Raw genomic sequence first — 58564 nt, 5'->3', positions numbered from 1 at the left:
CTGTCCCAGGAGAGCCCCTGCGCTCAGCCCCTCTGGCACCATTTACAAGCCCTGCTGTGCCCCCAGCTCTCTCCTGCTGCAGCTGCCCGGGGAGCGACTGCGCCCTGCGCCAGGGTCCCTCAGAGCACCGGGGCCGCCAGGCGGGGAGCGGGCACTTCCCTGATCCCTGAGCCCACCCTGGGCCTGTCTGGCTGGGTCGGGCAGAGGGTTTTGTAGAGACCCGGCTGGCTCCGTGCTGGGCCCTGGGTCACCCCCAGTTCCTCATCCAGCCAGCAGGGGGCTCCGTACCCCCAGGCACAGGGCAGGGCAGGGGCAGCCTGAGGTCAGGCGGGGGGGCAGGCTAAGGGGGAGCCGGAGGCTGTGGGGCAGCAGGAGCAGCCAGGGAGCTGGGCCAGGGGGGCCGGGAGCTGGGCAGGAGGCACAAACACCCTGTGCTCAGCACTCACTCCAGGTTCTCACTCTGGCACCGGCTCCACTGGGGTCAGACACCGCGGTGAGGGGCCCACACAGCCAGACTGGAGAGAGCCAGGCTCTGTCCATGGGGGGAGGGGCAGCAGCTCTGTTATATGGGTACCAATTTCACAGAATTGCCAAGCTCCCTGCCTCAGTTTCCCCTCTTCAGCACTCCTGAAATTACTCGACACAGAGCAAAAGATCTGAGACAAAAATCCCCTGCTGGTGTTGACTTGGACTGGGCCCCTGGAACCCGCCCCTCCCTTTGCCCCCTGCCATCCTGGCACCTGCCCCTCCCCCCAACCACCCTCTGCATCCTGGAGCTCTCATCACTTCACCCCCACACAACCTGTCAGCTACTTCTCCCCTTTCCCCTCAGCTCCTATGTCTCCCATCCCTCCCCTCACCCCATCTGTCCCTCCCCTGATCCCTCTTCCACCCTTGGGTCCGCCCTGTCTCTCGGCTCCCCCCTGACCCCTGCCACTCTCCTCACCCTCTCTGCTCCCTGGTGCCCACCCCTTCCTCTGCCTCCCTAGTGCCAGCTCTCCCTCCTTGTGTCTGCCCCTTTGCTCAACCTCCTCAATCCCCCTTGCCCCTGTCCTTTCTTTTGCTTCCCTCTACTCTTCTGATGCCTGCCCTTTCCCTTCCCCTGTGACATTGGCCAGGTACAATCTCGATTGTTGAACAGCTTCGTGCCCTCAGTTCTCCAGTCTGGAGTGCCTTTCACACTGCTTCACTGGGAGAACAGCCACTGGGCGTTCACACACAGTCTCTAGCATGTCACTTCCTCCCAGCTACACAGGAAGAGTGCTATAGCCAGCCACTCCTGAGTTACGCTGCAGGAGACACCAGCAAACTCCCTGTCCCAAACTGTCCACCCAGAAATGTGCGTCTGGTTGCCCAGCGCTCTACTGGCCAACGCAAGCTGATAGAAAGTCCGTCATTTCATTAATAGAAAACGCTATGCACAAGCCCTGTTATCTCAAGTGAAGGGTCCCAAACACGTCAGCCAAACACACTGGTTTAGATAAAACAAGGTTATTAACGACAGAAAGAAGAAATTTAAGTGGTTACAAGTAATGAGGCATAAAAGTCAGAACTGGTCACAAAGGAAATAAAAAATAAAACACAAACTGACATTGAACTTATCAGACTAAAAAATTGAAAGCAAAAAAGTCTCTCTCACCCCAGGCTTCTGCAGCTCACTGGCTGGACGCCCCCAGCCGGGACCTCTCCCCAGGGCAGGGTTGTTTCAGGTGTGTCTGTTGCCGGGAGCAGAAAGGAAGGGAGGAGAGGGGAGGTATTTGTGGGGTTAGTTTCTATTCTAGTTTCCTTTACTTTTCTCGCCTCTTTGAGAAATATTTGCAGCTGGGTTAAGGCGACAGCAGGGCTGTGGGACGGGGACCCCAGCTGTGTCTGTGCCAATATGTCAATTTCCTGCTCATCCCCTTCTGCCTGCCGAAGAACGGCTGCTCCCCAGGTGCTCATGGTGTGATTACGCTGACACCTGGCTGAGGCCTTCGTTTGCCTGTTTCTGAGGCACTGGCTGTGCCGGCTTCTCTGAACTGAGTGATGCCGTTCAGGAGAATCTTACAACTTTACATGTCACGTTACCGCACGGATTGTGCCAGGAGACCCACTTGGTATGAAACGTGTCATCGTCTTGTGAAAGGGTGAACATGAGAGAAAAGACAGTCACACCTTCACTGCCCTGCCCCCGGCACCTACCCCTCCCCTTATCCCCTTCCTTCTCGGTGCCCCTCTCCCCTCCCCTCCTCCCCCCATCATGCATGACTTCCCCACCCCTCTTTTCCCCATCCCCCTCTGCACCTGGTGCCCACCGTCCCCTCTCCCCATTCCTCCTTTTGCCTGCCCCTTCCTTTCCACCCTTCTGCCCCCCAACAGATGTCCCCCCTCTGGCACCAACCCCTTCTCTTGCTCCCCTGATGTCTGCCCCTCCTCCTGCCCCTTTGCTGCCTGCCCATCTTCCCCTCCTCTGCCCCACAGGTTGCAGGCCCCTTCCTTGACCCCCTCTGCCTCTAGCTGTCACCCCTTCCCCTCTCTTCTCTATCCCCCTGGCACCCACCTCTTCCCTTGCCCTTCCACCCCTGATGAAAACCTTCGATCACCCCATGAAACAAGCCCCTCCTCTTGCCCCCTGCCACCTTCCCCTTCCTTATCCCCCACCAGCCCCTGCCCCTCCACTCCCCACCCCCCAGTCCCCTGGTGCCAACCCCTCCCAACCTCCTCTGACCCCTTGGTGCCCCTCTCTACCCTCACCCCCATCTGCCCCCTGGTGCTGCCCCTTCTCTTGCGCCCTTTAAACCCTCTGCTGTCTGTGCCTCCCCTCACACCCTTTACCCTCTGGGTCCCACCCCCTCCCTCATCCACCCTCTTCCCCCTGGTGCCCCCCCCCTCATGGTACCCTCTGCCCCCATAAGGCCGCCCTTTGCCACCCCCCTCTCTCTGCCCCCCTTGTGCTCCCCTGCCCATCATCCCCCCTACCCCCAGTACACGACCCTTCCCTCCTGGCACCAGCCCCTCCACTTATCCCTGGATCCCCACCCCTGCTATCTCACTTTCTCCCCATTAACGACTGCCCCTTTCCTTGTTCCCCTGGTGCTCCCTGGAGCTCTGCCTTTCCCCTCTCTCCGCTCTGCCCCGCCTGCCTGCCCTCCCCTCACCCCTCTTGTCACCTTGTCACCTGTGCTTCCCACACACCCCCTTTGCTCACCTGGTGTGGCTCCATTGATCTCCCTCTGCCCCGCCTGCCTGCCCCTTCCCCTCACCCCTCTAGTGTCCTGGAGCCAGCCCCACCTTTCACTGCCCCTCTGCCCTCTGAGCCCACCCCTCCTCCTTCCCCATGCCCAGCCCCCTATTCCCTCACAACTCTCTGCTCCCTGGTGCCTGCCTCTTGACGTCTGCCCCTTCTCTTGCTCCCCTGTGTCCCCTGGGGTCTGCCCCTTCCCTCCCCCATCTCCCTGTTAGTGCCCACCACACCCCTCTCCCCCCATGCCCCTGGTGCCTGCCCCTCCCCTCACCCCCTTGTCCCCTTGTCACCTGCACCTTCCCCCACCCCATCCTTGACCCACCTGGTGTGAACCCTGCTGACCCCTCTGCCACTGGGGGCTGCCCCTTCCCCCGCTCCCTCTAGTCCTCTGGGGCCAGCCCCCTTTCACTGCCCCTCTGCCTCCTTGGGGCGCCTCTTCTGCCTTAGCCCCCCTGACACCCGCCCCTCCCATCACCCCACTCTGCCCCCTGGCACCTTCCTCTTCCCCCCTCTGCCCTGCCCTGATCACCCCTGCCCTCAGACAGCTGCCCCCGGCTCCTGCCCACTCTGTGCCCCCACCCCTGGCACCTGCCCCTTCACTCCCCTGCCCCCAGAGCCCTGGCACTGCCCTCTGCCCCCTGGTGCCCCCCTTCCCTTGCTTCCCTCTGCCCCCAGGACCTGCCCCTCCCTCCACCCCCTCTGTCCTCCTGGTGCCTGCTCCTTCCCTTCCCCCCACTGCCCTTGTGCCTGCCCCTCCCCTCTGCCCCTCCTCTGCCTCTCCCAGCATCAGCCTGTCCCCTCCCCCGTCCCTGGGCTGCCCTCCCCTGCCCTGCCCCCACTGACACCTTCCCACCCCACCCCTCCCCCACTCCTGCTCTCCTTCCCCTCAAGTTCGCTCCCATGGGCAGAGGGGCCCTGACTCCCCTTAACGGGCAACAACCCCCCCCCCCAGCCATTAATGGGGACGCAGGTTAATTTCCCTTTGATCCCCGTGACCAGCCCCTGCCCGGCCCTGACTCTGTGACTCTCTCCCCAGTGGACGTGACTCTGGATCCAGACACGGCAAATCCCAACTCGTCCTGTCTGAGGATCGGAAACGTGTGAGACGTGGAGACACACACCAGGATCTGCCCGACAATCCTGAGAGATTTGATACTCGTCTCTGTGTGCTGGGCGCTGAGGGGTTCCCGGGCGGGAGGCGTTACTGGGAGGTGGAGGTGGGAGACAAGACTGAGTGGGAACTGGGGGTTTGTAGGGAATCTGTGAGCAGGAAGGGGGGTCATACTCACACCTGAGGATGGATACTGGGCCGTGTGGCTGTGGTATGGGGAATACAAGGCCCTCACCTCCCCCTCGACCCCCCTCCCCGTGAGCGTCAGGCCCAGCCGGGTGGGGATTTTCCTGGACTATGAGGCAGGGCGAGGTCTCATTTTACAATGTCACTGACAGGTCCCAGCTCTTCACTTTCACTGACACCTTCTCCGGGACGCTTCGCCCTTATTTCTCTCCTGGTCTCAATGCTGGGGGTAAAAACGGCTCCCCTGATCATCTGCCCGGTCCCAGCCCAGGCCGGAGGGAATCTCTGTCCTTGACAGCGACACCCGCGGCAGAGACTGTCCCCTCCCAGCGCTGAGCAGCCCCCAGGCCTGTGCCCAGGGGAGGGTCTAAAGGGCATCACCTGCCTGTCCCCCACCACCTGCCCCTCAGTTCCCAGCACCAGGCCTGTGAGCTGGGGGAGGGGAAAGGGGCAGAGAATGGGGTGGGGGGGAGCCAAATGGGGGGCAGGGCAGGGTGTGTGGGTTGAGTGGGTGCAGTGTCAGGGGTGGAGGCTGAGGGTGGGGGTGGGGAGGGGGCTGCAGCAGCAGGAAGGGAAGAGCCCAGCTGACATGAGGAAGACTCTGGGAGGATGTAACGAGGGGGGAGGGGAGAGGCCCCCCAAGTAGGAAGAGCCCCTGGCAGCAATGACAGGGGTGGGGGGAGCCCAGTGAGTGCGACGGGGCCAGTGAGCGAGGGGAAGGTCCCGGCATTTCCTGCCCTGGGGGAGTCTCTGCCCATGGCAGGGGGTGAAACGGCCCCAGGGGGCAGCGCAGGGGCAGGGGTGAGAGCGCCGGGGCCCTGCTGTACAGGCCGCTCTGCGCTGCAGCCTCAGCCTGTGCGGGGAGCTGGTCCCAGCGCGATGGGGGAGGGGGTGGGGGATGGGGAGAGCTGTGGGAGGGGATTTGATAGCTGGGCCAGCGGAAGGGGAGTGAGAGCCCAGCCCCAGGGCTGTGTGAGCGAGGGGCCAGGCTGGGTGAATGGGACCCGCTCACGGGAAGGTGCTCAGGCAGCTTTTCCCCCTCCCCATGTGTTTGCCCCACCCCGGTGCAGTGTGACAAACGGCTCCCGGCACAGGGTGATACTGGTAGGAAATACGGACAGACAGCTCGTGTCTTCTGCTGCCCCATCATATGTTGTGGCCCCTGTCACCTTTCCCCATCCCCTGGCCCAGGGGTAGCAGACGGTGACGGACGGGGATCAGTCACTCCTGTCCTAATTTCTACCCCAGTGAAATCTCAATGTAACATGGTTATGAAGAAAAAAAAGCGAGCTTGTTCTAATTTAGAAAATGTTATTGTTGTAACAAGGTGTAAGTACAAGACTATTTTAATTTCCATTTGAACAGTATTTCAGAAACAATGTTTAGAAATGGAATTATTTACATTGATTTTTATTCTTCCCACAAATCTACATTAAAGTTTAACTTCTCTAAATAGCATCGTTTGTGTTTCAGCTGTTTCATTTCAAGAAATCCAAAATATTTATCCTAGCAAAATAATTATTATCCTGTCAGCCGGGGTTGTTCAGTTACAATGTGCGTGTGCCGCAAACATCACAACTACACACACGTGCAGCTGCTCTCGCTCCTTATTGTTTAGGCTGGTTCCCTCTGGAAGGCAGAAAACGCTCCCGCCTCCTGCAGGACTCGCACTGCACCTTTCAAAAGGAATAGGTGACAGAATGATGGGACAGAATTGATTAAGCAAAATATTTCAATTAAATTCCACAAGATTCTATAATAATATTCCTAGAACTTCAGCTAGAATTAATTCATGTGATTTTTAACTTTCTAGCCACATATAATCGGTAATTAAGATCTGACCCTCCATTTCCTGTTCTCCTCACATCAATGAAGAAAACACAGTCTCCAACCTCAAATGCTATTTTCCCATACACAGAAATCTCTTCTCCCACAGCCTTGTTTGTTTTTCTTTAGAAATATGATTGGCAGCCAGTGGGCTGTCTGTGTGGCGCTCTTCATTTCAATGGGCTCTTTGTGTTCTTGGGGATCAGGGGATCTTGTCTTCCTGAACTGAATAATCACAGATTAACTTACTTGTATTAAAGACCCTGGCTCTGAAAGACACTTACCATGCAATTCTGTGAAAGTTCATGGGGAAACCTTTCTTCTCAGTCATACATCAGTCCAAAGGGTGATATTTTGTTGTCACGTGAGGCTTAGAGCACAAAGAAAATAAAGTTATTCCAGGAAATGTATCCAATGGCTCTGGGTTCTGCCCACCATCTCCTGGAATACTCTGTACAAATAGTGATTGATTTAATTTTTTGAAATTAGTGATTGAACCTAATTATTTGAAGGGGTAGCTGAGCAGAGTACGAGGGGAGGCACATCACAGGGCATGGCTACAGCTACTTCTTTGTTTTCACCTTGATGCAGTAGGAACATTTTCAATGTAATTCAATTTTGAAGATATATTCAAAATATTCAGTTCATGGCACAGCGCCCTCTCCTTACCTTGAGTGTTTGAAAACTGAATAAAAGTTGAGAGTTTAACTCCCTTAGACTCCAGCGCTCGCTAAGAGGCAACTACTGGACAGGGCAGGTCTCGTCCAGCAACACACAGTCTCTGGATCTTACTTCTGACGCAGAAATGGAACTCTAAACGCGAGGACAAAATGAAAAATTGCTAAATGGTAGGATTAAAAGCTTTGCTAGCTATATTTTAATGATTTGTAATTATGGATAGTGAATGAGTTTAAATGAGGTAACACTTAGGCCAAGGCCTTGCTGTCATAAGTGGTTTTGCCAATTTTTCTCTTACACAGAATTGCTGATCTGCTTAAAATGATGTTATTGCTGACTGCAAAAAGGTAACATGTTGTGCTGGAAGTTTTGCGGTAAATATACACAAAACTGTAAAAGAAGCCTTTCTTCTGGGAAGACCGAGAAACAGAGAGACACAAAACAACATGACTTAAAAACTGCATAAACAGCAAAAAATGCAGAAATTGTGTAAACTGAAGCTTGCGCATGCATAATGTATGGGTTACATAAAACCCATAGGCTTGATGTGCTAAAAGCTGATTGGAGAAAAGTTAAGTGATGCAGATTGTGGAAATTCATAAAAATCCAAGTGAACAAGGCCCAGATCAGAGAAACACCAGACCAGAAATTGAAGGAGGGACTGAAGGACCAGACCAAGGGATCAGGGGAAGTGACGACCATCATCAAGTACAGGAGAACTTCCTGGGGCCTTGGCATGTGGTAACTTGTGTCCTCTACCTATTCCATCTTGTCTGGTATATTTCCTGGCATAAATGGATGTTCAGATATTATCAGTGACAATAATTCTGTCTGAAATTGTATAAATCAAGGCGAAAATTGATTAAGCCTAAATTGGGTGGACTTGTGACTCAGTTTCCCACTTTAAATCCCTACACTGAGGATATTATGATGTGACCCAAATGATGAAATGACAATGCACAGATAACGTTAAAAGACAGGCAGTGGCCAGCTGAGATCAACCAGCCAACTTTAACTCGGTGCCTATGTAGCAGCAATTTTGCATGCAGGGCAAGCGTCACAAACCACCTGAAATCCTGTGATGCTGTCATACATGACTTGTCATGAGGAGGATTTGCACGATAACTTTAAGGAATCTTCCAGCTAATAAATCCACTTTGTTTACCAAAATGTGGTTCCTTTCCTTCCCCTGCAGTAGCAACAGTCCCTACTGGATCCTCCTTTCTTCCAGGGCTTTAACATCAGCTCCCTCTTCCTCAGGTTTCATCAGCTCCCTCAGGTTCTCCTACCCCTGCACATGCCAGAACGTCAGCCCCTCTGGGACTTTCTCTCCTAACACACACCTTACACCTTCTCTTCTTCCCTGCTGCTGCCAAAAATGCCAGGTGACTCAAAGCAGGGCCCTACATACCACCCCAAGATCCCATCATGAACATGAGGAGGGGGATACACTGCTGTTGCTCGTGTTGCTGATGCTATGGAGACCCTGAGGCCTGGCACCATCCTCAAATTTAACATCAATGCCAGGATGATGTATAGACCTGCAGAGAGGGACCCTCTGTTCCTGATTCCAAGACTCGGAGGCTTGGCTCCATCCTCCAGAGTAACAGGAATGCCAGGCTGCTATCTAGCCCTCCAGGAAGGGAAATTGCTGCTGATGCAGAGACCTTGAGGCCTAGATCCATTCCCTAAATATAATCCTTGCCTACCCAGTCCCAGTTTCCACTTCTCAGGTTTCTTATCCCAGTCCCAGTCTCCTTACTTAGCCAGTCCCAGTTCCCCCTCCTGGTTCCTCATCCAATCTGTCTATTATATTCCCCCACTGGCTCCCACTCCCAGTGTCTCTTCTGAGGCGCCTCATCCTACCTGAGTCTGCCTCCTCACCTCCACCCTGGCTCTTGTCCCAGTTCTCCACCCACATCCCTGCTCCTTGTCAGATCTGGCTCTTTCTGCCACTGGTTCCCAGTCCCAGCCTTGTTTCCCAGCCAGTCCCAGTTTCCTCCCCCTGCCCAGCTTGTCATCTGATCTCAGTGTCTGTCCCCCCCCCCAACTGCCGCCCAGCTCCCACTTCCCATTCTCGCTCCCAGTCTCCCCGACTCAGCTCCCAGTCGCAGTCTCTTTGCCTAACCATTCCCAGCCTGGCTCCCAGTCTCCTTGCCCAGCCACTCCTAGTCTCCCCACTCAAACTCCCAATCACAGTTTCTCTTCCCTCACTAGCCTCCTCAATCTACTCCTTTCCTCCCTTCAGTCTGCCTTTCATCCCTTCTGCATTCGAATCAGATGGCTTACCCCTTCTTGCTGCCTCAGTGCCAGCAGGGGATCATTGAGAGCATGGTAGAGACGGGCTCCCCAGTCTCAGTTCAAGTGCTTGGCCCAGCCCTGGTCCTGAGCAGCTGGGAGCAACCGTTGCAGGGAAAGTCCTTCTGAGCCCCTGGGCTGGAGCAAGCTCAATCGCTGTGTGGGGAGAGATGGCACGTATGCAGCCTGGTCAGCACCGAGAGTTGTAAGGGGCTGGAGCAAGCTCAATGAGGATGGCAGTTTCAGAGATTTTAGCTGTTAAGTTCTAGCAAGTCTCTACTGTGCATGTTTGAACTGCAATTTTTCAAAGGTTTATAACTTAGTCAAATGTGGGTGAATTTTCAGAGGGACAGCAAAAGGCACATCCCTGGCATACGTCCACTCTACTGCCAATTTTCCAGTCCCTACTCCTAAGTATAGGGGCACTAGAGCTGTTCAAAGAAAAGGTTTCAAAATTTTTCAAACACAGGCGAAACAATGTACTTTTTCTTCTTGGAAACAGCTAAACCATTTTGTCTGAAATTTCCCAAAAACAGTTAGCCTGAGGCAGACACCCAGCAGCAAACATTTCAGCCCAAATCGTTGGAGTTTGGCAAAGTGATTTGTAACCGAAAACAGGGTCTTAGAATGGCAAATGTTGGGCAACCTTACTAAAAGGTGGGACTGCCAGCCTTGCCTATAATAACATCATCCTATCCATCCCCCTTTCTGCATTGTTGGTCAGCCTTCTCCATAATGATGTGCTCCCCATAGCTCATGGTTTCTTGAAGGATGTCTTTTATAATGGCAGAGCTACGATTCTGGTAAACAGAAGATGGCTAATTTCTGACTGTACATTTTCAAAGTTATTTTTTAAACAGCGGAGGAATTAAATCAGCTATAAAATAACTGTGGGGATTTGCCTGGAATAAATATAACAGAAACAGCTACATGTTGAATTAACTTTATTTAAAATGTAATTAAAAAGAGTCTCCATCCTGATCAGGAACAGAAATCCAGACCCTTTTTTTTTTTTTTTTTTTTTTTGAGTATGCCAGACTGTCTGAGCTGTCCTTTTAAGAAAAGAATGCTGTGGCTGCCTGAAAACAGGTGTTTACTGGGCTGGGAGCCCCCCAGCTGCTGTTGATTAAATCCAATTAACCAGCCTCCTTTTGCTATAAAACTCCCAGGAAGTAGGCTACTGGTTTGTTGCTTGTGGGGGGAGGTTTGTAGCTATGAGGGCTAGGTGGTTGAGTCAAATGTTTGGTCTTTTTAATAGCCAAACTCTGATAGCTCTTTTCTCTTTGGATGGGGTAAGATAATAGGAAATATTAGCTCAAAATGAGTGCTTGACATCTGAACAGGGACCTCTCTAAATGAGGTTTAACTAGCTTATATAAATCAGGATAGCTTTCTCTCTTTTTTTTTTTTTTTTAAGCAATTAAGAGATTATTCTTCTAGCCAGGAAGTCTAGAATATGGATGTTTCTACTACAAACCTGTACAGGCTGGGCCTTTATCAGAGGAGAAGGGGCTGACTTTTCTTGTATAGAGACTGGAAAACTCTTCTTTCATTAAGACCACCAGAGCCTTTAGAACTAATCTTTAGCAGTACTTCAGCTAGACAAGGAAAACCTCTCCTGACTTTTCTTACTTCCTAAACCCAGTGTAACTTTGCTGTCTTCCCAACCTTACTTTTCCAATTGAATGAATCTAATGGAGGGATTTAGAAACAGGGTTTTTTTGTTTTGTTTTGTTTTTTTTAAATACCAACTATTCTTAACCTTTCTGTCCTAAGCTGTCTGAGGGAAGATGAACATTGGCATCTGAAGATGATAGCAACATACATTCTCCCTCTTAAACTAATTTAGTTGATATCCTGGAATACCTCTGTTATGAGGGTGAAACTACTGCTGGGAATATAGGAGAAACTCAATTATGCAATGCTGTGATAAGGGAGGATTTCTGAATGGGCAGTCTGACCTGGAGTAGCTATAAATCAGGTCTGTAGTCCTCCCTATCACAGGAACATAGGTTAATTAGAGCCTGTGTCTCAGGTGTGAAGCTGGGATGGTGTAGAAGTCTTTCTAGCTCAGGTGTAGAACAGAATCTAATTCCTGTCATACACAGGAGTGAGTAATTAGCTGCAGTGTGCACTGCCTTGCAATCCTGGGCTCTTCTCTGGATGCTGCTGAAGCTTTTGGTCTCTTCAGTGGTCTATAGGAGAGAGTCCAAAACATTCCCTTGATCTGAACAGGGCATTCTCCAAATGAGCTCATTGCTTTATATAAATCAAGTGTTTCAATCTCCTTTCTAGAAGGCAGCACTCTAAGGGAAATATTATGAGTTGCTAGTAAATAGCTGCTACTGCATCATTGCCAAGGCCTTAGAGGGGTAATGCAAGGAATGAACATGGTCTGGATTGCTACCACCCAAATGCACTGCAGTAACTAAAGCAGATCAAAGTTCAATGGCAAGCAGGTGACTTTCTGGTCTTCAGTTTCTCTAGAGTCTCAGGTGCGCCCCCTGAGTTTAGAAATGCAATGCACTTAAACACATGAGCTGAAATGACTTATGGTTTAGTGATGAGGGTATTAAGAAATCTGATGTATAGACATATGCTAAGAACTACTTTTTTTTTTTTTCTCCTCCCTCTTCCAGGCTAGGTTTCCAAACATACCTCTATCTATTACCCATTCCTTACACTTTGCTTTAGAATGTTCTGCTGTTAAACAGAATCCATCTTTCCACAAACAAGTCAGGGAACAAACCATGATTACACAAAATAACCAGAATCCATTTGTCCACTTCCACTAGAACACCTTTACTGGTTCTAACTATTAAATGTCTAAGTGATGCTTAAAATATGCAGGCAGAAGTGGCTCCTCCTAGCTTTAACAACACTAAAAAAGTATAACTTCTGGAGTGCTGGCTCATTGTAAGGGGGGAAGAGGCTACACCAAGGCATTGCTTTGCCATATTCACCAATCCCCTTTTTTTAAATACTGCAACCTTAACCATCTCTGTAAATCAATACAACTATTCACCATTATAAGTCTGCCTGAAACTTTGGGTATACCTTCAGAATTCTGAACTAAAATTAGGTGACATCTCTTATTTAAACTAACCCAACTTTATGGTGTTTTTCTAGATGAAGTACCTCTAGGCAGGAGTCATATTTAAAAAGCAACAAAAGAAATCAATTCAAACTGGTAGGCATCAGATGCATATTCAGTGTAGGCTTTGTGGAGGACTGACACCACATAGCATGGTGGCAGACTGAATGGTTGGTATAGGGCAATGCAATCTGACCACTTAATAGTAAATCAGTATCAAACCTCCCAGAGGACACTCCATCTGTGAGGAGCTAAACTCACTTTTTTTTCCACACTAATTTGAAATCTGGATTGGGGTGGGTTTTAATACCCAGCTTTAAATAGCTCTGCTCCATCCCTCACTCTTAGCATAATTGCCACTTTCTTACTGATATCTGACATGTAGCAATTTCACTTGAGGAATTTTCCATCTTCCCTCCATGTGTAACTGGGGAAGAGGTACCATTCTTAAGTTTCAATACCAGCAAGTCATCCCAACTACAAATCTGAAAGCTGTAGGTGCTACAAACCACTAGGAAAGCCTTAATATTTAAAGGCCCATTAATCACCAGATCTTCCTAGTACACACAGGGCAGAATTTGTCACAGTGAACCTTTCCCATAACAAGATGTTGGACTTGTACTGCCAAGCCAGGTGACTTGATAATTAGTTTTTAGGAGATTTAAGTGCTAGACCTGAGTCAAACAGGAATTTGAATCTGCTCACCTCAGACTAGTCTCAAAGAAGAATGGTGCAGCTAAGAAGGCATAGTGAATGATATCCTTGCCCATTTGGCCTGATACCAGTCAGGTGTATTCTTTGGTGCTATCCTGTCTACAAAACATACACACAACCTTGTTTGCCAGAAGGCAGTCGAAAAAGCAGGTAGTTTCTTTGCTCAGAAATCCCCAAGTCTACCTCTCCAAGTTCTGTGCCCAAGAAGCACCCTGTTTCAGCTCAGCATCATGCTTGCCACTGCTTCTCTCACTTCCTGCCTCCAACACACCAACCCAAAATTTAGACCCTGCCTTGGAAATTTACCTGGGTTAGGTTTTGCTCGGGCATTGGCACCTGGCAGACTGCCTTAGGTGGAAACAATAGAAGATATTGCCTATCTCACTGCATGAAGCAGCTTAATTGCTGCATTCATTTAGCCTGAAAGAAAGATGTTTAGCAGACCCATTGGCTGTAATCAGGTCTGTGGATCTTGGATCAGACTTTCCAAGGAAGCAATTAACAATTTTTAGCTTAATACTCCTAAGTGTAATTACAGTTCCTGGTCTCTCCTTTTGCTGTTTAGTGTCAAAGGTGAACATGCTGCCTTCAGCTCTGTGTAGCTACATTAGCATAGACTGAAAAAGCAAATTGTTTTGAGCCAGTCACCAAGAGGGGTCCCATATTGGGATTCTCTGAAAGTGTCCATAGAATAGTTGATGGTTGGTTTGTTTTTTATAACTTGGTCTTTTTGACTGGTTTTAAGTCCCTGTGTAAGAGGCATTTAAGAAAAGGACAACAAGACAGCAGCTGAAGTCAATATTAACATACAATATCTGGAAAAGATGTGAACTATTTATATAACCTTTTAAGGGGTTCTAGACAGCGCAATATGGAGATCAGGGTATTGTTGTAGACAGCTCACTGAAGACTTCTGGTCACTGTGCAGTAGTGGTTTAAAAAAAAAACTACTTACTTTCCTTTTATGCATCCTAAAAAGTGATTAAATGTTACAATGTTGGTGTATAAAGCAATTGTATGCCCACATTTGGAATACTATTTTAGCTCCAGTCAATGTATAACAAAAGGGGGCTCAAATGTGGTTGAGTGACTGAAAGCACTGAATCAGTAAAACACTGAAGATTGGGACTAATCTTGGGGAGGAGATGAACAGAGGAAATATGGAAAAGGTATATGAAATGAATGGCTAGAAGTTCCTAATCTACCTTCCCTTATTCTTTAGAGAGGGTAGAGAGAACATCTATTGAAATTGAAGAGTGGTAAATCTAAAGCTGGAAAGGAAATTTTCCACACACTGCACAGTTGGCTTGTGGAACTCATTGCCACAAGATGTCGGGTGTGGCCAAGAGCTTAGCAGGATTTAGAAAAAGTCGACGTTCCATTTATCAATCCAAAAATAGATTTAAAAGCTCTTCCAGGACTCGGGGTTTATCTCCTTACTGCCTCCTACTGGGCTTCTTGCACCTTCCTCTGAAGCATCTGATACTGGCTGCTGCCTGCTAGCTGTCAGTGCATCTTACCAAAAGCATTTCAGTTCTGAGCTACAGCCCTTTCCTTTAGGTCTGAGACACAGATTTCTAGTGGCTTCTCTGCAGTCTTGGAGCTTATTTTTGTCTCATGAAAACTTTTCACTCTAGTCATAGCACAAAATCTGACTCAGATTTTTCAGGCGAGGAACTTAATATTTCAGTTAATTTTTTTCCCTAACATGGAATTAAGTCCCCCATTGCTTAAAAGAGTAAATAGCAAGCTTCCTGCAGCTTCCAGTTAGAGCTGGTTAGGATTCTAAAGGGCACTGTGCTCTGCCTGGATCTCTAGCATCCTTTTTATAAGTGGAAGTTGAATAACTGGTGTCTTCCGTGGAGTCATCTAATGAGCACCTTAACCAAGATTGCCTCGTCTTAAAACCATTTCTTTCATGCTGAACTGTCAAATCTTTTTTTAAAGAGAATCAGTTTGGAACTGCACACAGGGTGGTGGTCTCCTTCTGGGAATATAAAATGAGCAAAAACTCCTAGCAAACATAGCGCCTTTGGAAAAAGAACCTCATCTTAAGATTCATGCAACAATGTCTGTCGTTGGCAGTTTCTTTGCCCCACTACCAATAATCTGAGTTGAACATCAACTTGCTTTCCTAAACATGTCTAACATTTTGATTTAATCTTTGTAAAAATCAAAGAAAATGGATCCAATTAAGACCACTCCTAGCATTACATGGAACAAACTGGGGCGTAGACAGTTTTGAGGGATACAAAAATAGGGTAACTGCATAATCAATGTCTAGTTCATCTGAATTAAGTATGAATGTCAGTATAATTTCTTGCTCTTTTTAGTAAAATCATCAGAATGCTTTACCATTTCTAATCTCAGAAAATGGGACTTCCAGTAGAGTCCCATTTTCATTTAGTATTCTGTCCTTGAGAATCAAAGCTTGATATATTTTTAAATCATATTAATGGTGTGTCTAACTCTTTTTGAATATCTTGATGCAGGTGTTACCATACAGCTTTACATTAGCCTTCTCAGGACCCCACTACATTGCTTCATGACTTAAATCATAGGGTTATTCTTGCAAATCTAGTTCTCCCATTTCATTTTAATATCTTGGAGCTACAGGGTCTCATAACTTTGATCTATTCACTTCCCATCCTTTTATAGCTGTCTATATAACTTCTGATCCTTAAATCTGACAACTATGTCCCCAAGATGACTCTTCTGAATGTTTTTTAAAATATTGCCACCTTCCATCAAACATCTAGCAATAGAACAGAATTGTGTGGTAGCAATAAAATGGTGTGCTTCTGAATCAACTTGGAAACTCTTTAACTCCAGTTTCTAACTAAATCTGTCCCAAATTCTCTAGAAACTAACAAAAACCTTTCCCTAATTAGAGCCATGGAAGAGGGGGAACATGAATTTCATCAGTATGCAGAACAATGGGTGTATGAGGGTATCTAAAAGGAAGCATTCGAGATAAAAACTAAAGGCTTATTTCATGTAGCTATCACAAACATTCGGTACTCTGCAGGAGACTGAGAGCCATCATTGTATGTCTTGCAAGTGCTGCATTGCACAGAATAGAAGAATTTTGCATTACTGTGAGGGAGTAGAACACCTGTATGTAAAATAGATCTGTACCCCATGCTAGAGCATTTCAAGCCACTTTTAACTGGTAAAAGGCGAGTGAGCTCCCTAAAAACTAGACCTGGTACTGCACATACATAATCAGAGAAAACCACCAGTTTAGAGCTGAAGATGAGCTTTCAACGGCTTCAGATCACAAAACTTAGAAGATCAGTGACTAGGTAGCATTTGCATTGTATTAAACAAGCACTACACTACTACAGGTGAAACAAAGGCTTATAAAATAAACGATCTGGGCGGCATGGCCTTGGGACAAGCTGCTCCTCTAAAATGGAGAGAGCAGCCAACTCTGTGTGTTGTATGGATTAATTCATGTTTGTAACGCACTATGAACAGGAGATGTCACAGAAGGGTCAAACATTCATAGACTTCTTGGCCTCAGAAGGAAGGATGCAAAACTAATTTAAATGCCAATGCAAACTACTCCCAACTTTCAAGGAAAGGTAACTTTGTATTTCTATGCCCAGTAGTGAAATACCAAAAAGAGGTTTACTCTCCTTTCTTAAGTAACCTGTTGCCAGGCTGCATGTGCTTAGACCTTCTGAAAAGACAAGGGGGTCAACTCATAGATATTGCCATAAAGGCTGCTACAACAGCCTTCCCTAACCATGTTGAGCCTACCTTGTCACGTCAGGGCCAGGGGAATATGAAGAGAACAAGCTACCCTTGGTTCTGGATCTGCTGGCTGTTTATCTGACAAGATGCTTGCTACTTAGTTAAGGCCTAGACTGAAATATGCCATCAGTAGATCAACCTTTGCTCTTATGCTAGGAATGCAAAGAGCTGGCTTGAGCAAACCATACTGCAATGAATGGCTTAAACGTATGTGATGTACAACAGCATACTCTGGAAATGTGAAGCACTTCAGCATAGACAGGGAATGTGTCCCACATCAACGTGCTGAAGGAAGCTAGTTGCTAACGTATGCAATGAGGCAGATGCCTTTAATAATCACTATTCCTCACTATGCGTTAAATGAGTAGTCATGTCTCTAGACAGTTAAACTGAGCAATAAAGGTCTCCTCCTCTGGGCTGATAACAGAAAGCAAGCAAACATTCCCCAGCACGAGTTTCATCCCAGTATTGGGCTCTCTGTATATGGAGCCTGGCCTTCCCAAAGGTGTTCTGTTCTCCCATAGAGCTGCTTCACTGGCCTTTCCCTGAAATGCCTGTGCAAGAGGAAGAAGCTGAGCTGGGATCAACCCTTGTTTCCTGGGGATGAGGTGGTGTCCTACAAACTGCACCTCCCTCCTGATCTGAGCAGCAGCTCCTGTAGCACCTGGTTCCTTCTCCAGACTCCATAGTAGCCACATGAAGAATGTAGAGAATCTCTGATCAGTTTCTTCCGAGAGGAGCCTTGGCCAGAGTTAGAGGGGATGTCCAGCCACTCTTCAGGAAGGGCTGCCAAGTTTTTCAAAAACTAGCTGAAACTGGTCTGAAAAGCCACCCCAAACTCTGAAAAGAAGCACAGACAACACACCACACTTCAATCAACCATAAGCATGGATGCCATTCATATTCTCTCTCTCTTCCCCACCCCCTTCTCCTTGACGTGCACACTTTGCCAAATTGGATGATCCCATATGCTGCAGATCCAGAGCAGGGTTTAAATAACACTTCCAAAGTAAAGTTACTAACAGGAACACAATTCATGAGCCAAAACTCCCAGTCTCACCCTAGCCAGCAGGGCACCTTAAACCACAGTTGTCAGTGGCTCCACCCTCCAGTTGAGGCTATTTCCTTCCAGAAGTCCAAGGACACTGTCCACCAGCAGGCTACCACCAGTGCAGTCTCCTAGGCAGGCTGTCCTTCCTCTGGCTTCAGCCCAAGCCCTCAGCTCTACACCATCTGCTGCTCTGTTGTCTATGGTTCTCTCTCCTACTCCTGTAGTGCACCAAACTTCAAGTACAAAAGCAAACAATACGTACGAATGTGTTCATTTTGGTCCTGCACCTGATTTTTACTTTAGTTGGCTGTTAATGGTACAGGCTTACATCTTTAAATCTGAAGAAAGAAAAAACCATGTGCTCACCAACACTTTGTAAACAATAGGCACTATTCCTAGTCCAATAGAAAGACCTCCATCTCATTGTCCGGGTCTTCTGTGCTGATGGTACCACTATATATTCAGTGCATTGAATTGCTGTAGGAACTTGCAGGTGGCTGGATGTTATTCAAATAACAAATATCACAGGATCTTTTTCAGAGGATAAGGCAACAAGCCACATTTATTGTGAATACAGAAATTTGGTAAATAGTATCAATAGTGCAAATATCAGGAAAACAGTATCAACACTGTAACAATATCAATATTGTGCTTTACTTAGTGATTGCAAATACAGAGACTCTTGTTAATGAAGTATACTGCATTGACACGTTTCAACTGGTACCTTCATTCACACTCATACCCACAGACAGGCATACACAGACAGAGACAGACAAACATACATATGGGTCTTACAGATGTTATATTTACCAGCCTCTTGGTGCTCGTGGTAGTCACTGGCCAGGTGACTAGCACAAGGGTGAGGAGCAAGGTTCTGCCGATGCGCATCAGTACTCCTGGCTGGTTGGTGATGTAGGTAGGAAGGGGGAGGGGGTGTTTTTTGGCTCTTTTCTTTCATGTATTTCATAAAAACAGAGCACATATCTAGTCTCCTCAGTCTGTAGTAGATGTGTAACTCACTAGTCAGTCAGTGTAACACGTAACGCACTAGTCGGTGTCTTTTGTCCAAGTTACTTTCTTAGCTTAGATTTTTATAATGCTCATCAGAGAAAATCTTCTCCACATCTGCATTGCTTAGTGGTACTGCTAACAAAGACAGAACTGAGTTCCCTAAAGCAGTTCTTGCTGCTTGCCTCAGTGTTCGTTCACCTCTACCCAGAGCTGCAGGGCATTTTTGTCCTCTCGTGTTTTGCCGTAGTTAACAGACTTTTGTATTGAACATCCAGTTCACTCACGTTGCCCTTGAATAATTTTAGCAGTGGTGGTGAGGACAATGGGGGGCTTTCCACGGGATAGAATCCCAGAACCTGAATGTGGACACTGAGCTCCATTCTGCAGTGTTGTCCGGCAGTCTCCTTTGAACCTGTTTGGTGGCCTCACAGGAGACATTCTGTGCCCCTGACTTGGATGCTGAGGACGCTCATGATCCTGTAGTTGTGCTTCTTGCACCATGATGTGGATACTTGCACCAAAGTCTAAACCAGAAAGTGGTTGGCGGTTTCTGTCATCCAAATTGATCCGAGCAGTCTTCCTTCAGATATGGGCTGCAAGTCGGCTTCAGAACTCTAGCAACCAATGATCTGAAGAGCACCAAAACACTGGAATGGGGTTTTCTGTATCAATTTAGAATAACTGACTCAGGGGATGTCTATATTGACAGCAGCACTGTCGGCACCGCTGGATCGATTGAGCGGCAGTAGAGACCCGCTTGATCAATCCGGAAGTTGATACAGTTAATCCACCCCCACAAAAAAGGTAACGTTGCGTTGACATGAGGGCATTTCCCATCGGTGCAGCATAGTGGGGATGCTGTGGTAGGTAGAAGCTAGGAAGTCGATGGGAGATACATAGCTTGCGTATCTCCCGTCGACTGCTGCTGAATTTCACCGGCAGTGTAGACCAAGCCTCAGTTGATGGAATTGTTGAATGACCAATGCCACAAATTGCAGCTAAACTTTGTTCTTCTCACTGTACCTATACGAAAGGTCTGCATTGGAGCAACATGCATCCTCTTTGCACAATTAAAAGTGCAGTTTCATTCTATCCCTTCAAGGAGGGAAGGAAACAGTTGTAAAATAGCCTCTTGGTGTTGGAAGCCTGTATATGTTTAGTGTATTTATGTTGCCAGGTAGCGCTGTGAGAAAACCACTTGTAGAACTCAGATCAAGTTCTCAGTGTCTGTGCAGCGTATCCAGCACCTCTCTCACTGTGTTGTGCAAAATTAAGCACTTGGGACTTTTTCAAGGGGAAAAGGCAGTATGCCGCATTTATTGACAAAAACTAAAGTAATAACTAACTTAAACCTACTCACACACACATACACACGCCCAAACGTACCAGAAAGCGTTCTATAGTTATATATATATATATATATATATATATATATATATATATATATATATAGCTACCAGTCCTGGTCGTGGCTTGAGATCGTAGCTAGGGTCCGTTGCTGGAGTTCGTGGCTCGTGGCAGCTACCTGGCCAGGGAAGCTGGGCACGAGGAGAGCAGGGTCCTTGTTGGGCGCGCACCAACGCTCTTCTTTAGATGATGTGTAGAACGCTGTTTTTCCCCCCAAAGCCTTGAAATCTCACCCAGTCTTTTATAGGTTTTTCAGTTCTGCTGTGTCACGTCGCTTCTCTGTGACCGTTGATTGCTGGTACAATAGCAGACGTGACTTTCAGCTTGTTCTTTGATGTCTTTGATTAAGTTTGATTAAGTTTTTCTGGGGTGGATCATTCTTTGCTTTTTGGGGCTGTGTTCACACTCTTCAGCCTAGGATGGACTTCACACTTCATCAGGACAACTTCATCAGGACACATCAGGACAAGCTGGCAGTTTGGGTCTGACTCACACACACATACACCCTCCATTCATACCTTGTTCAGATAACTATCTTATTCATCTAAAGGTTTAGAAAGGGTTTGACACAAGATGGAGTACATAGGTCAAAATGGGGTTTTACATTCACAATATGGAGTATGACTGAGAGAAGTTCAAATGTTACATAATTTCAATAATAACCATATAGAGGTTGACACAAATAAGGGTATGAATTAAAAGCTATGAATTAATCTACCTACAGGGTTACAATTACAATTTTATTCCTACATTATCCCCCTTTTGACCCTTCACCTCACAGGTGGTGAATGGGTCACATTTTACTGAAACAATATTTGTTAGCCAGGAGGGTGGCCACTGGAAGGGAGGAGACGTTCATTACAATTTATGTAATTGTTTTAAGGCAATATATTGAGATAGAATATGAACTTGTGGTTTTAACCTTGAATACATTCTTTTCATCCAGCAACACATGAAACACATTACAATTAACATTACCACTATTAAAGCAAAGAGAATAACAATAGGATGTAACATAATTTTTAAAAATGATGACCAGGAGGGGGACCATCCCCAAAAATGTCATACCAAATGTTGTGTCATTATTTGTTTTGCTTGTGCAGAAATTCCTAGAATTTCTGCTCCCTGATGCAATATGGCTATACTGCGGGTTTCTACATGGGTGCGGGTAGTTGTGGTCAGGTGGCTAATTTGCTCATTCTTTTTCATTAATTTGTACAGAGTTGTCCAATTAATTCTCAATGAAAAATTAAAACATAGAACATTACTTGCTTCTAACCCATCGATTGTTTTATCTTCATGAGATGGAAAGTAATATGTTAACACTGGAGTTTTTAACACAGTTACATTGCACATACATTGTTGCACAGGGAGCTCTGAGGTATATTTGTCTTGCCAAACAATTTTTTCTAACCCAATTACACAAACACAAGTTTTTTCATCATAGTACACCTTTGCAGTATCATTATTTAACTCGTCCCAATAACAAGTTGCCAAACTCTTATGTTGTAATGAACAGGGTTCTTCTAACATTGGTAAGGTAGGGCATATCCATTGTTGTGGGGTCCACCTTAAACATGAACGATGATTTATAATGTCTCCTTGCTTATTTAGATAGGTCCCTGCCAATCGAGGGACCCAAATATGTTTGCCCTGGAGAATTGGGAGGACTTTGAATGGCCACAGGATAGCCCTGTGACTGTGGGGCTGTGCCCTGATTACTTGTATAGATATATGCCCTGTAAGAGTGGATGTGTATACTTTGGAGTTTAGCACATTATACCATCCAGGAACATAGAGGAGGAAAAGATTGTCTTTAGTGTTTTGTTAATAGAGGAGCTAAGATCATCATATCTTTAGCTTGTACCCAGTCCATTTCCCTTTCAGTTAACACAATAGCTAATAGCTGTTGTTCGGAGCAACACAGAGCTGAAGCTGTTTTATTTGCTATCTCTCTTATAGTAGCATATTGGGCCCAAAATGCTCGATTTACATGTTCCCAAGTATGCCACTGTAAGTTTACTGTATCTATCCCGGTTTGCACTAGTTCAGCAATCTGGTGCTCCTGACCCTGTACAATAGCATGGTGCATTGCTTCTACTGCACCAACCTTGTTTTTTAGCACCTTTAGGTCCACAGAGTTTAGAATTCCTGTTCCTGTTCCTATACCTCCTAGTAAGGTATCTGTTATACCTCTTCGCTGTCGAGAGAAGGGGTGTTCTTGTCCTATAGATTTAAACCAAGCCTTAAATAATGGAGAGCTATATTGTGCACATTCTGGATGAGTGAGGGTTACATTATTCTTGGTCCAATTGACTGAAATGTGTAAGGTTGTAATTAGTGGCACCACTTGTACCTCTACGGGAGACTGTATTTTAAATAAATGAGGACGAGGTACTGCTACAGGTTGAGGACCATTTAAGAACAATACGGATGTATTTCCTACCAATATAGTTTCATTCACCCATACTGTTATGGTTCGTGTTTCTAGAGGTCCTGGTTTAAAGGGTGGAAATGTATGATATCCAGGAGGCACAGGATGACACCCATGGTTGTAATCTGTTACAGGTCCAATGTGGGTGCTTACTTCAAATACACAATCATGATCACTGGGTGTAATATTTACCCATACTTGTAATGTGATTAGCTGAATTGGTCCATGCAGTATGTTATTATATACAGGTATTATTTCAATTTGATTCCACGTGGTGAAATTAAACCACTGGATTCCCCAATGCGCATTGGTTGTTTTTATAATGATAAATTGCACTAGTAGCCTCAGAAATGGTGTCCACATCTCTGCTGCCGACGTCCACCTAAAGGGAAAGAAACGCTTGTGCTGGAGAAATATCTTTTTGTTAATAGGTTACTGTACCGAGACTGTCCATAAGGGTGTGTGGAGGGTGATCCAGGTATGAATGCTTAGCTTCCTGTAGCTACCGGACACTTTATGAGGCTCAGCTTCTTATTGGGATATCTGAAACATGGTCAAGTAAACATTATTTAAGAGAACAGTTTTATCTGTGATACATGAACCCATTTGAGTTTTCCATTCTTATCTATGCGATATACCAGAGGGCTAAGACGATCAACAATAGAATAGGGACCTACCCATTTCGATTCTAGGGTGTGATTTCTTTTTCCCAGTTTTAGATACATTACTTGATCTCCAGCTTCCCGTAATGTAGTATCTGTGGTTTTTTGTTTTTGCTGCTTTTGATTCATGTGTTTAACGGCCTGAATGATTCTGTATTGCAGTGTAGTTTTATCCTCCTGCAATTGCTTTAACCATTGGAAAAAGTCATTTTGGGTTGCTGTGGAATGGTTTTCAGTATGAATGGAAAAATGCTCAGGATCAATCATTAATTTCATCGGTTGCCCAAAGAGAATTTGGTAGGGCTGAATCTTAGTTCTCAATCTGTCGCTACTGCGAATTGCCGCGAGGATTAAAGGCAGCTTCTCAGGCCAGTTTTTACCAGTATGGCCCACAACCTTTCTCAATGCTTCCTTAATACTGTGATTCATTCTTTCCACTTGTCCAGAGGACTGTGGTCGGTATGGAATATGGAGCTTTTGGGTGATCTCTAGGGCTTGCAACATCATTGTAAAAACCTCACCCACAAATGCCCCTCCATTATCAGAATCTATGATCTGTGGGGTTCCATACCTACACATCACTTCAGTTTTTTAGCTGTGGTCCTAGAGCTATTATCTCGGGTGGGGAATGCTTCCACCCATCCTGAAAATGAATCTACAATGACTAGCAAATACTGAAATCCTTCTTTACTTTTAGGCAACTTATAAATAAAATCTATCTGGATTCTGTGCCATGGTCCCAAACGTCGTTGGTGCATCATTGGTTGCCAGTGTGGAGGGCGAGCTTTATCCCTGGCACATTGGACACAATTTTGCACCCATGTCCTTACAACATCCTCCATACCATCCCATTCTGCTACTTGCTTTAACCTCCTCAAAGTTCCTTCTATTCCCTCATGCATGAACTGGTGTGCCACATTAACAAGTTCCTGCCTCTCAGTTTTGCCAGGGGTTCGCCTGCAATCATTACTTTGGTCCTGATGTAGCAATAGAGAATCAGAACATTTCTTTTCAGCCTGTGTCTGACTTCTGGTCACACCTGCTATGCTGTGCTGTCGAGCAATTGCATCAGCTTTATTGTTCCATATAGACTCTGCACTATGCTCTTTGCTGTGTGCTTTAACATGTCTGATCTTTAGTAAGTTGGGGTTACTTGTTACCCAAGAATAAATCCACTTCCACTCTTCTACGTATGCTATATCTTTACCATCTGCTGCCTTCCAACTGTTTCTTTGCCAATCAAACATCCAATACTGTATGCCTTTTACACAAAAATCACTATCTGCATATATATATATTGTTCTAGGAGAATTTTCATACAGTTTTAATACTTGGTATATGGCATGAAGCTCTGCATGTTGTGCTGAGCCATGGTCTAAATACCCTTCAATTACTTCCTCTTCCAAGTTGATGGCTGCATACTTAATACACCGCTTTCCTTTGATTACTGCTGAGCTGCCATCAGTAAACCAAATGTGTTTTTCCTGCCCTATAGTGTCGAGATCCCTAAGTGGGGGTGCTTCTACTAAAGCAATTTTCTGTTCTAGTGTGGCTTCGGGACACTCATGCTTAGCCCCTTTTTCAATTAAAGCATGGGTTAATAAATCGGGCTTAGAAACAGTTTCAGCAGTGACCCCCCGATTAACCAGAATAAGGGTCCATTGAGCCATGTGGGTATTAGAGGCTTTACCCCCAATTAGTTTTCCAGATAAAATATATTTTAAAGGAGTATGGGTACTCTGAATTGTAATCAGTGCTGTGCCTGTCAGTGGTTCAAAGGACTGAGTTGCCCACACTGCAGCTAAGCATTCATGCTCGCAGGGATCAAAGTTTAACTCTGCACCTTGAAGTTTTTTAGAGTCATATGCCACAGGCACTAGTTTGCCATTCTCATTGTTTTGCAGGAGGGTTGCTGGTTGTTAATGGAGTTGCATTAGCAGTCTGATCACAAAGGGCTGTGATTCACCAGGGAAGCGCAGCGCAGGGGCCGTTACAGCTTTTTGTTTTAACGTACTTAAGGCAGACTCCTGTTCTGGACCCCATTCCCACTGAGTTTTCTTTTTCAGTAGCTTCCATAAGGGAAGGGTGATCTCAGCATATTTGTAGATGTGTGGGCATAAAAAGTTAAACCCCCTAGTAAAACTCGTAGGGAATGTACATCGGTGGGTGCCGGCATTTCTAACAAAGTTTTCACTTTTCTCTGGTCTATTTGCCTCCCCTCCTGCCCAATTACCATGCCCAAATAGTTAACCTGCTTTTGTACTAGCTGTGCTTTTTCCAGATTAACCTTAAACCCAGTTTCCTCAATTAAAACTAAAACATTTTCAGTAATAGATTTTACTTGTGCCTCAGTTTCCCCAAATACTAGAATATCATCTACATAGGAGAAAACAAAAAGTTTTTCCTCAGGGTTTAAATGATCTAACTTATCTATGACATGCTTGTGGGCAATGGCAGGAACGTTATGGAATCCTTGTGCTAATCTCTGAAATGTCCATTGTTGTCCCTTAAATGTGAAAGCAAAACGATCCTGGGAGTCCTCATGTAATGGAATAGCAAAGAAGCAGTTGGCTAAGTCAATAACAGAAAAATATTTAGCAGTAGCTTGCACTCTTTGGATTACTTGTGTCATATCTGACACTATTGGAGCCATTGGGATAGTTCCCTTATTAATCTTACGGTAATCTACAGTGAGACGCCAGGAAACCCCGTCTGCCTTTAGTACTGGCCATATGGGTGAGTTAAATGGTGAATTTGTTTTTCTTATTACCCCCTGTTTTTCTAATTCACTAATAGTTTGAGCCAATTGTATTTCTGCCTCTCGAGGATAAGGGTACTGTTTCTGTGGAGGAACCATTTTACCCACAATTTCAACACATGCATTGATTTTTCCACAGTCTGTTTTTTATTCTTAGTCCAGACTGTGGGGAATTTCTTGCGCCACTCCTCAGCTGCCTCTGCAGAGAGTGCAGCAATTGCCTTCCCACCCCCTTTTGTTAATAGAAGGTTGGTACTTATTTTACCCTGATGGAGTTCAGGAATGTCCAATTTCCACAATACTCCCCCAGGGAGATCGATTATGATACAGTTTTTTGAAAGCCAATCTATTCCTAAAATCATTTCATTGGTCATTTCAGCAGTTTCTATAAAATTGCATTTGGTCATCAGTCCTTGGACTAGAATGGGAACATCGGACCATTCCCACCCTTTAATAGCTCGTCCTTGGAATGATTGAATAAGTGTGGCCCCATTTCTCTGGCCAGAAGAGGGCGGATGTTTTATTAATGATACTGCGGCTCCGGTATCTAATAGAGCCATTTGGGGAGCACTATTTCCCTGCAGGACATACACATAAGGTCTTCCTCCAAAATCCCAGGAAATTTTACTAATGAACCTCCAAGTTTTTGCTCCCTTGGATGGAGGTTCTACGTCCAGCGGGCTTCCCTAGGGATAAGGGAGAGGATCAGTGTAAGGGGAAGGGGGGCGAGGAGTGCTGGGAGTTACGCTAGCAACTCCTGTCTGATTTATTTGGAGCTTCTGTACTTCCTGAAGTATATTTTGGGTTGATGCTCCATCCCATTTATTTCTATCCCCTCCCAACTTCATTAAAGTTCTCCAGGCTAGCCACCGAATTTCACAGAGGTCAATATCTACAGGATTTTCATTGTCTGCTGCTATAACATTGTTACCATCTGTTTGCATTCTATGTGAGTCAGGATATCTACGTGAGTCAGGATACCAACGTCCCCCTCTGCCCCGAGCTCATCCTCTTATATAGCCCTCTCTTTGATTTATCACCCCTTTCATGCCACTTTCATTAGAATATGTAATGGGGGTTAGTGAGGCAACAAATGGGGCTCTTTCCCTCTTAACAGTAGTTACTGGGGAGGGTCCTGTGTGTAACATAATCTGCTGAACTAACCCCCTCAGTTCCTCTAGTGTGGCAGGGTGCCCCTCTTGCCATACTCCCAGTCGATTAGAATAATATGGGAGCAGAGAGGCAACACAGTCTCTCAGGGACGTCACTGTGAAATGTATATTGTAGATGGTTTCTGCCCCTGGGTATACAGGGGTTAATCCTGACATCACCTGGGCTAGCGCCCATCTCACTAGATAGGTTTCTGGGTCCTCATTTGGCTCCTGGCTCATGAGGGATGCTTGGGAAACTAAGTGTCTCCATCCCATCTGTTACCCTAACCGTGACAACAAAGTAACCACATTTCCTTCTCCAATTGTGGTTAATAGTTCAACTATTCCCCTCAGTTCTGGGGCTGCACAGATACATAGTAATCTGTGAAATTCAGAGACAAGTAGATTCTCCCGAGCTGCTGTTAAAAGAGCTTGTAAGCTCCACTGGGAGAAATTTTCCTTTTTTAACGGTCCTAGCCATTTAGCCATAGCTTGCAACTCTGCAGAGGTCACAGGGGAGGTGTTAATTGTGGTTGTGGGCTCCCCGTCATTCGCTGGAGGGTTAGTTACAGTGGTTCTTATAACAGCTGCCACCCGCGCTGGTCCTACACTCCCTGTCATGACACCTTTCTCCTCATCATCATCCCAATCATACAAGACATCCTCTGCTAGGGGCTCTGGTATCGTTCCATCGGAGGAGACCGCAGCTATTTGCCGGGTAGCAAAACCCAATTTACATTTCAGCTGCTTGATAATAGATTCACAGCGGTTATGGTCTCCTGTGGATCTCCCTTGTTCTAAAGTTAGTTTCTTTATCAATTTTTGTAAGATTGGATTTTCTTTTTCCAAATGCTCTTTTTCCTCTATTAGGTTATTTTTCTCTTTTTCTTGAATTCTGGATTCTCTCAATGTGTCTTTGAGGATTTCCAAATGGTTCTGTAAGCCTGCAGCTAAGGCTTTCCAGTTTTCAGTTTCCTGGCCAGATTTCTGGACTTGTTTTTGGAGGGAGGCATTATCTTCCTGACAATCAGTCAGGTGAATGTAGGGATCATTACAGGCTTCCCATAAAAGCCAGATTGCTGCTGCATTCTTTTTTGTGGGACTTGTGGGTTTATATATTAGGAGGTATTTAGCCAATTTATCCTCCAGATCAGCTATAGTATGGACATCAGAAAAAACTTGCTGAGTCCAGGGACTGTGTCCAAATTTTTCTAAAGTGGCGTGGAATGGGGTTATTTCTTTTACAAAGTTTAATTTTTGGATCTCTTCTTTAGAAGAGTCCGTAGGGGTTTGCCTACGCTTAAACATAGTGCTATCACTAAATATAATGCTCTCAATAGAACCGGGATCCTAAACCTGGTCCTAAATCTGGCTATTCTACAACTGGTGATGTGTAAACCAATATTTTATTTCACAACTTTCTGCCCAGTGGCAATAAATTTTTCAATAAAGCTGGTATACTAAACCAGGCTTCAATTCCGGCTATTCTACAACCCGTGGTAACACATCAAATATCAAATAATTATTTTCTCAATAGAGCAGGTATTCTAAACCTGGCTCTAACTCCGGCTATCCCTACAACCAGTGGTGGCACACCAAGTATCAAGCGCCTATCTTATACTTTTAATAACTGCAGTGATACTTCACTCACTCTCAATCTCTCTCACGTTTCACTTTTGCCCGCATTCTCCACCAATAATGTTGCGCAAAATTAAGCACTCGGGACTTTTTCAAGGGGAAAAGGCAGTATGCCGCATTTATTGACAAAAACTAAAGTAATAACTAACTTAAACCTACTCACACACACATACACACACATACACGCGCCCAAACGTACCAGAAAGCGTTCTATAGTTATATATATATATAGCTACCAGTCCTGGTCGTGGCTTGAGATCGTAGCTAGGGTCCGTTGCTGGAGTTCGTGGCTCGTGGCAGCTACCTGGCCAGGGAAGCTGGGCACGAGGAGAGCAGGGTCCTTGTTGGGCGCGCACCAACGCTCTTCTTTAGATGATGTGTAGAACGCTGTTTTTCCCCTCAAAAGCCTTGAAATCTCACCCAGTCTTTTATAGGTTTTTCAGTTCTGCTGTGTCACATCACTTCTCTGTGACCGTTGATTGCTGGTACAATAGCAGACGTGACTTTCAGCTTGTTCTTTGATGTCTTTGATTAAGTTTGATTAAGTTTTTCTGGGGTGGATCCTTCTTTGCTTTTTGGGGCTGTGTTCACACTCTTCAGCCTAGGATGGACTTCACACTTCATCAGGACAAGCTGGCAGTTTGGGTCTGACTCACACACACACATACCCTCCATTCATACCTTGTTCAGATAACTATCTTATTCATCAAAAGGTTTAGAAAGGGTTTGACCCAAGATGGAGTACATAGGTCAAAATGGGGTTTTACATTCACAATATGGAGTATGACTGAGAGAAGTTCAAATGTTACATAATTTCAATAATAACCATATAGAGGTTGACACAAATAAGGGTATGAATTAAAAGCTATGAATTAATCTACCTACAGGGTTACAATTACAATTTTTTATTCCTACAACTGCATGGAGTAGCAAACATTTTGACGGAACAGGAGGTATATTCAGTTATATAAGGAGGTATAAGCAGCTTTCAGCCCAACCGAAACCCACAATAATTAACAGGCATGCATAACAAAACCCCAAGGACAATGGCTAGTGTAAATGCCTGATAACTCAAAGACCAGATGCCACTTAGTGATTCTGCCTTTCCAAGAGAACAGCACATTCCATACAGCCCCCCACTCCACCCCCCTTGTGATGTACCCTCTTATCTGCAAAGATTCCACCCATTCCTTCCCACCCCCTCAAGGATAGTCAGAAATCCTGTTCTGTCTCTCTCTTTATCACCCCTGTTCTTACTGAGAAGAACAAGGTCTGTATTTGTAAGTAAATCGATAAAAGAAATGTAAATTAAGTGAGAAAAAACCGTATATAAATGATCTTTGTAACACCATAAAGTTGAAGCTGATTTCTCAGACTTCCCGATATCGTGAATAAACCTCTTCAGTCCCATCTGTGATGCCTGATTCTTAAGAAAAAAATCCTTTGTGCTTTACAATTTGGCGCAGCAAGCAGGGTGCAACTGGAATCCTCGGAGTGTTTCCTACAACCAAGGACAGAGGAGAGTACATTTTATATTTACCACCTCTGGCGCGCACCTTGGTCTGAGACTCCCTGAGATACCCCTTTGCACCCTTTTTTTTACAAAATGAACCATGCATAAGGCACATAGACAAGAGGACTGAACAGGGATTGTGTTTTGGGGTTGTCGTTTTGGCCACGTTTTTGGGGTACAGGGATCGCTTCGGCAAAGGCTGCACTGCCAAGTGCTGAGCACCAGAGTGTGCTTTAGTAATGCTGAGTACAAGGGTGTGCTTGGCTGATTCCTCTGAAACACCATTTAAGTGGGTATTAGGAAGCTGGGTGACAATGTCATGCAAATTGCCCCAGGGTGCTTCAATGATGCCCTCAACGGGAGGAAAAATCATTGAATTTTTAAAAGAAAAACATGCAAAGGTTTAGAAATCTATGGTAAAAGATGGCTGGACTGGTGTAAGTGTGAAAAACAGTTTGTTATGGTGGTCTGGTCAGACAAAAGGAAAGCTAGAGAAAGGAGTTGTGATACTTTACCGTGAATATGCAAAAAAGGTAAAGGAGTTAGAGGAACTTCAAGAGGCTTTCACATCAGTGCAGAGCCAAAAGGCAGATCTGAACCATAAATTAAATGAAAGAATGTAACTCCTCATATTACTGCTATCATGCAACAGGAGGATCACAACGATTTTGATTCAAACAATAATAAAAATAACCAAAAAGAAATTAATTGGAAACAGCTCACAAAACAAATACAAAAATGGAGGCTGGCACACACGGAGGGAACTCAGGATAATTGGTCTCTTCCTCCTCCTCCATTTAACCCAGAACCTGATGCCAGCGCTCCCTTGGCCCCATTTCAAGTAAGCACATGATGGACGGGACAGGGAGAGAACAGAACAGCTCAGCATACTTATAAGTATACTCCTCTCAGTACCGGGGAAATGAAGGGCTTATTAAAGGATCTCCCAGATCTAAAGCCCAAATCCCTAGTCAGGGATGGGACCATGGCCATTTGAACCCCCACAGTACTCTGCCTTTTCAGTCTGGTCCTGGCCCCGCTCCTACTCCCCCCCCCCCCCCCCCCCGCTTTGCCATGTTTTATCTGTGGGGGGACTGGACATTGAGCAACTGGATGCCCAATCCGGACAGCCCCGGGTAACCAACCCCAGCTGGCAGCTCAGCCCACTGCCAACCCCTACTCACACCTGAGCAGGGAAGAAATGGCTAGACTTTTGAATTCCATGACCCACTAGTATTCAGCGGCCCCCTTATCCGTCAGTGCTATGGAGGCGGATATAAACCTCTCGAGACCACATTTGCAAGCATGGATAAGGGGCCGGCCATGCACCATTCTTGTGGACACGGGAGAGTCTCTTTCCCTTATTGACCTCTCCTCCCCATTACCAAACAAACCATTACTATTTCAGGGGTCGGAGGCACACGCATCACTGCCTACAGGAGCCACCCCAGAGCAACAGGTAAAAAAAGATTACGAAAACATGTTGTGAGCCCAGAGGGGCGTTGTGGCAGGAGCAAGGAGAGGAGTAAGTGCAAGCCCTGCAGATTCAGATCCCTAGGACAGTCCTTAGAATAATACCATCGGGGCTAATAAAAATGTTGTTTTGGAAAATAAAAAAAATGATTAAAGGAAAGAGAGTGAGAAATTAACACTACAGAAGCTGGAGGGAATTGAACAGTTGAAAGTTGTAGAAAATGTTATAAAAAAATAATTCTTGGTTTCTTTGCAGCCATTCTGAAGGAAAAATGGGCCCTTTTCCCAAAGGATTGGTCTGTAAATAATCTTGACTAAAAATAATTTGAATACGGATGATTTAGTTTAAATCACTAACTGGAAAAAGGAGGTTTCCATTGGAACTTAACTGCCTCCAAATGCCTAACGGGAATGTAATTTGTGTACAGCTGAGTAAAAATAATTAGAGCAGTGCAAAAAAAAAAAAGTTTGTGTGTGCAAATATATTGTGTAAATCTGTATGGTTTTAAAATCTAAACCAACACTCTTGGTTTGTAAAAACCCTGTTTTGTAGGTTTCAAATGAATTGGTTTGGTTAGCATTTAACCCTTTGGGTACATCTATGTTTTATAAAGTTCAGCATCTTCTAAGACCAAAATTGTGGCTGTGGAAAAGGCAGCCAGAACCAGGAGAATGGGGAGAGATTCTGGATCCTTTTTTTTTGGTGATAAAGTAGCACAAAGGAACTGCAAATAATGGACATATCTAGGCAATAAACAAACTACTTGAAACCAAAAAGCTCAAAATTCAACCATCCAAGAAAGAGAAGTATTTTAAGTAATAATCTGCCACCCCCAAAAGGGGGTAAAAATGTTCTTTTTGTCTTTCAGAACTTCAAGAAAAGCGGGTGCCAGCAAAACAGCTGAAGAACAATACCATACAGTTATTATTACAAGAAAGATTGTTTTGTGCTGTTTGTCTTGTTACTAACATTGTGTGGTATACTATATTAAGCAAAAAAGAATCAATGAGCACTGGAAACAAATATATATATAATATCAATGTGGACTTAGTCCAAATAGGGTTGGGAAACCTTAAAGCTATATGAATTATGTGGCAATAGTTAAACACTATGACATTACTATTATACAAGCAGCAAATGAAAATGGAAGACAGAACTGCTGTGGTCGTTGGATGTACTGAAATGCAAATTCTCAGTTTGGCTACACTATGACATGAAATTTATTGGGTGATAGCTGGGAATATTAAGGTACTAGCCCACTTGTTAAGGTAAAAGAAAAGATCCTCGTCTGATACGTATAAACCATTCCCCTTCGCAGCAACATGTCTTTCTTTTTTTTGCCACTGCTAAATTTGTTACTGTCTCCTGGAATATCTCTAACCCTTTTCAAGAATTATGTTTCAGGTTTCCTTCCATATGAGGACAAGTTATCTTGCGGCTTGGTGCCTGCTCATCTCTGCCCACCCATCCAGGTTACCGGTCTGGGAAACTGTACCTGTATTTGTAGATACAGACATGAAAATGGTATATCACTTGTTTTGGGGAAAATAATAAGTCTAGGAGCAGGATGGACAGAACTTTCACCTTTGCTATGGGAACGTGGAATGGAGGGACAGTATTGCCAAGAACACTGTTCAAACCCAGTCAGACGCATGGGATGTTCGAATGTAAGATGCTATAACTTGACTACATGTGGTTATATCCCCTCTACCACCTGCCCTGTGCTCCACTCCACCCCTCCCGATGGTATTATTCATTTGGGATCTAATAAGACAATTCTACATGATGTAATTATGGTTTCTGTTAAGGTTGAATATGATTTGTCTAAGTTTGCTGTACCACTACAAAATGTTTTGACCACCCTAATTCTTTACAATGGCTACAAGAACAGTTAAAGTTACTAGTGCACCAATACACTGTCCGCACCCATGCAGTAAAAAGACAAAAGCGAGGCATCCTAGGTGACATTGGGGGAATATCTGGAAACTCAAACTCCATGATAAACTCGCTTAATGCCAATGTGGATAGATCTTACGATGCCTGGGTTAAAAGCCAGACTACCCAGGCCCTAAAATACACCGAAGCTGGCTTATTATACTCTTTCACTGCTATTGATGCAGCCATGGATGAATTCTATACAGCAATTCAAAAATCCTCCAATATCATAATCAATATGATTATATCCCAATCTAAGGGGCGTGCTTGTAATATATTAGCTCGTGATTTGTTCAATATGTTAAAAGAAGATATGTTAGATATATGCCTTGGTTTTCCCCCCACTCCCACACCCTCTCTTCCTCTGCCCTTGCAAACTTGGCAAATATATCTGCTCAGTTAATTGTTGCCTTCCCCTACCCCCTGAAACCTTTTCCACCCCCTCTTTTGATTTTCTTTTTACATACCCTTTTGTTATCCCCACCCATGTCTTTCCTTCCTCTTTCTATTTTAAATCTATTGGTTGTGTGTCTAACAACACTGCCTATCGAATAGGACTTTCTGGCTTTATGTCTCCCTCCCCCAGTGGTGGCGTGCTCATAACAACTTCGGATTGTTGTACAAAAACTGCTGATTATATTATTTGCTCTTGTTCTACCCTCCGACTTTAAATACTTTTTCTTCTACAACTACGGCCCACTACAGTCTCCAGCCAACTCCCCCACGTGTCTGCAGCTGACAGACTGCTTCACTCTGGGTGATGTTTATTTGCCTGGCCACACTTTCACTGGAGTGACAATACTGCCTTGGTGGTATGGCAATCCTAAATAGCAAAAGAGCTGCTGGCTAAAGTGGTCCTTGCTGCTGCCTCCGTGTCTGCCTCCGTTCATAAGAACACTGCTAAAGGCTGTGTGAAGGTCCAACTTTCCACCCAGACTGTAACCCGCTTGGAAGATTCGACTCCTGGCTCATCATACAGCCCTGTCTCCTGGTGGACTATTTGACAAATAACAGCCGCCACTGTTTCTATATTTGTGTTACTCATTTCTATTATTATGTGGGGTTATTTTAAGCATACGCTTAAAAACTTTACTATGCTTTTTTCTCTTACCTTTGTTTCCCTCCCCACTCCATACCACTTCCCTCCTATAATCCTAAGGTAGGTCACGAATATCAAAGTAGTTAGGTGTTGATTATATCTTACTTGTGGGTTCGATTTGTCAAACAGGAGGGAACTGTTAAACCTGAAGCAGTTTTCAGCCCAACTGAAACCCACAATAATGAACAGGCATGCATAACCAAATCTCAAGGACAATGGCTAATGTAAATGTCTGGGGGGAGGTGGGAGAAACTGTCTTCAGCTCAGTTGCATACACCACTGAGTTCAAAGGCCCCCAACACTCAAAACTGGTGCAGGAAGTGTGACATGGCAGTTTTGGGTGTACCAGAAAAATATTTATGAAATAAATTATAATTTGTGTAAATAAGCTATAAGGATCCCAGAATATGCAAATTGGTATTAATTTATTCAGTTGTACATTGGTGTGTACATAATATTTAGAGTTTAAAAAAAAAACCAAAAAACCTCGAGGACCAGATGCCCATTTAGTAATTCCGCCTTTCCATGAACAGCACATTCCTTGCACCCTCTGTACCCCCCTTGTGGTGTACCCTCTTACCTGTAAAGATTCCACCTATTCTCCCCTCCCCCCACCACCAAGGATAGTCAGAAATCCTGTTCTGTCTCTGTGTTTATCACCCCTGTTCTTACTGAGAAGAACAAGGTCTGTATTTGTAAGTAAATAGATAAGAGAAATGTAAATTAAATGTTTAAGTGAGAAAAAAAACGTATATAAAATGATCTTTGTAACACCATAAAGTGGAAGCTGATTTCTCAGACTTCCCGATATCGTAAATAAACCTCTTCAGTCCCATCTGTGATGCCTGATTCTTAAGAAAAAATCCTTCCTGCTTTACACGGGGAACACCAAGGTATTCAAGGAATTAAATCAGGGACGTGGGAGACAAAAATCCTTCTATATGTAGATGACAGTCTCCTGTTTATTAAAAATCTGGCTCAATGTGTTCCAAATATCCTACAAACAATAGATACCTTCAGTAAATTGTCTGGCTACAAGATAAATTGGGTAAGTTGGAAGCAATGAAGATCTCATTGGCGCTAGATGGAACTGGCTCATCTTTAGATGCAAACAGACAAGTGTCAGATATCTTGGTCTCCTGTTCCCTAAGGAAATTAAAAACATAGTCAAGATTAACCTAGCCCCATAAACTGTGCTGCTAGCAAATAATTTCAATGGCTGTCAGGCCCTAACTCTCCCCCTTTGGGGAAAACCAAACCCTGTTACAATAAATGCCCTTCCCAGGATCCTTTCCACTCTGAATTCCCTCACTAGCCATATTCCTCCTGTCACCAGAAGATTTTAGGGAAGCCAATTTGCTATCACTGAGAGAACTTTCGAGTACAGGATTCCCCCTAAAACTACTGGTACGGCAGTTTGACCTATTGGAATTTCCAGGGGGACAATCCTCCCTTGAAAGGACACGGATACAGCCCTCCGATCAAGATAGAACATGTAAGCTGTGATACTTCGAAAACAGATACCAAATGTATTTAGAAGTGAATGGTTACACTAAATAGAAAGATAGAAATCAAACATGACTTGTAACTATAACACAATATACACAACTATTAGAAGATTTACAGTACAGGAAATACAACTAGAACATACATGGTACAAGAATGTTCTGAATAATACTGTTACTGTAACTTAACACTAGAATACTGAGCACTATTCTCTAACATTGCATTAATTAATAACACTCGATACACACATTATTACTAGAAATCCTTATCAATCTACCAGCCAGTCAGCGTTAGGCCAGGCGGTTGCTGGATGGGCAGAGAGGGAGAATCTCACTCACATCACAAGCATCCAACTTTACTGACATGCAGACTCAGGTGGCCTTTTACTTATACAACCTTTAAAACGTCCTCCTCTTCATCAGGGAAGGTCCTTCTGCTCTGCCCAAAGATTGCTCAGAGAATTACCCCAGGCCCAGAGCGAGGACCCAGTCAGCCCAGTTGTCTAAAGCCTAAGGCGCACCTTTGCTTCAGTGATGCTCGCCGCTGTGCTGATGTTTTCATAGCGAAGGTCTTGTCAGGGAGCTGCTTTCCCCCTTCAGCTGCTCTTCTCCTCCCTGATCTCAGCTCTCTGCCCACTGCCTGCTGACAGCTGGCTATACAGACCTATCCCTGTCAGGTAGGGGAGGGGTCACCTTAGGAGCAAGAACATTACAATGCATAGGGGAGGGGCTAGGAGGGAGGAGGGGCAAGGAGTGAGCAGAGAGGGGAGCTATATTCTAATTGCCAACACCAGATTCACTTGCTAAGTTTTATCCTAAAGATCCTTTTCCTAAAACTTATCAATATTTTAAATAGCACAGAATGTCCAGACACTGACACCACTCTTTATTTGTTTAATTCATTACTGGTTTTTGTTTTGTTTTTGTTTTTTTAATTTTAAACCCCTTCTGAGGCTTTTCTACAACCCTTTTCACATGATCATTCTGCCTAGCAGAGTCAAATAGCTTGAGACAAATCTCCGGCTACACCTCCCTTTTATTTTACCAAACTTGACACCATCTTCAGGTCCTTCTTGTGGGGTGCTGGTAACAAGCCCAGATTCTCCTTACACAGGTTGCAGCTCCCTGTCAAAACAGGTGGTTTTAGATTTCCAAACTTTCCACTCCACCATCAGGCAATAACTCTTAGCAAAGCAGCCCAGAGACGCCTTCCCTTGTGTGGTGCAGCCCTGGAATGACTCCGGCTGGAAGCAGAATTGTTGGCTCCTTCACCCCTTTCCAGTGGCTACACACAGATTACTACAGATTCCCTAAAGAACAATGGCCCACTACTGTGGCAGCTGGAAATACTTGGGGTCTGATGTTTACTAACATTAAAAATCACCTCCTTTTACATACCAAGGTCTCTTTGTGGGGTAACTCAAAACTCTGTCTAGTAGTCTGCCTTGTCCCCGGCCAGATGGTATTAGGAGAAGGATTCTGACCATCAGTCAATTTATTGAAAATGACACCTTCCCCCCTTCCACAATATAACAAGAAAGGTTCAGTCTAGAGATGAAGGAGGAGTGGCAATATATCCACCTTAACCATGTCATCTCCAGCTGTTTGGCCCCAGTGCCTGAGCTATCCCTGACCCAGCTGAACTTCTTTCATCTCTCCAGTTATTACCCAGATTATCAATACCTATGACAACACTTGGCCAGCAAATTGGAATTAAACACAGATTCTCTAGAAAAGAGATAGGAGGTGGAACTAGGCCAAGTATTCTCTGCTATCCAATGGAAACACATTTTAGTCACTGCTCTGAATTGCTCCTTGGATCTCTGTTGAAGATTAATCCAGCTGACAATCTTATGGAGAATGCATGGAACCCCTCCCCAACTCTTCAAAACAGATGCTGCTAAATCAGACAAATGTTGATGCTGTGACTGAGCAGATGCTGACTTAACCCATATGATCTGGGAAGGCTCCTATACTCGCAGAACTGAATTGCATGATTAATAATTTTTTTCCTATCAAATAAAATTGTGTTGTAAGATAAACAGGTAATTTAAAACCTAATGGATGTTAATGGGAAGCTGAATAAATCTGAAACACTTTGGCTGAGCACAGCACTAATAATTGCTAAAAGACGAGTATGACAAAAGGAAATCCAAAAACTGACCAACCATGGAAGACTGGAGCACAGACATTGTAAGCTTGGCTACCGTGGAAAGAATTGAAAACCATCCCAGAAACAGCTAAGAACAATTCTCAGAGCTCTGGGATGCTTTCCTGGCAGTATCTCACTGATCCTATCAAGTATTTGGGTGGCCCCTTGCCTGCCCCTGCTCTTCATCCTCTTCCATTCCACCCTGTTTCTATCCCCCTCCCATGAACTTTGCCTATTTAACTAGTTGGATTTTTATCAGCAAATTTTGTTTGTTTCTAAATTGTGTAATACAAATAATTGATTTCTATCGTAACACTTCATAGTCTAGATATCTTTCAAATGTACCTGAGGTTACCTAGCAAATGGTTCACATATTGTGAGCTGTTAATGTGCTATGAGAAGTTTAGGTGCCATTGGTTATGTCTGTTTGTTCTGTGTGTGTTTGTAGCTATTTAAAAATGTAATAAAATATAACATGACAAACCAAAGCCAGACCCAACAACTCCCCTGGCCCTAGGTCTGGCTCTGGCTCTGTCTGCCCTGCCCCGGGGCTGTGACACTGGCGGTGACTCGCTGCAGCTCAGCCCGGCCCGCTGGGAACAGCAGGAAGGAAACGCCCCAGCCAGCGCCAACCAACCCGGCTTCTCTGAGCTCAGGGAAGGGAAAGTGAAACTAACCCGCAGCGGCTGTTCCCGGCCGGGCGGAGGAGCCATGGCTGCTGCCGGGGAGCTGGCCCGGAGCTTCCAGGACGAAGTGACTTGCTCCGTCTGCCTGGAGTATTTCACAGAGCCGGTGACTATCGAGTGTGGGCACAACTTCTGCCGAGCCTGCATCACGCAGCACTGTGAGCAATGGGAAAAGGGAAGAAGGCCAGAGCTGAGCTGTCCCCAGTGCAGAGCACAATTCCAGAAAGGGGAGTTCAAACGCAACACGCAGCTGAACAACATAGTGCAAATGATCAAAGAACTGAGGCAAAACCAGGGAAAAGAGCCAAAGGAGGATCTGTGTGAGAGACACGAGGAGCGCCTCAAACTCTTCTGTGAGGAAGACGGAGAAGCCATTTGTTTGGTGTGTGAGAAATCCCGGGCTCACAAGTCTCACACTGTGGTTCCCATTGAGGAGGCTGCCCAGGATTACAAGGTAGGAAATTGACCTTGCTGAATTAAACCTTTTAGGACACCAGGTTTATCTCCTATTAATACAAGGAGAAAGTTTCAAACATGGCTGCCTAAAGTTAGGCACCTCCATGACAGGGGCTTGGCTTTCAGAGGGGATGAGCACTGAGGGTTGTGGGTAATGGGAAAAGATCCAAACTTTTTTTGCTCCAACACTGCAAGTTCCAAAGCCTCACAGAGAGAACAGGGCTGACGGCTCCTTGTGCACCAAGACAGTCTGGGCCCGGACACATCCCTGCACCCAGTGCACAGAGCCCACAGCTGGCACCTGCCTCCTGCTCTTTTCTCCCTCCCTATCCTGCTCTTCTCTCCTCCTTCAGCTCCTCCCAGACCAGCAGCCCTACTCCACCCATATTAACTCCTGCATCCGCTCTGCCAGATCAAATTAGTAGGATGTGGGGTGGCCTTACAGCTTAGGTACACCATGTATTACACACCTCGGTATTGTGATTGTTTGCTAAAGTTCACCCTGCTATTACCCACCATGTATAGATTGGTGCTATGATTGTCTGACAAAGTTAGGGCAGCTGTGTTCTAACATGTTTGGGTTTTGGCAGCATGGATGGGACAAAGAACCGTGTTAGTGCTCCCATCCCCTGTCTAGGGCTATGTCTGCACTAGAGAGTGGGAAGCTGCTGAGGTTCCCTGCCCTCACCCCAGGAGAGAGGGGAGGACATGGCTGACATTAGGGCCCTACCCAGGGTTGCAGAGGAAGGAAGGGAAATGACCTGATTTCCCTCCCCACAGGGACCAGACTCACTGACAATCTCAGCTTGGCCTGAACTGTCCCAAATTTCTGCTCCAAGCCCTTTGTCCACTGAGGGTCGTCTCTGCCCCAAGAACGCCAAGGCTACGTCTACATGACAGGATGGCACTGCAGCGAAGTAGCTAGGGCGACCTAAGTGTTTAGGTTCAGACCAGGCCCAGCCTCTGTGCTCACTTACAGGGCTCAGAACCAGCCAGGAAGTTCTGGCACTTCTCCGAAGCGACTGCCTTGTTCTCCAGGATCTCAGCTTTCGTTATTTCTAAACCGAGTCTCCAGCTGTTCTGCTTGCAAAGAAAACCTGAAAAATTGTGACCCACGTGTAGGGGATGCAGAGAGCTGGGCACAGCAGCTCAGAGAGGTGTGAACTGCCCCAATCCCTCCGGGAGGGTGAGCTCAGGTGCCCAGAGAAGATCATTTAAATCTCATCATTGTTAATGATTTTATTCCCCATGTGAGATCCGAGAGGGAGAGTTACAGCTCAGCACCATTTACTGCCAATGACGCCTCCTGCCAGTGCCCCTAGCGGGTGATGTTTGGAAGATGCCACCCCTTATCTTTCCCCAGTAAAGGAAGGCCAGGCCCAGAGAGCCCAGTGGCATATTGTAGCCCCATGAGGGGAGCCGGGCCCAAGGAGTCAATCAGCAACACCGTCCTGTTTTGAACATTGCACCATCTACTGTGAACAGGCCACGGTGTCTCCTTTGGTGACTCACATGGGCAGAGATTATTTTGTGGGTGGAGCTTCAAAAACTCCAGCCACCCTTGTCCCTCTGCCCTCGCCCCCGGCTGATCCCGGCTCATTTATGAAGCTGTTCTGCTGGATGCAAAGGCTGCCTCTCCTCCTGTTTCTCACTAGCCCCTGCTGGCCCCTTGCTCAGCACATCCCTGCAGCAGCAGGCAGGGGTGTCAGCCCAGCAGCAGCCCAGGATCTCACAGCAGCATCAGCCTTAGCCAGGGGGCAAAGAGGAGGCAAGAACCCAGGGCGCCGAGAAAAGAAAAAGAGTGACATGGGGAGAACTCTGGAGGGGCTCAAAAGAGATCTCTGTGGGGCTGCAAAGCAGTGCTGACTTCTGGTTTTGCCAGTGGGTGCCCTATTACTCTGCCCCCCAAGGCCCCAGCCCCATTACACCCAGGGGCTAGTGGTTAGAGCATGGGGGCTGGGAGCCCAGACACCTGGGTTCTCACCTGGCTCCAGGAGAGGAGTATGGACTATTGGTTAAAGTATCTGTGTTGGGGGGAGAGTTTGGGACCTCAGATGCCTGGGTTCTTTCCTTTCTCTCCTCAGTCTGAGAGGAGTGGGGTCCAGTGGTTAGAGTGGGCAGGGGCTGGGAGCCCAGATGCCTGGGTTGTCACCTGGCTCTGGGATGGGAATGGGGCCTAATGGTTAGAATGGGGCTGCCAGCCACCAGGTCAACCCCTTCTCCCAACTGGCCACCAGGTCAACTCCAAGGGGAAAAAAAGGTCTGGGCCCAGGCCTAGGCTTCCCTCCCCCTCCAGGGCTTTCCCCCCTCACACCTTCTGCCCTGGGATTCTAGGGCTTAGTTCCCCCACACACCCATCCTGTCCAGTTTCTCCCCCCCACAAGGGGCTTTCCCAGGCTTTTCCCCATGCCCACACCAGGCAGGTCCCTAGCCTAGCCTTGCCAGTCTGCTGCTAGGGGACCCCAATTTTCCAGGGGCCCCAATGGCCACCACTGCACCCCTCCCCTAGCTGGGCTCCCTCTGCCAGGAGTTGGGACTCACCTCAGTTGCTGCCTGGGGTCGTAGCCTGGCTGGGAGCTGCAGCCACCTGCTGTCACCATCTGGCATCTGCTCATGTGCAGGTGGGAGCAGGGAGCCCCTCCTACCTGCACACATGTGGGGTGAGGATGAGCAGGCAGGGGCTGAACAACTCCCAGGGCTCCTTGACCGGACCTAAGGCTATTTTTTGTTACCCAATGGGGCGGGGCTTGGGAGTTGCCACCCCCAGGTTAGCAGCTGCAGCTGCCCTGCCCCTGAGGCTGTCAGAGCAGCGGCCCCAGGGTTGACTCAGCCCCTGCAGAGCAGAGAGGCAGGGTGGAAAGAGCTGATTAGATCCAGCTGATGGTGGGCAGCAGGCTGGGCCAGCCCAACAGCTCGTCTGCAGCCGTGCAGGGAGGGAGAGAAGCTAATCAGCGAGGACGCCAACAGCTAATCATCCCTGTGGGTGCTGAGCACCCACTATTTTTTTCTGTGGCTGCCTCAGCCCCTCAGCACCCCAGAGCTGGCACCTGCTGACAGGGCAGGAGCACGTTGCTGTGCCGGGTGCAGGAATCACGCGCTGTCAAAGGCAAAGCGCGCCCTGGTTATGTGGCTGCCTGAGGGAGGCCACATGGGAGCCTGGACAGAGAGATGAGCCCCAGTGTGGATCTTGTTCCTGGCCTGGCCTGGGGTTCAGGGAGCGATGAACTTTGCCAGGCTCCTCACTCTCAGCGGCGGGAGGGACCGTTCGGAACCTTCCCAGCTATTTCCCCTCCGGCCTGTGCTCAGTGTGTGAAACTTCAGCTAAACCAAACACAGGTTTTGAGAAGTGCTGAGTGTCTGCACAAAGCAGAGCGTCCCCGCTCTGAGCCTGGCATCTCTGCTTCCAAGATGCCTGCGGGGCCGGCAGAGCCGAGTCTGCTGCCTGCTTCCAGGGTATTTTACTGCTGGTGTATGAAACGCCAACGTGTACAGTCCTCTGCACCCGTCGGACAGGCAGATTAATGGCTGTTTATCACACACGCTGCCCCTGCAGGTGAAACTCCAGGGAGCCCTGGGCCCTCTGAGGAAGGAGCTGGAGCAGGCCCTGGCGCTGATGGCTAAAGAGGAGAAAAAAACCACAGAGTGGCAGGTGTGTGTCTGGGTTTATCCTTCCCTGAGCCCTTGCCTTGCAGCGCTTCCAGGGATGAAGGGGCTGTAAAGCTCCGGGTCGAGGTTATGAACCTGCTCTGGTTGTTTGCTGCTTGACACAGGCTTGGTGCCGGCAGGATCAGGCTGTGTCTCTGGTGGGGATCTCAGCACAGCAGCTCCTGTAGGCGGAGGAGGAGGGGGCAGTTCCTGGCCCTTGTGCGGTGGCGCAGACTCACCCCTGGGCTCTCTGATGGGGCAAATTCTCAGTAGTGGGTTCAGTGTTTTCACTGTCACACGGGTCCTGTTTCCCTCCTGCGGGTGGGGACAGGGTGCAGGGTGCTGCAGTCATCGGGATTCAGCAGCCTCCATAAAATAGCTCCGCAGCTTCCCTGCAGCCTGGAGGAAACAGGGGTTGTTCCTGCTCCCTCCTCCGCCCCACAGTCCCTGCAACGCACCTGCCCAGTGCCTGGGCCAGACTCTAGAGCTGGGCGGAGGATTTGCCTCCATGGCTGAGGTACAAAATCCCTCAGTGGCTGGGCTGGGGCCTGCTGTCTGCTGAGCAGTTCTGAACGTTGAACCCAATTGCGGGTGCTGAGCTCTGTGGAAAATCTGCCCCAGGGTGCGTCTCCCCTGCACCAGCAGTCAGCTGGGGGTAACCACACCAGTCATTACTCGGGGTTCTGGGTGGGTTGGTGCCAGGAGATTGTCAGGGCTGAACCCGAGGTGTCTGAGTGCCCCGAGGCTGCAGCGCTCCCAGGGGTGGGGTGGGGGTGGTCTGGGGATGGGTCGGTGCCAAGCCCCACTGGCAGAGGTGCTGGAGGGCTGCTCGGGGCTGGGGTTAGCTGGGGCGGAGGCAGAAGTTACAGCGCTGACGCAGCTGCCTCTCGCTGGCTGCTCTGCAGCCTGGGAACCCTCAGGCACTGAGCACGGCCCCTCCCCCACCACACAGGGGAGCTGGACAGATGGACGGGTTAGAGCCTTGCCCAGGGAAGAGGAGGTGGGTCAGCACAGGGCAGCAGCTGGAGGGGGAAGGGCTGGGGCTCACGTGCGGGGGTTACAGGGAGGAGGGCTCTGGGGACAGGGGGACGAGGTAGCTGGAGGCTGATAAAGCCCCTGGCCAGGTTGGCATCTCAGGGAGAGTAAGAGGGACCTTCCCCAACTTCGCTGACACCCGGATCACACGGGGGGGGGGCAGGGTCAGCCCAGGGCCACCCAGCACCTCAGTGCTGAGCTGCTGGGGGGGCTAGCGAGGCCAGTGCAGAGCAGCCAGCCCCTCCCCCAGCCGGGATCGGCCCTGGCTCCGCATCGTTACCGCTGGTCCTGTCAGAGGGCAGGTGGGGACACAGCTGGCATCAGCCACCCGCCGCTCTGTGCGCCACGCTGGGTCCCTACACGCTGCGATCCTAGGGTCACTTGTCACATGGGCACAGGGCACTCGGGCAGCCTGGTGGAAGCCACAGCCAGCTCTGACAGTCCCTTGGGTGCCCAACACGCATGTGAGCCCCGGGATAGCACCCACAATGCTGTTAGCACCGGCCCTCGGCCCTGAGCATTGCAGCCCTGGGAGCAGATTGTCCCAGAACAAGCATCGCCCACATCCCGACGCCCTGTGCAGCCCCCTATAAATCTCCACTGTTCCCTTGACGTCACCCCACTCCCCTGTATCCATCCAGGCCACCCACAATAGCATACTGCGGCTTTACAAACACCCCAGACATCCCCACTTTGGGACTGGCCGTATTAACTCTGAACTCAAACAAACCTTTATGATACGTTTTCCAAAGCAGTAAATATCCTGACAAACCTGACACTGATTTAATACCCCCTGCTCCATGGACAGAGCCCAGTCTGTGACTTAACATCTGGCTCACGGTTTCTCTGTTTGTTTCTCCAGAGGAAAGTAAAGAATAAGAGAGAGACGATTGCAGGTGAATTTAACAAACTGCACAAATTGCTGAGAGAGGAGGAGCAGCTGCTTCTGCAGCGACTGGAGGAGGAGGAGAGGGAGACTCTGCAGAGACTACAGGAAAATGTAACCAAACTGTCCCAGCAAAGCTCCTCTCTGCAGCAGCTGATCACAGAGATAGAGGAGAAGTGTCGGCAAACGGATGCTGAGCTGCTGAAGGTGAGACTCAGACGGCATCAAAATTCTTCATCCCTCCAGAATTAAAAGCTCAGATCCATGGGTCTTGATTCCAGAACTGAAGAGTAAACGTGTTCTGTGGTTTTATGGACACATAGAACATCCAGTTAAAAGCTCCATCAGTTCAAAACCAGTGCAGTGCGTGGGAGAGAGGAATTCTGATCATGGAGATCCAGTGAGTCCAGGGGCAATTTCATGGTTGATAAAAAAATGATAATGGGCTAAACCCATCCCTGCTCTGCCTCCAGAGCATTGGGCCCAACAAGGTTTATAAACACAGATTCCAAGATGTGCGATGATGGGATCAGGCCCCACAGGGGAGAATGTTAGTGGCTAAATTACTGTCTCACCTACATACAATGAAACCTGGTAATGCAAAATGACCTGTGAGCTTTTATCATAGACCAGTGAAGCCTGGAAAGGTGGATCTTTTTCTAGATGAAAGGTTGATGCACAGAGTGAAAATTCACTGTTTTCTGCACGTGGTTTTCATTCACAACATTGATTCTCTTTCTCCTTCCAGGATGTGAAAAGCACATTGACCAGGTATGTTTCCGATGTTCATTGTGCTTCTGTCATTGGTAGCAGCTCTGCAGTGATGTGTGTACAGAGCAGCTGAGTGATGATGGGACGTTTTCTTCATAGGAGTCAAAGTATGAAACTCCAGGAACCAGAAGCCATTTCTACTGAGCTGAAGAACGTGTATAAAATCCCAGAGTGCTACCTTGATATGCTGAAGAGATTCTGGGGTGAGTGGAAACTACTGAGCCATTCAGCTGTGTTGTGCCTGGGGATCTGGACACAGCCTGGCACCCATGACACACACGGACCCAGCGGACAGGCTGGGAGCTGTGATAGCTGGAGGCTGAGGCACTGAGGGCTGGGGAGTTTCCCGGCTATTTGCACCCACCTGATTGTCGCTCTGACATCCTGACCCCAGGGGTGTCACCGAGCCAGGTGCTGTCAGGCCTGGACTGGCCCATTGTGCCGGGTGCTGCACAGGCTGGTAACGGAGGATGTGTCTCTGCATCTCCCCTGGGACATGGGGGGCTGCGTCGTGTGGCCACCGCTCAGTGATGCCACAGCCCCATTAGCCAAGGCTGGCCGAGCTGGCTGAGCCGGGGGAGGGGCCGGCCTGGCTGCTGTAACCTGACATGGGCCGTGTTTTACTGGAGAACAAACTGCCTCACACGGACCCTTCGTCTGCTCCGAGTGCAGCCCGGTGCGAGCTTGGGTCCATGGGGGCATGTGACTCCTGCCTTTGGGGAGACTGGGCGGGGGGTCACCGTTGCTTGGACCGTGTCCCCCTCCCCTGCTACGCCCCCTCCCTGAGACCTCACCCACACTGCACCCCCGCTCTGCTCCAGGGCCTGCTCCTGCTGGGTCTCCTCCCCCAAGAGGCACAGGCGGTAGGTGGAGGTTTCCAGGGGAGGGGTCTTGAGACCCTCTCACCAAAGGCACCCGGAGCTCAGCTTATGCCTGGCTTTTGCGGGGGGCTGGCGCTGAGTGGCCCCAGGTGGACACACAAACCGGGGACACTCCAGACATTTGCCTTCCCGCTGTCCCAGGAGAGCCCCTGTGCTCAGCCCCTCTGGCACCATTTGCAAGCCCTGCTGTGCCCCCAGCTCTCTCCTGCTGCAGTTGTCCGGGGAGTGGCTGTGCCCTGCGTCAGGGTCACTCAGAGCACCGGGGCCGCCAGGCGGGGTACGGGTACTTCCCTGATCCCTGAGCCCACCCTGGGCCTGTCTGGCTGGGTCGGGCAGAGGGTTTTGTAGAGACCCGGCTGGCTCTGTGCTGGGCCCTGGGTCACCCCCAGTTCAGCATCCAGCCAGCAGGGGGCTCCATACCCCCAGGTGCAGGGCAGGGGCAGCCTGAGGTCGGGGGAGGGGCTCAGGGGGATCCGGAGGCTGTGGGGCAGCGGGAGCAGGCAGGGAGCTGGGCCGGGGGGGCCGGGAGCTGGGCAGGAGGCACAAACACCCTGTGCTCAGCGCTCACTCCAGGTTCTCACTCTGGCACCGGCTCCGCTGGGGTCAGACACCGCGGTGAGGGGCCCACACAGCCAGACTGGAGAGAGCCAGGCTCTGTCCGTGGGGGGAGGGGCAGCAGCTCTGTTACATGGTGCCAGTTTCACAGAATTGTCATGGGGAGGCGCCCTGGGGCACCCCTCAGCTGCCTCAGGCTGGCCTGCAAGCTCCCTGCCTCAGTTTCCCCTCTTCAGCACTCCTGAAATTACTCGACACAGAGCAAAGATCTGAGACAAAAGTCCCCTGCTGGGGTTTATTTGGTCTCTGCCCCTGGAATGTGCTCTCCCTTTGCCCCCTGCCATCCTGGCACCTGCCCCTCCCCCCAACCACCCTCTGCACCCTGGACCCCCTCATCACTTCACCCCCACACACCCTGTCAGCCACTTCTCCCCTTTCCCCTTTGGCTCCTATGTCTCCCATCCCTCCCCTCACCCCATCTGTGCCTCCCCTGATCCCCTCTTCCACCCTTGGGTCCGCCCTGTCTCTCGACTCCCCCCGGGCCCCTGCCACTCTCTCTGCTCCTGGTGCCCACCCTTCCCTCTAATCCCCTTTTGTCTGCCCTCTGCTCAATCCCCCTTTGCCCCTGTCCTTTCCCTTGCTTCCCCCTACTCTTCAGATGCCTGCCCCTTTCCTTCCCCCTGTGACATTGGCCAGGTACAATCTCGATTGTTGAACAGCTTCGTGCCCTCAGTTCTCCAGTCTGGAGTGCCTTTTACACTGCTTCACTGTGAGAACAGCCACTGGGCATTCACACACAGTCTCTAGCATGTCACTTCCTCCCAGCTACACAGGCGGAGTGCTATAGCCAGCCACTGCTGAGTTACACTGCAGGAGACACCAGCAACCTCCCTGTCCCAAACTGTCCACCCAGAAATGTGCGTCTGGTTGCCCAGCGCTCTACTGGCCAACACAAGCTCAGAGAAAGTCCGTCATTTCATTAATAGAAAACGCTATGCACAAGCCCTGTTATCTGAAGTGAAGGGTCCGAAACATGTCAACCAAACACACTGGTTTAGATAAAACAAGGTTATTAACGACAGAAGGAAGAAACTTAAGTGGTTACAAATAATGAGGCATAAAAGTCAGAACTGGTCACAAAGGAAATAAAAAATAAAACACAAACTAACATTGAACTTCTCAGACTAAAAAATTGAAAGCAAAAAAGTCTCTCACCCCAGGCTTCTGCAGCTCACTGGCTGGACACCCCCAGCCGGGACGTCTCCCTAGGGCAGGGTTGTTTCAGGTGTGCCTGTTGCTGGGAGTAGAAAGGAAGGGAGGGGAGGGGAGGTATTTGTGTGGTTAGTTTCCTTTACTTTTCTTACCTCTTTGAGAAATATTTGCAGCTGGAGTTAAGGCGACAGCAGGGCTGTGGGACGGGGACTCCAGCTGTGTCTGTGCCAATATGTCAATTTCTTGCTCGTCCCCTTCTGGCTGCTTCCCAGGTTCTCATGGTGTGATTACGCTGACACCTGGCTGAGGCGTTCGTTTGCCTGTTGTTTCTGAGGAACTGGGCTGTGCCGGCTTTTCTGAACTTAGTGATGCCATTCAGGAGAATCTTATGTTACATGTCACGTTACCTCATGGATTGTGCCAGGAGACCCACTTGGTATGAAATGTGTCATCGTCTTGTGAAAGGGTGAACATGGGAGAAAAGACAGTCACACCTTCACTCCCCCTGCCCCCAGCACCCACCTCTCCCCTCGTCCCCTTCCTTCTCGGTGCCCCTCTCCCCTCCCTCTGCTTCCCCCACCATGCATGACTTCCCCACCCCTTTTCTCCATCCCTCTCTGCACCTGGCGCCCACTCCTCCCTGTTAGAAATAATTAAACAGGTTGTTTTTGAGGCGGAGTGGGGAGATGTAATCCTTGATTGCCTGCTTGTTTTACCTTGACGCCGGGAGTGAGCAACGGGGGGGTTACTTTACAATTTTTTTTATTTATAATAGTATGTAATTATAATTAGTAATTTGTATTTGGTTACATTGATATTTATAAAATGAATATTAATAATGTGGCGAGGGAGGCTACGACCTTCCCTGGATTGCCTGTCCTTGGCCCCACTGCTCGTGGTCCACTTCCTGGAATCGGGGTGAGCGTTCCCCCACTCCTCACCGTGGGTCTCTCTGTCGCTGTGATCCTCCCCTGTTTGGGTGAGATCACCCCACCTCAACTCCGTTATTCAGTTGTTTGGACGGCCAGGTCTTCCTTCAGCCCTCTGTGCCTATGACCTTTGGCCTTGCCCGGACGGGCTTCTCCTGAATTCCTGTACCTTGTGTTGTGGTAGCAACAGCAATCTCTCCAAGTGCAGTTCTGTCGCGTCTCACTGCTCTACTCCTCTTCTCAACTCCCTTTCAGCTGCCCCTATCTGCCTGACAGAGAGGCTTTTAACTGCTGGGGGCAAGCCCCTTAACTGGCCTCAGCGAGCCTAATTGGCCTAATTGCCCTGGAGTAACCCCAGCTGGATCACCCAGGGAACAAGGATTTGTTGCTCCTGGGGCTAATATAGATACCCTCCAACACTCTCCTATAGCCAGCAGGTCTGGCCCTGTCACAATAACGACATGATTAATATAATTATATTTGCTCCTGTTTGTTGTTTACAGGATTATTATACAGAGGGCAGGCACATTATCTTAAAACTTATTAATTTTACATTAATATTTTTTGAAGTAAAGGCATGCCGGGGGAAGGAAGATAATGCTTTTTTTTTTTACTAAGGCCTTGTGCAGGAGTGGTGACAGTTATTTTGTTAGCCTTATTTTTTGTGCAGATGGCCAGAAAGGGAGGAAAAGAAGAGAGATAATAGACTTTAATTAGAATTTACACTAATTAATAGAAACAAGGTTTTCCTGTGATTTGACCCTGTTTTTTGTAACTTATGCCTGACTATTTGTTTAGCTTTTCATTTTTAATTTTTTTACATTTTTAAATTGTTTTAAAAGAAAGGCCTCGGGGCCTATCCTTCCCGCACACTGGCCGGGGGGGCACTGGTCTAGGAGGCCCTGACTTCAGGTTGTCAAATGCCTTGGTTTACTGTTCATGCTACGGGGAGACAAGGGATGTGGATTACTGACTGAACAATATGCTTAAAATTACAGGTATGATTTTTGGGGAGAGGCTAGTATGGTGCAAAATTTTAAACATTTTATAAACATAATTTAAACAACTAACTAATATGATTAATATTTTTATAATATAAGTAATACAACCGAGGAGTGAATGAGAGTCTCTTAAGCCTGTTTGAAGGGCACAGACCACATTAGTCTAAGCACAGTTAGTAGGCAGGTTAGCGGCTAGTTGGAACGCACTGGTTCCTTAGATGGCCTGGGCTTCCAAAACCTGCGTTTTGCGTTGCTTGATTTGGAGTTGTTTTAAAAGATGTGTTAGGTGGTCCCAATTGATCTAGGAGGGTTCTGGTACAGCCTTAGTTTAGTTTAGTTTATTGGAATTGTTGGGTGTCTCGTTATATGAAGCTGTTTTGTGGCCAGTATGTGGATTTGATAGGTGGAGTTTTTTAGTTGCAGGGAAAAGTTTCCTGGTTTAAACCCCACTCATTTTACACACCTTTTATTTCTTTAGCCCCTGACTATTTAGCACAGCTACTTTTTCTAGCAGATTTTATTTTCCTTTTTTATTTAATGCTATGGGGATACTGGTTCTATACATTGTAATGGTGGTGGTACTTGTGACTGTTTTTTTGTGTTATTTTGTTTTGCTTAAATTAGTTTTATACGTGGATAGTAAACCTCTGGCCCAACCAGAAACCGTGTATTGTTTTGTTTTAACCCACACTTGCTATACTGGCTCTTGGGACCAGGTGATTTTAAAAAGCTAATAATTTGCTACATTGGTACCCTTTAATTTAAAGGGCCATACCCACAAACGGGCATTCTGTAAGAGGTTTACAAAATGATTTGTTAGAGTTTGCTGGACCTGGTCACAAGCTTCTCCCCATAAAATAGTTTTGACACTTTTTACTAAATTTGTTATAAGGCTTTTGGTGAGGTTTCCAAAGGAGATTAATTCCTGCTGAATTTGTAATTACCCACAGCAGCATTTTTAAAAAAAAAATTTGGTCAATTGGGAACAATTAGCAAATGTATTACTTAGAAACTAAATAGTGGGGAACAAGGTGATAGATCTTTGCAGTTTTGATGCATTAAGGACTATAGGTTTTTGGAGCTGGGTAGGCCATCAAGGAAATGGTTTAGTAATTGATATTTTGGAAGGAGGGGGAAATGTGGGAGGATGAGAGGGCGAATTATGGTGCATTTTTTTAAAATTTCGGAGTGGGTAGTATGACAGATTTAATTAAAGGGTGATACCTGCCTGAAGAGTTTAATGGAATTCAAAGGAGGCGACACTCCTGTTAGATGCCCAAGTACCCCAGACCATTGAATTATTTGTTTGTTTGGTTAAAGCAGGGGGAAAGGTACATTCTCCAGCATAAATGATGGCTTGGACTGTCCGTGTCAAATGCTCTGAGTTTTACTGGATCGAGGGGTGGATAGCGAGGTTTGTCATACTTTACCCAAACAGCTGTGGGAATTATTTAAAGAAACATTTATAGTTTTGAAAAACAAAATTACGTTTTTGTTTTTTTTTTGCTAATGGCTAATGAACTATAACACTTCACCTGAGAAAGGTGAGCCCTTTAATGCTGGGTTAGATTTTTGCAAATTTTGAATTTGATTTTTTTTATTTAGAATTTATTTTATTATTTTGGTTTTGCCTGCTTTTGCCAGGATTATGTTCTTTTATTATTGAGGTATTTTAAAAAAATTAAATGCTTAATAACAAAGCTAAGCAACACTAGCTATTTGTATTTGCTTAACATTTTTTATACTTTTTTTTTTTATATATTTATACTTAGATTTTTATTTTGTACATTTAGAAACAGTTACGTTTTAATGGAAATTCCTTATTCTCTTTTGTAAATTTGACCAATTGTTTAGTAATTAAATGATTTAAATTAAATTATTTTTTTGCCTGCTGCCTGCAACAGTTATTTACAATTAATTGTTTATAGACAATTTTTTGGGGAAAAGGGCCCATTTTCTTTGAGAATAGCTGTAAAGGCTCCTGGAGACAAAAACATGGTAGTAGCCACTACTTGAACCCTTTGTGTAATTTGTTTAATGATTAGGTTTTTACGCAATGTGACTGTACTAAATTATACATATATTTACTTTATTGAATATTATTAAACTAAAATATTTTATAACATTATTTTATATTATTTTATAATTATTATTTGCAATAATTTTACAATTTTTTGAACTGTTTAGTTGTTTTTAATTTTTGTACTATTAATTTTTACAAAAGCTATTTTTAACTTTTTAAAAAAGTATTTACTTTTGCATTTAATTAACGATATTTTAGCTTTATTATATTATTTTTGCTGCCATAGCTTTAATATTTTACTGGCAACATAGTTTTGTGATTTTAAACTTTTTATTTTTTTACTCTGTTTATTAGCCACTGTTTTTACTGAGCTGCATTCTTAAGGTGGTGTATTGTGCTTGTAAAACCTGAGCCACCAAGTACAATTTTTGCAACACAGCTACCTTAGTCTGTGCTTTGTTAAAAAATGTTTACATCCAAAATGTATTCAAAATTTCCTCCATTAAAATTTTAGAAAAAACAAAAGTGCAAGGAGTGTGTGTGAAAAGCCACCAATTCGTCTTGTGAAATTATTGTAAAGTACAGGCTAAAAAACAACAACAACATTTCTTAACATTCCAACTGCATCTTTCACTTTTAGCTCTCAAACAAGAAGCAAAAGTGACATTAGAAAGGAGAGGGAGGAGAAGAAACAGAAAAAAAAGGAGGGGGAGAGAAAGAAAAAGCAGAGAGAGAGAGGCAGGGGAGTGGGGAGAAAAAGCAGAGAGCGACTTAGGAAGAAGAGAAACTTAAGCCAAAAAAAGGTGCAGAAAAGCAACAAATTTATGGGGCTTCTTGGAAACCCACACCCCAATCCTCTATCCTGGCTCTGAGAGAAGAGTGGGAGTTGCTGATCCAGCCACTAGAATGAAACTGGGGGTATTAGCAATCCTTGCCAGCCATCCCAAGGCTGTGCTCCAGGATTTTTCTGCTAACGTTGTTTGCTGATTTACTAGCTCCTCCAGATGAGATTGGCTGTCCCCATTTTAACGGATGGTGGGGCCCTCTTCGTCCGATAGGGGACCAGTGGGAATTTGGATACTCGACCGGTGGAGAAGATCCTCCCCGGGGGGGCATTGCGAACAGTCACGATAGGACAAACAGGGTTATTGTGACTGAGTTTATCCCCATAGGCTGGGGGGGAAGGGGAGACACAGGGACTAGACGGAAGGGGCGGATAAAGGCGGGACAGGGTAACAGAAGTTTGCTTTAAGGTATCTACTTGACCCTTCAGGGCCAGGTTCTTTGACTTAAGGCGGTTAAAATCTTCCATATGGCTCTGAGCCACTCTAACCGCAAGCACACTGGGATGATTAACTGTGCGCTGCTCCTCCGGGATTTGTTGCAAGGTTTCACCCTGGCTTCTAAGACTTGTAACTTCATCCCATAACCCAGACAAGCCCTCGCGGAGAGCCTGCCCCAAAATAACCTTTTCCTTACCCTGGGAATACCTGGATATGAGAGAGGCTTCCACCCACCCCTGGATGGCTGGCCAGTCCTCACCTCCCCCAGGAGGCGCCCCATATGGCCCCCCCCAAACTTCCCTACCAACTTATTAATATATTCCTTAACCGTGGTTACCGTAAAGGCGAGCAGTGGTGATCAGGCACTTCTCTCCCCTGAGATCCTGTTCGTGACGCCAGATGTTAGAAATAACTGAACAGGTTGTCCCGGGGGTAGACTGGGGAGACGGAGCCTTTATTGCCTGCTCATTCCACCTCGACGCTGCAAGTGAGTGACGAAGGGGTTACTTTACAATCCTTTTACCCATAACAGTATGTAAATGTACACATTCCCAGCAACCCCCATAGACCCTGATTGGGTTACATTGACACCTATAAAATGAATATTAACAAATGCATAATGAGTACAATTATACCCGCCCCTGTTTGTTGTTTAAGGATTATTGCACAGAGCGCAGGCACAACACCTTGAAACCTACTAACATTCTTTAAAATATACAGTATGCAAGGGAGGGAAAGAAGATAATGCTCTGTTCCCACCAACGGCCTTGAGCAGGAGGGGGAATAGTTATTTGTTAGCCTCATTCCCTGCGCAGGTGGCCAGGAAGGGAGGAGGAGAAGAAGAGAGAGAACAAACTCTAGCTAGAATTCACACCAAGTAACAGAAACAAGGTTTGCCGGTGCCATGACCCCGTTCCCTGTAACTTAGGCCTGACCATTTGTCCAGCTTTTAACTCTTTACTCTCCTACACTCCCTTTTCCTCCTTTTGCTGCCCCTTCCTTTTCTCCGTTTTCTCCCCTGACCCCTGTCCCTCCCCCACCCTTCTGGCACCCGCCCCTTCCCTTGCCCCCTCTGCTCCCTGCTGCCTGCTCCTCCCTTGCATCTTGTTGAACCTGGTGCCTGCCCCATCCCATGCCTCACCACTGTCCCCCCCCCCCCCCCAGCCTCTCCTCTAATCTGTCCCCCGGTACCTTCCTCTTTCTTCTCCCATCCCGGCCCCCAACCCTTCCCCATCCCCCAGCACAAGCACCTTCCTTCTCCCCCCTAAACCCCTGCCTGTCCCCTCACCCCCCTCTACCTCCCTGTCTCCTGCACCCCTACCTCCCTCTAGTCCTCTGGGGCCAGCCCCCCTTTCACTCCCCTCTGCCACCCTGGGGCTCCTATTCCCCCTTAGTCCCCCTGACACCTGCCCTCCCATTACCCCACTCTGCCCCATTGCACCTGCCCCAGCCCTTGCTCTGCCCTCTGGTGATCATCCCTGCCTTAGACACCCCCGCTGCCCTCAGCTCGTGCCTCACTCTGTGCTCCTGGTGCCTGCCCATTCCCTCCACCCCTGCTCCTGGTGCCTGCCCCACTCCTTCTCCCCCCACCTCTGGCACCTGACCCTCCTCTTCACCCACCTATGTCCTCCTGGTGTCTGCTCCTTCCCTTGCCCCCTCACTATCCTTGTGCCTGCCCCTCCTCTCTGCCTCTCCTCTTCCTCTCCTAGCATCAGCCTGTCCCCTTCCCTGTCCCTGGGCTGCCCTCCCCTGCCCTGACCCCACTGACACCTTCCCACCCCACCGCTGCCCAACTCCTGCTATCCTTCCCCTCCAATTCGCTCCCATGAGCAGAGAGGCCCTGACTTCCCTTAATGGGCAACAACCACCCTCCTCCCCCACGATTAATGGGGACGCAGATTAATTTCCCTTTGATCCCCGTGACCAGGCCCGGCCTCAGCCCTGACTCTGTGACTCTCTCCCCAGTGGACGTGACTCTGGATCCAGACACGGCAAATCCTTGGCTCATCCTGTCTGAGGATCGGAAATGTGTGAGAGACGGAGACACATGCCAGGATCTGCCCAACAATCCTGAGAGATTTGATCCTTGTCCCTGTGTGCTAGGCGCTGAGGGGTTCCCGAGCGGGAGGCGTTATTGGGAGGTGGAGGTGGGAGACAAGCCTGAGTGGGACCTAGGGGTTTGTAGGGAATCTGTGAGCAGGAAGGGGAAGGTCAGACTCAAATCTGAGGATGGATACTGGGACATGTGGTTGAGGGATGGGAAATACAAGACCTGCACCTCCCCACCAACTCCCCTCCTCATGAGCGTCAGGCCCAGCCGGGTGGGGATTTTCCTGGACTATGAGGCAGGCGAGGTCTCATTTTACAATGTCACTGACAGGTCCCAGCTCTGCACTGTCACTGGCACCTTCTCCGGGACGCTTCACCCTTATTTCAGTCCTGGTGTCAATGCTGGGGGTAAAACGCGGCTCCCCTGATCATCTGCCCGGTCCCAGCCCAGGCCGGAGGGAATCTCTGTCCCTGACAGCAACACCCGTGGCCGAGACTGTCCCCTCCCAGTGCTGAGCAGCCCCCAGGCCTGTTCCCAGGGGAGAGACTAAAGGGTATCAGCCACCCGCCCCTCAGTTCCCAGCACTGGACCTGTCACGTGGGGGAGAGGAGAGGGGAAGAGAGAGGGTGTGGGGAGCCGGCTGTGGGGGGTAGGGTATGTAGGGCTTGGGTGGGGGCAGCATCAGGGGTGGATGCTGACAGTGGGGGTAGGGAGGGGGCTGCAGCAGGAGGCTAGGGAAGAGCCCAGCTGACATGAGGAAGACTCTGGGGAGAATGTAATGAGGGGGGAGGGAAGACACCCCAAGGAGGAAGAGCCCCTGGTACAAATGACAGGGGACGGGAGGAGCACAGTGAGTGCGATGGGGACAGTGAGCGAGGGGAAGGTCCTGGCATTTCTTGCCCTTGGGGAGTCTCTGCCCATGGTGGGGAGTGAAACGGCCACAGGGGGCAGCGCAGGGGCAGGGGTGAGAGTGCCGGGGCCCTGCTGTACGAGCCGCTCTGAGCTGCAGCCTCAGCCTGTGGGGGAGCTGGTCCCAGCGCGATGGGGGGAGGGTGGGGAGTGGGAAGATCTGGGGGAAGGGATTCAGTAGCTGGGCCAGGGGAAGGGCACATGGGACCGGCTCATGGGAAGGAGCCCAGGCAGCTTTTCCCCTCCCCATGTGTTTGCCCCTCTCCAGTGCTGTGCGACAAACGGCTCCTGGCGCAGAGTGATACTGGTAGGAAATACGGACAGACAGCTCGTGTCTGCTGCTGCCCCATCACACGTTCCTGCCCCTCATCTTTCCCCATCCCCCAGCCCAGGAGTAGCAGATGGTGACAGACGGGATCAGTCACTCCTGTGAGAATTTTCTGCCTCTGTGAAATCTCAGTGTGAAATAGTGAGAGAAGAAGAAAAGAGAGATTGTTCTAAGTTAGCAAATGTTGCTATACAAGGTGTACATATAAAAATATTATAAATTACATTTCAAGTTTATTTCAAAAGCATTTCAAGCATCTAAACATATGTTTCAAAATAGAATTATTGACCTTTATTTTTTTTATTTTTCTCTCAAAACAACATTAAAACTCACCTCTAAATATCATTCATTTGTATTTCTGCTGCATGATTTCCAGAAATTCAAAATATTTCTCCTAACAAAACTGTCAGCTCTCTCTGTCTCCTAACCGTCTTGACTGGTTCCCTCTGGAAGGCAGGGCACATGCACCTTTGAAAAGTAATAGGTGAAAAAAGATGACAGACTTAATTAAGCAAAATATTACAATTAACTCACACAAGATTCCATATTAATATTCCAAGAACTTCTGCTAGAATTAATTCATGTGATTTTTAAACTTTATAGCTACATATAATCAGTAATTAAAATATGACCCTCCCTTTCCTGTTCTCCTCACATCAATTAACAAAACCCAGTCCTCACCCGCCAATGCTATTTTCCTATATACAGGAAGCTCTTCTACCTTAGCCTTTATCATTTGTTTTTCTTTAGAAATATTATTGCCAGGCAATGTGCTGTGCGTGTCCATTTTTTCTTTCAATGAGCTCTTTGTGGTCTTGTTATCAGGACACAACAAATGTCGTTTGGTAAACAAATAGAGAAAGACTTGTATTCCTTAAATGAGTCAGCACAAACTAACATAATTGTATTAAGGACCCTGGCACTTAAAGACACTTCTCATGCCGTTTGGAGAGAACTTCATCAGGAAACTTTTCTTCTCAGTCATACATCAGTGCAAAGGGTGAAATTTTTGCTGTCATGTGATATTTAGAGCACGAAAAAAAAAAAAGAAAGTTGTTCCAGGAAATTCATCCCAGTTGCTCTGGGTTCTGTCCTCCAGCTTCTGCAATTCTCTGTAAAAATAGTGATTAATTGGTCTAATTCCTTGAAATTAGTGACTGAACCTAATTTCTTGAAGAGGTAGTTGAATAGAGGTATAAGAGGAGGCACATCACATGGCATTGCTACAAATGCT

General features: G+C 47.1%; 1 protein-coding gene and 1 long non-coding RNA gene across 2 annotated transcripts; one reads left to right on the top strand and one right to left on the bottom strand.

Annotated features, from left to right (window-relative positions):
- Positions 1–5825: 5825 nt before the first annotated feature.
- Positions 5826–7140, bottom strand: LOC137167533 (uncharacterized). Its single transcript, XR_010924133.1, has 3 exons — positions 7017–7140; positions 6632–6717; positions 5826–6196 (listed from the first exon to the last, which is right to left on the bottom strand). It is a non-coding gene; the product is annotated as an uncharacterized lncRNA (long non-coding RNA).
- Positions 7141–39391: 32251 nt separating this feature from the next.
- LOC137167532 (E3 ubiquitin-protein ligase TRIM39-like) lies at positions 39392–56520 on the top strand. Its single transcript, XM_067569750.1, has 6 exons — positions 39392–39820; positions 43376–43471; positions 45365–45595; positions 46137–46159; positions 46259–46362; positions 56009–56520. The coding sequence occupies exons 1-6, from the start codon at positions 39392–39394 to the stop codon at positions 56518–56520; spliced, it is 1395 nt and encodes a 464-aa protein (XP_067425851.1).
- The last annotated feature ends 2044 nt before the right edge of the window (positions 56521–58564 follow it).

The sequence above is a fragment of the Emydura macquarii genome, unplaced genomic scaffold (assembly GCF_026122565.2).
Source record: "Emydura macquarii macquarii isolate MOO-44397 ecotype Brisbane River unplaced genomic scaffold, CSIRO-AGI_Emac_v2 contig_2928, whole genome shotgun sequence".
NCBI classification, from domain to species: domain Eukaryota; kingdom Metazoa; phylum Chordata; order Testudines; family Chelidae; genus Emydura; species Emydura macquarii.
The sequence above is the reverse complement of the archived record's forward strand: the minus strand, read 5'-3'. Positions and strand labels throughout refer to the sequence as shown.

Excerpts from the sequence above, each read along its gene's own strand:
- LOC137167532 (XM_067569750.1), top strand. The coding sequence starts at position 39,392 with ATGGCTGCTGCCGGGGAGCTGGCCCGGAGCTTCCAGGACGAAGTGACT. Across the intron at positions 39,821-43,375 it reads AGGCTGCCCAGGATTACAAG|GTGAAACTCCAGGGAGCCCT; the intron begins GTAGGAAATTGA and ends CTGCCCCTGCAG. Across the intron at positions 46,363-56,008 it reads TATGCTGAAGAGATTCTGGG|TGGACGTGACTCTGGATCCA; the intron begins GTGAGTGGAAAC and ends CTCTCTCCCCAG.